Raw genomic sequence first — 69,277 nt, forward strand, 5'->3', positions numbered from 1 at the left:
GTGTATAGTGTACCCTGCCAATCCCACCTAGTGTATAGTGAACCCTGCCAATCCCACCCAGTTTATAGTGAACTCTGCCAATCCCACCCAGTGTATAGTGAACCCTGCCAATCCCACCCAGTTTATAGTGAACCCTGACAATCCCACCCAACACCCAGTTTATAGTGAACCCTGCCAATCCCACCCAACACACAGTGTATAGTGAACCCTGACAATCCCACCCAGTGTATAGTGAACCCTGACAATCCCACCCAGCACACGGTTTATAGTGAACCCTGCCAATCCCACCCAGTGTATAGTGAACCCTGCCAATCCCACCCAGTTTATAGTGAACCCTGACAATCCCACCCAGTTTATAGTGAACCCTGACAATCCCACCCAGTTTATAGTGAACCCTGACAATCCCACCCAGTTTATAGTGAACCCTGCCAATCCCACCCAGTGTATAGTGTACCCTGCCAATCCCACCTAGTGTATAGTGAACCCTGCCAATCCCACCCAGTTTATAGTGAACTCTGCCAATCCCACCCAGTGTATAGTGAACCCTGCCAATCCCACCCAGTTTATAGTGAACCCTGACAATCCCACCCAACACCCAGTTTATAGTGAACCCTGCCAATCCCACCCAACACACAGTGTATAGTGAACCCTGACAATCCCACCCAGTGTATAGTGAACCCTGACAATCCCACCCAGCACACGGTTTATAGTGAACCCTGCCAATCCCACCCAGTGTATAGTGAACCCTGCCAATCCCACCCAGTTTATAGTGAACCCTGACAATCCCACCCAGTTTATAGTGAACCCTGACAATCCCACCCAGTGTATAGTGAACCCTGCCAATCCCACCCAGTGTATAGTGAACCCTGCCAATCCCACCCAGTGTATAGTGAACCCTGCCAATCCCACCCAGTGTATAGTGAACCCTGCCAATCCCACCCAGTGTATAGTGAACCCTGCCAATCCCACCCAGTGTATAGTGAACCCTGCCAATCCCACCCAGTGTATAGTGAACCCTGCCAATCCCACCCAGTGTATAGTGAACCCTGCCAATCCCACCCAGTGTATAGTGAACCCTGCCAATCCCACCCAGTGTATAGTGAACCCTGCCAATCCCACCCAGTGTATAGTGAACCCTAACAATCCCACCCAGTGTATAGTGAACCCTGCCAATCCCACCCAGTGTATAGTGAACCCTGCCAATCCCACCCAGTGTATAGTGAACCCTGCCAATCCCACCCAGTGTATAGTGAACCCTGCCAATCCCACCCAGTGTATAGTGAACCCTGCCAATCCCACCCAGTGTATAGTGAACCCTGCCAATCCCACCCAGTGTATAGTGAACCCTGCCAATCCCACCCAGTGTATAAGGAAACCGTTCCAAACTGACTACATACAGAGAAAGCCACAAGACAACGCCTGCAGTGTTTACAGAGTTTTAAATGAGCTCTCCTTGGTAAGGTCCACAACATTTAAAACAACATTTCCTCCAATATGCCACACACAGAGATGATAAAACAATACCTCAAGGTCGACGCAAGGTCAAATAATAAAGGTCAATAATTGGTTGAACTCTGGAGTGGTATCCTGTAATATATCTGCTACTACAATCTAGAAATCATTGGACAATCATTTAGACCCTCGAACATCATTGTGAATACATTAAATTAATCCTCTTTGACAAACTCTTGTTCCATACCCAGGTTCTTCCAGACATAATGTTGGCAGCAGCACATTAATTAAAAAGCTCACAAGACTGACTTCCTGTCCTACAGCCATTTATCAACAGTCAAACATGGAATCACTTACAATGTTCATTCATTTGATTTGTGGCACAATGATCTCCAATGCCCAGTATTGGCTGTAGAAAGTAAATACAGGTGGTGGAAGACCGTCCAGTCGAGACCTGCAGGGTTCAAGTACTACTTGAAATATTTCAAACACGTGTAACGTTTGCTTTAGTTTGCCAGGAGTGCCAGGTGGGTGAGGTTTGCAGTTTTGTGACTATTCCATTAGTCCCATGGTGCCAGGCCAGCTCAATCAAGCCCAGATAAAGTATGTGAAAGGATAACAAATAGTCTTTGAACCCAGGTCTGAGTCTGATCAGCCTCTCATGCTGTGTATTTTCCTCAGTGTTATGACATAATGTTTTCTTTATAAATGCGATATTCTTTTCAATCAACAGAGCAGCTGATTGCTGGCAAACCCCAATGATCCTGACTGGGGCAATCGGATATATTTGGAAAACTATCCCAAGTGGTTTACCCAGTGGAAAAAGGGAAACTGCAATCTCATGACCAATATACTGTACATTTTATAAATCCTGTTTTTCAGGGTTGATCCATCATGTCAGTGTCTTTACTGTCATTTGTCATCCTGTAGGGAGCAGCCCTGCTAGTAATCATATATAACCCCACTATTGACCTGCCATTATGGAGTCACAAATTGACCTGTCATTGTGGAGTCACTAATTGACCTACCATGGTGGAGTCACTAATTGACCTGTCATTGTGGAGTCACAAATTGACCTGTCATTGTGGAGTCACTAATTGACCTACCATTGTGGAGTCACTAATTGACCTGTCATTGTGGAGTCACAAATTGACCTGTCATTGTGGAGTCACTAATTGACCTACCATTGTGGAGTCACTAATTGACCTGTCATTGTGGAGTCACTAATTGATCTGTCATTGTGGAGTCACTAATTGACCTACCATTGTGGAGTCACTAATTGACCTGTCATTGTGGAGTCACTAATTAACCTGTCATTGTGGAGTCACTAATTAACCTACCATTGTGGAGTCACTAATTAACCTACCATGGTGGAGTCACTAATTAACCTGTCATTGTGGAGTCACTAATTAACCTACCATTGTGGAGTCACTAATTAACCTACCATTGTGGAGTCACTAATTAACCTGTCATTGTGGAGTCACTAATTAATCTGTCATTGTGGAGTCACTAATTAACCTGTCATTGTGGAGTCACTAATTAACCTGTCATTGTGGGCTCACTAATTGACCTGTCATTGTGGAGTCACTAATTAACCTACCATGGTGGAGTCACTAATTAACCTGTCATTGTGGAGTCACAAATTAACCTGCCATTGTGGAGTCACAAATTGACCTGTCATTGTGGAGTTACAAATGTATTTGCCATTGTGGAGTCACTAATTAACCTACCATGGTGGAGTCACTAATTGACCTGTCATTGTGGAGTCACTAATTGACCTGTCATTGTGGAGTCACTAATTGACCTGTCATTGTGGAGTCACTAATTGACCTACCATGGTGGAGTCACTAATTGACCTGTCATTGTGGAGTCACTAATTGACCTGTCATTGTGGAGTCACTAATTGATCTGTCATTGTGGAGTCACTAATTGACCTGTCATTGTGGAGTCACTAATTGATCTGTCATTGTGGAGTCACTAATTGACCTGTCATTGTGGAGTCACTAATTGACCTGTCATTGTGGAGTCAATAATTAACCTACCATTGTGGAGTCACTAATTAACCTACCATTGTGGAGTCACTAATTGACCTGTCATTGTGGAGTCACTAATTAACCTGTCATTGTGGAGTCACTAATTAACCTGTCGTTGTGGAGTCACTAATTAACCTGTCATGGTGGAGTCACTAATTAACCTGTCATGGTGGAGCATAAGCAAAGCGTCTTGACTCTTTCCAGACACTCCTGCCCTGGGGCAGCCATGGTAAATCCCATTGACTTCTCCCTCCCAACGTTACGGGTGGTCGGGCTGATCTGGCCTGGTGCTCCACAATCAAAGTATCCCCTCTAGTGTTCTTTCCTTCCCTTGTTCAGACCCTCTCTACTTAACCACTAATAATGTCATTACCTCTATTCACCAGAACTGAACTACATAATTACATGTAATCACCAGCAGGTAATGAGTTGATAACTCCCTTTTGTTGCAGCCAGCCAGGGCTTCAGTATGACGGGAGACGTTGGTAAACTCCGTCTGCTGCTCTACCAGAGGTTTGTGGTTGACCACCCAGGGTTCCCCACAGAAACACCATGTCTGCGTCTCAAATGGCACCCTATTCTCTACTATGGGCCAAAGGCCCTGGTCAAAAGTAGTGCCTTATATAGGGAATAGGGTGCTATTTGGGACGTAACACCATCAAAGTGGGGCAACCGTGGGATATACAGTTTAATCCTGTTAAAACACAATGGGTTCTTCTATGGTTGTAAACCTGATTCAGGGCAGACAAACAGGCAGGATAGCTGAGTCAGTCATATGGGATCCAGTCAGGATAGCTGAGTCAGCCATATGGGATCCAGTCAGGATAGCTGAGTCAGTCATATGGGATCCAGTCAGGATAGCTGAGTCAGCCATATGTGATCCAGGCAGGATGGCTGAGTCAGTCATATGGGATCAAGTCAGGATGGCTGAGTCAGCCATATGTGATCCAGGCAGGATGGCTGAGTCAGTCATATGGGATCAAGTCAGGATAGCTGAGTCAGCCATATGTGATCCAGTCAAGATAGCTGAGTCGGCCATATGTGACCCAGTCAGGATAGCTGAGTCAGCCATATGGGATCTAGTCAGGATGGCAGAGTCAGTCATATGGGATCCAGTCAGGATGGCTGGGCTGAGTCAGTCATATGTGATCCAGGCAGGATAGCTGAGTCAGTCATATGGGATCAAGTCAGGATGGCTGGGCTGAGTCAGTCATATGTGATCCAGTCAGGATGGCTGGGCTGAGTCATATGTGATCCAGTCAGGATAGCTGAGTCAGCCATATGGGATCCAGTCAGGATGGCTGAGTCAGCCATATGGGATCCAGTCAGGATAGCTGAGTCGGCCATATGTGATCCAGTCAGGATAGCTGAGTCAGTCACATAGGATCCAGTCAAGATAGCTGAGTCAGTCATGTGGGATCCAGTCAGGATAGCTCAGTCAGTCACATGGGATCCAGTCAGGATGTGTGTGTGTGTGTGTCCTGTGTGTGTTTATGTGTGTGCGTGTGCGTGCGTGTGTTGTTTTCACTGTTTTCAGATGGAGCACACAGTTGTTTTAGCAGGGAGGGGAACAACAGGCTGTTTTATCAGGGAGGGGATTGACAACAGGCTGTTTTAGCAGGGAGGGGAACAACAGGCTGTTTTATCAGGGAGGGGATTGACAACAGGCTGTTTTAGCAGGGAGGGGAACAACAGGCTGTTTTATCAGGGAGGGGAACAACAGGCTGTTTTAACAGGGAGGGAAACAACAGGCTGTTTTATCAGGGAGGGGAACAACAGGCTGTTTTATCAGGGAGGGGAACAACAGGCTGTTTTATCAGGGAGGGGAACAACAGGCTGTTTTAACAGGGAGGGGAACAACAGGCTGTTTTAGCAGGGAGGGGAACAACAGGCTGTTTTATCAGGGAGGGGAGCAACAGGCTGTTTTAACAGGGAGGGGAACAACAGGCTGTTTTATCAGGGAGGGGAACAACAGCAGGCTGTTTTATCAGGGAGGGGAACAACAGGCTGTTTTATCAGGGAGGGGAACAACAGGCTGTTTTAGCAGGGAGGGGAACAGCAGGCTGTTTTAACAGGGAGAGGAACAACAGGCTGTTTTATCAGGGAGGGGAACAACAAGCTGTTTTAACAGGGAGGGGAACAACAGGCTGTTTTAGCAGGGAGGGGAACAACAGGCTGTTTTAGCAGGGAGGGGAACAGCAGGCTGTTTTAACAGGGAGAGGAACAACAGCAGGCTGTTTTAGCAGGGAGGGGAACAAAGGCAGGCTGTTTTAACAGGGAGGGGAACAACAGCAGGCTGTTTTAGCAGGGAGGGGAACAAAGGCAGGCTGTTGTAGCAGGGAGGGGAACAAAGGCAGGTTGTTTCAGCAGGGAGGGGAACAAAGGCAGGCTGTTTTAACAGGGAGGGGAACAAAGGCAGGCTGTTTTAACAGGGAGGGGAACAAAGGCAGGCTGTTTTAGTAGGGAGAGGTACAAAGGCAGGCGGTGCGTTTCGTTGATTCTAGGTTCCAGTTCCAGCTGTGATTTTATTAATGGCGGCAGGGTAAATATGATTTCTCTGAATGTCGTGTTGGTCATGAAAGACTAATGACGACAGTCAGTAAATAATTGCTGTCGAGGGGAGGGAGGGTCTCTTCATTTGTCTCTGTTTGGACCATTCCCCGCTGAGCGAAACAATGACACAAATGAAATAAAACACATGTTTATTGTTGGGAGGCAAGAGACAAAACTCCCTGGAGATAAGTGAACAGGACATCTTGAGAACAGACACTTGAATGGTAGATGACGTTGAATGCTGGATGACATTGAATGGTAGATGGTATTGAATGGTAGATGACATTGAATGGTAGATGACATTGAATGGTAGACGATGTTGAATGGTAGATGACGTTGAATGGTAGATGACGTTGAATGGTAGATGACGTAGAATGGTAGATGACGTTGAATGGTAGATGACGTTGAATGGTAGATGATGTTGAATGGTAGATGACGTTGAATGGTAGATGACATTGAATGGTAGATGACGTTGAATGGTAGATGATGTTGAATGGTAGATGACGTTGAATGGTAGATGACATTGAATGGTAGATGACGTTGAATGGTAGATGACGTTGAATGGTAGATGATGTTGAATGGTAGATGACATTGAATGGTAGATGGTATTGAATGGTAGATGACATTGAATGGTAGATGACGTTGAATGGTAGATGATGTTGAATGGTAGATGACGTTGAATGGTAGATGACGTTGAATGGTAGATGACGTTGAATGGTAGATGATGTTGAATGGTAGATGACGTTGAATGGTAGATGACGTTGAATGGTAGATGATGTTGAATGGTAGATGACGTTGAATGGTAGATGATGTTGAATGGTAGATGACGTTGAATGGTAGATGATGTTGAATGGTAGATGACGTTGAATGGTAGATGACATAGAATGGTAGATGACGTTGAATGGTAGATGACATTGAATGGTAGATGGTATTGAATGGTAGATGACATTGAATGGTAGATGATGTTGAATGGTAGATGACGTTGAATGGTAGATGATGTTGAATGGTAGATGACGTTGAATGGTAGATGATGTTGAATGGTAGATGACGTTGAATGGTAGATGACATAGAATGGTAGATGACGTTGAATGGTAGATGACATTGAATGGTAGATTGTATTGAATGGTAGATGACATTGAATGGTAGATGACGTTGAATGGTAGATGATGTTGAATGGTAGATGACGTTGAATGGTAGATGATGTTGAATGGTAGATGACGCTGAATGGTAGATGACGTTGAATGGTAGATGATGTTGAATGGTAGATGATGTTGAATGGTAGATGATGTTGAATGGTAGATGACGTTGAATGGTAGATGACGTTGAATGGTAGATGATGTTGAATGGTAGATGACGTTGAATGGTAGATGATGTTGAATGGTAGATGACGTTGAATGGTAGATGATGTTGAATGGTAGATGACGTTGAATGGTAGATGACATTGAATGGTAGATGGTATTGAATGGTAGATGACATTGAATGGTAGATGACGTTGAATGGTAGATGATGTTGAATGGTAGATGATGTTGAATGGTAGATGACGTTGAATGGTAGATGGTATTGAATGGTAGATGATGTTGAATGGTAGATGACGTTGAATGGTAGATGACGTTGAATGGTAGATGACGTTGAATGGTAGATGATGTTGAATGGTAGATGACATTGAATGGTAGATGATGTTGAATGGTAGATGACATTGAATGGTAGATGATGTTGAATGGTAGATGACGTTGAATGGTAGATGACGTTGAATGGTAGATGACATTGAATGGTAGATGACATTGAATGGTAGATGGTATTGAATGGTAGATGACGTTGAATGGTAGATGACGTTGAATGGTAGATGGTGTTGAATGGTAGATGACGTTGAATGGTAGATGACGTTGAATGGTAGATGATGTTGAATGGTAGATGATGTTGAATGGTAGATGGTATTGAATGGTAGATGATGTTGAATGGTAGATGATGTTGAATGGTAGATGACGTTGAATGGTAGATGATGTTGAATGGTAGATGACGTTGAATGGTAGATGACGTTGAATGGTAGATGACGTTGAATGGTAGATGATGTTGAATGGTAGATGATGTTGAATGGTAGATGACGTTGAATGGTAGATGATGTTGAATGGTAGATGATGTTGAATGGTAGATGGTATTGAATGGTAGATGATGTTGAATGGTAGATGATGTTGAATGGTAGATGACGTTGAATGGTAGATGACGTTGAATGGTAGATGATGTTGAATGGTAGATGATGTTGAATGGTAGATAAAGTTGAAATAAAGCATAAAAATATAATAAATGACTCTAATGTAACTATATAAGCATGTGGGAAGCAATAGTTGATGCTGAATTAAACACAGCTATTAAGACTCAGATCGTATGGCCTTGGACAACCTTTTCTATGTGGATAGATGTTATCTATTTATTTACATATATACCCTCATTAAGTATGTATTTTGGCCTCTCAAAACCATGGGAAACTGATAATGGTATAGTGGCCTGCCACATTTGGGTGTCTTGAGGAAAGAGGCCAAATCTATAAAATGTACTGTAATGACCTCTAGATTCCTAACAATTATTCAGTGCCTTCTTCACCTAGCCTGAGTGTTTATACAGTGCCTTGCGAAAGTATTCGGCCCCATTGAACTGTGCGACCTTTTGCCACATTTCAGGCTTCAAACATAAAGATATAAAACTGTATTTTTTTGTGAAGAATCAACAACAAGTGGGACACAATCATGAAGTGGAACGACATTTATTGGATATTTCAAACTTTTTTAACAAATCTAAAACTGAAAATTATTCAAAATTATTCAGCCCCCTTAAGTTAATACTTTGTAGCGCCACCTTTTGCTGCGATTACAGCTGTAAAGTCGCTTGGGGTATGTCTCTATCAGTTTTGCACATCGAGAGACTGAAATTTTTTCCCATTCCTCCTTGCAAAACAGCTCGAGCTCAGTGAGGTTGGATGGAGAGCATTTGTGAACAGCAGTTTTCAGTTCTTTCCATAGATTCTCGATTGGATTCAGGTCTGGACTTTGACTTGGCCATTCTAACACCTGGATATGTTTATTTTTGAACCATTCCATTGTAGATTTTGCTTTATGTTTTGGATCATTGTCTTGTTGGAAGACAAATCTCCGTCCCAGTCTCAGGTCTTTTGCAGACTCCATCAGGTTTTCTTCCAGAATGGTCCTGTATTTGGCTCCATCCATCTTCCCATCAATTTTAACCATCTTCCCTGTCCCTGCTGAAGAAAAGCAGGCCCAAACCATGATGCTGCCACCACCATGTTTGACAGTGGGGATGGTGTATTCAGGGTGATGAGCTGTGTTGCTTTTACGCCAAACATAACGTTTTGCATTGTTGCCAAAAAGTTCAATTTTGGTTTCATCTGACCAGAGCACCTTCTTCCACATGTTTGGTGTGTCTCCCAGGTGGCTTGTGGCAAACTTTAAACGACACTTTTTATGGATATCTTTAAGAAATGGCTTTCTTCTTGCCACTCTTCCATAAAGGCCAGATTTGTGCAATATGCGACTGATTGTTGTCCTATGGACAGAGTCTCCCACCTCAGCTGTAGATCTCTGCAGTTCATCCAGAGTGATCATGGGCCTCTTGGCTGCATCTCTGATCAGTCTTCTCCTTGTATGAGCTGAAAGTTTAGAGGGACGGCCAGGTCTTGGTAGATTTGCAGTGGTCTGATACTCCTTCCATTTCAATATTATCGCTTGCACAGTGCTCCTTGGGATGTTTAAAGCTTGGGAAATCTTTTTGTATCCAAATCCGGCTTTAAACTTCTTCACAACAGTATCTCGGACCTGCCTGGTGTGTTCCTTGTTCTTCATGATGCTCTCTGCGCTTTTAACGGACCTCTGAGACTATCACAGTGCAGGTGCATTTATACGGAGACTTGATTACACACAGGTGGATTGTATTTATCATCATTAGTCATTTAGGTCAACATTGGATCATTCAGAGATCCTCACTGAACTTCTGGAGAGAGTTTGCTGCACTGAAAGTAAAGGGGCTAAATAATTTTGCACAATAACAATAACAAAAGTTTATCTCAATGCTTTGTTATATACCCTTTGTTGGCAATGACAGAGGTCAAACGTTTTCTGTAAGTCTTCACAAGGTTTTCACACACTTTTGCTGGTATTTTGGCCCATTCCTCCATGCAGATCTCCTCTAGAGCAGTGATGTTTTGGGGCTGTTGCTGGACAACACGGACTTTCAACTCCCTCCAAAGATTTTCTATGGGGTTGAGATCTGGAGACTGGCTAGGCCACTCCAGGACCTTGAAATGCTTCTTACGAAGCCACTCCTTCATTGCCCGGGTGATGTGTTTGGGATCATTGTCATGCTGAAAGACCCAGCCACGTTTCATCTACAATGCCCTTGCTGATGGTAGGCTTTGTTACTTTGGTCCCAGCTCTCTGCAGGTCATTCACTAGGTCCCCCCGCGTGGTTCTGGGATTTTTGCTCACCGTTCTTGTGATAATTTTGACCCCACGGGGTGAGATCTTGCGTGGAGCCCCAGATCGAGGGAGATTATCAGTGGTCTTGTATGTCTTCCATTTCCTAATATTTGCTCCCACAGTTGATTTCTTCAAACCAAGCTGCTTACCTATTGCAGATTCAGTCTTCCCAGCCTGGTGCAGGTCTACAATTTGGTTTCTGGTGTCCTTTGACAGCTCTTTGGTCTTGGCCAGAGTGGAGTTTGGGAGTGTGACTGTTTGAGGTTGTGGACAGGTGTATTTTATACTGATAACAAGTTCAAACAGGTGCCATTAATACAGGTAACGAGTGGAGGACAGAGGAGCCTCTTAAAGAAGAAGTTACAGGTCTGTGAGAGCCAGAAATCTTGCTTGTTTGTAGGTGACAATTACTTATTTTCCACCATAATTTGCAAATAAATTCATTAAAAATCCTACAATGTGATTTTCTGGATTTTTTCTCTCTAATTTTGTCTGTCATAGTTGAAGTGTACTTATGATGAAAATTACAGGCCTCTCTCATATTTTTAAGTGGGAGAACTTGCACAATTGGTGGCTGACTAAATACTTTTTTGCTCCACTGTAGCGTTTTGGAATGAAACTCTTCACATCTAGAACATTCACAACAGCCAATGTGTTCTTTAGAGTCTCAATGGCTTCTAGAATGGTTGAGTTATTCAGTCCCACAGATCCTCATGGTGTATGTATCAGCTGTACTGCTAATGATTCCACTGTGCAGAGTCTGGCAGCTCTGACCAAGAACTGGAGCTCTGCATGCAGGAGAACATGACATGAGTTACATACATTCATTCCCACAGACAGAGGGGAATAGCTCCAGCTCTGAGCGCTACTTTAATGCCTCTGGCAAAGCTGGGAATGGCGTTTCACTGCTGACGCACTGCAGACCCTGGGTTCAAGTAGTATTCCAAATCTTTCACATACTTTCAGCGTTTGCTTTAGCCTGGCTGGAGTGCCCGATGGGTGTGGTTTTACACTTTTGCAATGATTCCATTGGTTCCATTTTGCCAGGCAAGCTCAATCAAACATAGACACAGTATGTATAAGGATTTCGGATAGTTTTTGAACCCAGGTGTGACTCACTGGGGGACTTGGCTCCGATGTTGCCCACATGTGCCGTTCTGGATGTATGACTGGGTCTCTGGGCCTGTTACTACAGTGAGGTAGCTAGACAGAGAAAACACCGCTGGCTTGGTGGCTGTGCAGTACTGAGAGAATTCACATGTACTTTTTCTTTCCATGACCCAACCAACCAGGAAGAAGCTGGATTTCTGTTTTTTACCACCTGTTGAAAGTGGTATAGTACAATGTTGCGGTTCCAGTTTTCCCCTTATGGTCTGAGACCAGACAAGAGTTTTCATCACAAATGGAACCCTATTCCCTATATAGTGTACTCTTCTTGACTTGGGTCATTTGGGAGCCATGTTGGAGACTGGACAGAAATACAGCAGAACTCAGGAGGATTTTAACAGCAGGTGTTCAATCCAATGTTAGTCTAGGAGGACTTGAACATGTCATATTGTTTGAGTAATAACCTAGTTCTGTACTCTGGAATGGGCTGTCTTGAGTAATAGAGTATTGAGTTAGAATTCTGTGGGAGAATTCTGTGAGAGAATTCTGTGGGAGAATTCCGTGAGAGAATTCTGTGGGAGAATTCTGTGGGAGAATTCTGTGGGAGAATTCCGTGAGAGAATTCTGTGGGAGAATTCTGTGAGAGAATTCCGTGGGAGAATTCCGTGGGAGAATTCCGTGAGAGAATTCCCGTGAGAGAATTCCGTGAGAGAATTCCGTGGGAGAATTCTGTGGGAGAATTCTGCTTTAAGAAAAAGAAAAATCTTCCCCATTAATACCGTGTGATGTATCTCATTCAAAGTGAACCTCCTGGATGACCTGGGAAGGTCAGTGAGAGGATTCTTATGGAATTGCCAAGTCTAGACGACTGATTTCACTACTCTGCTACAGTATACTAAAACGTTTGTGTGTACAATAAATAAGCTTCTCTGTCATGGCAACTCTCCACCCCGTGATACTTGTCTGGAGAAAGGCCCTCTATTCCCCAGATTCAGCTGTCTCCATTGAAACAATAAAACACAACAGCAGCCAAACAGCAACATCCGCCATTGTAAACTAACACTACTACACTAGTGAGAATGTCTCATTTTATGTGCAAACAAGTGTGTTTTATTGACCATCAGTGTTATAAGACACGAGGGAGTCACACATATTCATTATGACAGAAGTAGTATTACAGATCAATGATGACAACTTTCTAGACATAGTAAGACATTATTTATTTATTTTTTGGCACAACACAAAAGTGCTTCATGATAATACTACCCATGATCCCAAAGTCACGGTTCAATATTCGGTCTGATCAATTCTAATAAAATGGATTAAAATGTGTTCTTAAACTCTCTAAAGAGTCAATAATCAATAATCAATACTCTGGAATAGATCATTACATTTTTGCGAAAATGTATTTTTTGGGATTTTAATCTGATGTGGATTAACGCATTGTTTATACAATTTCCAGAATGCATCATGTGACGAATGTCCTCATGTGAACTCGTATGAAACCTTGAAACCTATTTCAGGAAGTCCTACAGTAAGGCAAGAGGTGGTCAAAACCGCCGCCTGAAGAGATACTGCGTGGCAGGCTTTTGCTCCTGCCCTGCAGTAACAGTTAGCCTGGTCCCAGATCAGTTTGTGCTGATCAGTAGATTAGAGTGTGTTAGAGCTAGCCTGGTCCCAGATCAGTTTGTGCTGATCAGTAGATTAGAGTGTGTTAGAGCTAGCCTGGTCCCAGATCTGTTTGTGCTGATCAGTTGATCAGAGTGTGTTAGAGCTAGCCTGGTCCCAGATCAGTTTGTGCTGATCAGTAGATTAGAGTGTGTTAGAGCTAGCCTGGTCCCAGATCTGTTTGTGCTGATCAGTAGATTAGAGTGTGTTAGAGCTAGCCTGGTCCCAGATTAGTTTGTGCTGATCAGTAAATTAGAGTGTGTTAGAGCTAGCCTGGTCCCAGATTAGTTTGTGCTGATCAGTAAATTAGAGTGTGTTAGAGCTAGCCTGTTCCCAGATCAGTTTGTGCTGATCAGTAGATTAGAGTGTGTTAGAGCCTGGTCCCAGATTAGTTTGTGCTGATCAGTAAATTAGAGTGTGTTAGAGCTAGCCTGGTCCCAGATTAGTTTGTGCTGTCTTGCTAATTTAGATTTGCGAAAGGCTATGTTAAGATTAGGGCTGGAGCAAAATCCTGCAGAACGGCTACCTCTCCAAAACCAACGATGGTCTCTATAAGGTCTATTATGAAATGTATATTATCAAATATATAATTATCTATAAACCACAGAATCTTCTTATAAATATTGCTGGTTTTCTCTCAATGTACGTAAAAAAAAACACAGGTTAATCACCCTTCTTGTATTCAATAACTTATCCCTAGAATTGCATTTTATTGTTATCATTGCAGACAAAAAAACCCAGCTGTTAACTTCACATTTTTGGTCAGATACACACATCATTGTTATAACAGTTGAATGCACAACGCATTTTTTTTCTCTCTCCATTTTATATAAAAAAATGAATGAAAATAAAGAATCTTTGGTGTTTATTAAAGCAAAAATAGAGTTGAAAAAAGTCTATATAAAAAGGCATTAAAATATAATATGTAAATTACAAAGTAACCAAGGCAACAGATGCAGCATGTGGCCAAAGAACTGAGAAATTACAGCTTTGCCTTTCATTAACAACTGTGTATAAAAAAAAGAGGACAAATATGACCAAAAAACATCATAAATTATGTTATAATCAAGAACGAGCCATTTTCTGGGTGCATCCCGATCACTCACTCATACAATGAAAAGCATAACCCACTGAGGTATTTCATCTTCAAATGACTCTGTCAAGCATTATGCACAATGGGAGTGAGACGTAAAAGTGCATAGGACATTATGCATATCATCTCTGTGTATCTATGTGGAAAAAACAGGATGTCCATTTGGTGGTTTTCCATTTGGCAAAACACATCACCAACAAGTGTTTTTTTACCTCATCATCATAATATTTCATAAGGAAATATCTGTAGTTTCTTGTTGCAGTCAGTCACAGCAGCAATGATATCGCTCTTCTGGCATCGTCACTTCACGTCACCTGCCGAGAGTCCAACAATCAATGAGCAGTTTGAGATTCTTCACTTTGTAAACGTTGAGAGGGACAATGTCTGCGTCTCGAACTGCACCCTGATCCGTAAAAAGTGTGTTACTTTTTTGACCAGAGCCCTGTATGGACCCTGGTCAAAAGTAGTGCTCTATTCAGGAAATAGAGTGGTGTTTAAGACCCAATCAAGGAGTTTCAGTGGAGGAGGGGGAGGAGGAGGAGGAGGAGGAGGAAAGGAGGAAGATGTCATACATCCAGCACCATATCATACTGCTGTTCTTTCTTCCTCTTGCCACATTTAGTGATCAGTACCATGTACAACGTCAAGAGCATGACCCAGTAGCTGGCGTACACTATCGCACCAACGATTAAGACTATCTTTTCAGAGTCTGGAAAAGGAAAATCTTTTCTGGTTTCCTGGACGACCGTATAGATAATGCCAAGGAAGAGGATGGTGAACCAGACCGATATGGGAACGAGCCCTACGAAGTTAGTCACGATCGTCTTCCTCCCTGACGTGCCCCAGCCAGCCTTGTTTATGGTGGCGATAGCGAACATCTTGGCCGGTAACAGACTGGACATGTACAACACTGAGTAGAAGGACATGAAGACCATGACGATGTTGCCCCTCATGCAAGAGGCAAAGGAGGACTTGATGAGGGCGACCGCCTGGACGATCAACAGGAAGAGAAGGATATTCCAGATCCTCCCCTGGTAGAACAGCTGTATCGCCGTGGCGATGAGGAAGAAGGGGAAGAACCCGGTGATGACAGCCTCGTAGGTCATCCAGAGGTGGTGTTTGTGGAACCACATGGCGTTGTAGAGCCACTCTCTGAAGTAAGACTTACTCCACCGGGTCTGCTGGTTCAGCCAGCGCAGGTAGGTGATGGGGGTCTCGGTCAGGCACTTGGACCGGGCCGTGTACTTGGTGGAGTAGCCCAGGCTCAGCACGCGGTTGGTGAGGTGGCGGTCGTCGCCGAAGCTACAGTGGCTGCCCATGAAGGTCTGGTTGTACCAATCCTCTATGAACTCGTGGAGCAGGTTGTTCCTGTACATTCCCAGTGGTCCGCTGATACACTGGACGCAGCCGAAGTAGGACTGACACGCTCGCTCGATGTTGAAGGCCATCCAGTAACGGACGCTGCTAAGAAACGAGATCCAGGACTCGTATTTGTTCAGGATCTGTGGAGGAAGAAAGACACATAAGGTCAGGGTATTTAAGTTGGTTAACAACTGCTGTAAACACATTCTATAGTGTCAGCATAGCAACCAAACGGCACAATCGTGGGCGATTGGTTTAAGGACCCCTAATTAGCAAAAGAAAATGCTATCAACTTTCCCAGAGCTCCTACAAATGTTCCACCGATCAACCTGCTATTGTGTAGAATTCTCACATGGGCGTAATCAATGTAAGCCTAAGGTATAGGCTAACTCAATTTTGTCAAGGAATGTCCTGTTGTGTAGATGCATTTTTATAGTTTGTATTATTTGGTATTCGGGGGAACTTTAAATGAAATAAGGGCAGATTTGGTCCTCAACAACAGTGTAGGCTTAACCATGAGTCTTTCTCTTGTCCAGAATACTTTACAGGATCATAAAAGAAGCACTATAAAGCTTTATTTTATGCACTGAAGCTTACTTGTTGAAAAAGCTCTCAAAATACTTTTACTAGGTTTGTGTTTATTTCTTTGTAGCTTCTAGATGTGGGTCGTAAAAGGCATCAACATCACTACATCGGTTAATAAACCACAGGGTGAGAAGATTCTCTCAGTTTAACCCGGAGCAACTCTGAAGATTCTCTCAGTTTAACCCGGAGCAACTCTGAAGATTCTCTCAGTTTAACCCGGAGCAACTCTGAAGATTCTCTCAGCTTAACCCGGAGCAACTCTGAAGATTCTCTCAGTTTAACCCGGAGCAACTCTGAAGATTCTCTCAGTTTAACCCGTAGCAACTCTGAAGATTCTCTCAGTTTAACCCAGAGCAACTCTGAAGATTCTCTCAGTTTAACCCAGAGCAATTCTGAAGATTCTCTCAGCTTAACCGGAGCAACTCTGAAGATTCTCTCAGTTTAACCCGGAGCAACTCTGAAGATTCTCTCAGCTTAACCCGGAGCAACTCTGAAGATTCTCTCAGTTTAACCCGGAGCAACTCTGAAGATTCTCTCAGTTTAACCCGGAGCAACTCTGAAGATTCTCTCAGTTTAACCCAGAGCAACTCTGAAGATTCTCTCAGTTTAACCCGGAGCAATTCTGAAGATTCTCTCAGCTTAACCGGAGCAACTCTGAAGATTCTCTCAGTTTAACCCGGAGCAACTCTGAAGATTCTCTCAGTTTAACCCGGAGCAACTCTGAAGATTCTCTCAGTTTAACCCGGAGCAACTCTGAAGATTCTCTCAGTTTAACCCGGAGCAACTCTGAAGATTCTCTCAGTTTAACCCGGAGCAACTCTGAAGATTCTCTCAGTTTAACCCGGAGCAACTCTGAAGATTCTCTCAGTTTAACCCGGAGCAACTCTGAAGATTCTCTCAGTTTAACCCGGAGCAACTCTGAAGATTCTCTCAGTTTAACCCGGAGCAACTCTGAAGATTCTCTCAGTTTAACCTGGAGAAACTCTGAAGATTCTCTCAGTTTAACCCGGAGCAAATCTGAAGATTCTCTCAGCTTAACCCGGAGCAACTCTGAAGATCCTCTCAGTTTAACCCGGAGCAACTCTGAAGATTCTCTCAGTTTAACCTGGAGCAACTCTGAAGATCCTCTCAGTTTAACCCAGAGCAACTCTGAAGATTCTCTCAGCTTAACCCGGAGCAACTCTGAAGATTCTCTCAGCCTACATGTGTTTGATACCATTTCATTCAGTCCATAAACCTAATCCAGACATTATTAGGAGCCGTCCTCCCCTCAGCAGTATCCACTGGGTTAGATGACCCACCTGCACACCCAGTACATCTCTGAAAGCAGTTGGGCAACCCTAGCTTAGTATCCATGCCATATATACTGTAGGTGCTGAACCACAGGAGGTTGGTGGCACCTTAATTGGGGAGGACGGTGCTCGTGGTAATGACTGGTGTGGAATCAGTGGAATGGTATCAAATACATCAAACACATGGTTTGCTGCCATTCCATTTACTCCATTCCAGACATTATTATGAGCCGTCCTCCCCTCAGCAGACTCCACTGTGCTGCACCCAACACTAGTATTCTATCAACAGAAGACTGGAGCTGGTTTCAGCACCTACAGTACGGTACCAGGCTAGGAGAACACAGTCTCAGACAAACAGACTAGTCAATAACAATGGAGACTGGAGCTGGTTTCAGCACCTACAGTACGGTACCAGGCTAGGAGAACACAGTCTCAGACATACAGACTAGTCAATAACAATGGAGACTGGAGCTGGTTTCAGCACCTACAGTACAGTACCAGGCTAGGAGAACACAGTCTCAGACATACAGACTAGTCAATAACAATGGAGACTGGAGCTGGTTTCAGCACCTACAGTACGGTACCAGGCTAGGAGAACACAGTCTCAGACATACAGACTAGTCAATAACAATGGAGACATTACCTGGACGTCTCCTCCCACTCCTCCCACCATGGGGTCTTCCTCCAGAACCTTCACCATCTCCACAGAGGACGCAGGATCCAGCATAGTGTCAGAGTCACACACCTGAAACACAAGGGGGGACACACAATCCTGTTGAATCCACAAAACACTTCACACCTGAAACACAAGGGTACACACTATTCAATTCAATCCCCAAAACACTCTCTCTCTCTCTCTCTCTCACTCACTCACTCACTCACTCACTCACTCACTCACTCACTCACTCACTCACTCACTCACTCACTCACTCACTCACTCACTCACTCACTCACTCACTCACTCACTCACTCACTCATACACTCACTCACTCACTCACTCACTCACACACTCACTCACTCACTCACTCACTCACTCACTCACTCACTCACTCACTCACACACACACACAAACAACACAAAGTTAGAAAGTTAAACTAGGCCAGAAGATCTCGTTACAAAGAGTCCTTCATCAAGTTTTTGGGCGGGATATGTTTGTTTTATATTGGCCAATTTGACCAATCAGCAGCGCATAAATTACACTGATTACTGATGTACAGGGTTGGTACATTAATTACACTGATTACTGATGTACAGGGTTGGTACATTAATTACACTGATTACTGATGTACAGGGTTGGTACATTAACTACACTGATTACTGATGTACAGGGTTGGTACATTAATTACACTGATTACTGATGTACAGGGTTGGTACATTAATTACACTGATTACTGGTGTACAGGGTTGGTACATTAACTACACTGATTACTGATGTACAGGGTTGGTACATTAATTACACTGATTACTGATGTACAGGGTTGGTACATTAATTACACTGATTACTGATGTACAGGGTTGGTACATTAATTACACGGATTACTGATGTACAGGGTTGGTACATTAATTACACTGATTACTGATGTACAGGGTTGGTACATTAATTACACAGATTACTGATGTTCAGGGTTGGTACATTAATTACACTGATTACTGGTGTACAGGGTTGGTACATTAATTACACTGATTACTGATGTACAGGGTTGGTACATTAATTACACAGATTACTGATGTACAGGGTTGGTACATTAATTACACTGATTACTGATGTACAGGGTTGGTACATTAATTACACTGATTACTGATGTACCGGGTTGGTACATAAATTACACTGATTACTGATGTACAGGGTTGGTACATTAATTACACTGATTACTGATGTACAGGGTTGGTACATTAATTACACAGATTACTGATGTACAGGGTTGGTACATTAATTACACTGATTACTGATGTTCAGGGTTGGTACATTAATTACACTGATTACTGATGTACAGGGTTGGTACATTAATTATACTGATTACTGATGTACAGGGTTGGTACATTAATTATACTGATTACTGATGTACAGGGTTGGTACATTAATTACACAGCTTACTGATGTTCAGGGTTGGTACATTAATTACACTGATTACTGATGTACAGGGTTGGTACATTAATTACACAGATTACTGATGTACAGGGTTGGTACATTAATTACACTGATTACTGATGTACAGGGTTGGTACATTAATTACACTGATTACTGATGTACAGGGTTGGTACATTAATTACACTGATTACTGATGTACAGGGTTGGTACATTAATTACACTGATTACTGATGTACAGGGTTGGTACATTAATTACACAGATTACTGATGTTCAGGGTTGGTACATTAATTACACTGATTACTGATGTACAGGGTTGGTACATTAATTATACTGATTACTGATGTACAGGGTTGGTACATTAATTATACTGATTACTGATGTACAGGGTTGGTACATTAATTATACTGATTACTGATGTACAGGGTTGGTACATTAATTACACTGATTACTGATGTGCAGGGTTGGTACATTAATTACACTGATTACTGATGTACAGGGTTGGTACATTAATTACACTGATTACTGATGTACAGGGTTGGTACATTAATTACACTGATTACTGATGTACAGGGTTGGTACATTAATTACACTGATTACTGATGTACAGGGTTGGTACATTAATTATACTGATTACTGATGTACAGGGTTGGTACATTAATTACACAGATTAGTAATGTTCAGGGTTGGTACATTAATTACACTGATTACTGATGTACAGGGTTGGTACATTAATTATACTGATTACTGATGTACAGGGTTGGTACATTAATTATACTGATTACTGATGTACAGGGTTGGTACATTAATTATACTGATTACTGATGTACAGGGTTGGTACATTAATTACACTGATTACTGATGTGCAGGGTTGGTACATTAATTACACTGATTACTGATGTACAGGGTTGGTACATTAATTACACTGATTACTGATGTACAGGGTTGGTACATTAATTACACTGATTACTGATGTACAGGGTTGGTACATTAATTACACTGATTACTGATGTACAGGGTTGGTACATTAATTACACGGATTACTGATGTACAGGGTTGGTACATTGGTTACACTGATTACTGATGTACAGGGTTGGTACATTAATTACACGGATTACTGATGTACAGGGTTGGTACATTAATTACACTGATTACTGATGTACATGGTCGGTACATTAATTACACTGATTACTGATGTACCGGATTGGTACATTAATTACAATGATTACTGATGTACATGGCTGGTACATTAATTACACGGATTACTAATGTACAGGGTTGGTACATTAATTACACGGATTACTGATGTACAGGGTTGGTACATTAATTACACTGCCTACTGATGTACAGGGTTGGTACATTAATTACACTGATTGCTGATGTTCAGGGTTGGTACATTAATTACACTGATTACTGATGTACAGGGTTGGTACATTAACTACAATGATTACTGATGTACAGGGTTGGTACATTAATTACACTGATTACAGATGTACAGGGTTGGTACATTAATTACACTGATTACTGATGTACAGGGTTGGTACATTAATTACACTGATTACTGATGTACAGGGTTGGTACATTAGTGTCAAGTGGGAAGGTCCGTCCGTTGGTCAACAAACAACTGTGGGAGTAAAGTCATATTTGCAGCGATCTCTTCACAGATTGGAAAGGTTTCTTCAGTCACTCCTTAATTGGGAATGATTTCATTGGGTAAGTGAAGTCATTGGGGCCGGTGTAAGGAGGGCTGGGGTTTGGCTGGAAGGCTGGAAGGAAGGACTGGAAGTGGAAGTGAGGTTGTGTTCTGACTGAGAGGGTTGGGTTGTTATTGGTTGTGTTCTGACTGAGAGAGGGTTGTGATTGGTTGTGTTCTGACTGAGAGGGTTGTGATTGGTTGTGTTCTGACTGAGAGGGTTGTGATTGGTTGTGTTCTGACTGAGAGGGTTGGGTTGTTATTGGTTGTGTTCTGACTGAGAGAGGGTTGTGATTGGTTGTGTTCTGACTGAGAGAGGGTTGTTATTGGTTGTGTTCTGACTGAGAGAGGGTTGTGATTAGTTGTGTTCTGACTGAGAGAGGGTTGTGATTGGTTATGTTCTGACCGAGAGAGGGTTGTGATTGGTTGTGTTCTGACTGAGAGGGCTGGGTTGTGATTGGTTGTGTCCTGACTGAGAGGGCTGGGTTGTGATTGGTTGTGTTCTGACTGAGAGAGGGTTGTGATTGGTTGTGTTCTGACTGAGAGAGGGTTGTGATTGGTTGTGTTCTGACTGAGAGAGGGTTGTGTTATGATTGGTTGTGTTCTGACTGGGAGAGGGTTTTGATTGGTTGTGTTCTGACTGAGAGAGGGCTGTGATTGGTTGTGTTCTGACTGAGAGAGGGTTATGATTGGTTGTGTTCTGACTGGGAGAGGGTTGTGTTGTGATTGGTTGTTTTATGATTGAGAGAGGGTTGTGTTGTGATAGGTTGTTTTCTGATTGAGAGGGGGTTGTGTTGTGATTGGTTGTTTTCTGATTGAGAGAGGGTTGTGATTGGTTGTGTTCTGATTGAGAGAGGGTTGTGTTGTGATTGGTTGTGTTCTGACTGGGAGAGGGTTGTGTTGTGATTGGTTGTTTTCTGATTGAGAGAGGGTTGTGTTGTGATTGGTTGTTTTCTGATTGAGAGAGGGTTGTGATTGGTTGTGTTCTGATTGAGAGAGGGTTGTGTTGTGATTGGTTGTGTTCTGATTGAGAGAGGATTGTGTTGTGATTGGTTGTTTTCTGATTGAGAGAGGGTTGTGATTGGTTGTGTTCTGATTGAGAGAGGGTTGTGTTGTGATTGGTTGTGTTCTGATTGAGAGAGGATTGTGTTGTGATTGGTTGTTTTCTGATTGAGAGAGGGTTGTGTTGTGATTGGTTGTGTTCTGATTGAGAGAGGGTTCCGTTGTGATTGGTTGTTTTCTGATAGAGAGGGTTGTGATTGGTTGTGTTCTGATTCAGAGAGGGTTGTGTTGTGATTGGTTGTGTTCTGATTGAGAGAGGATTGTGTTGTGATTGGTTGTTTTCTGATTGAGAGAGGGTTGTGTTCTGATTGGTTGTGTTCTGATTGAGAGAGGATTGTGTTGTGATTGGTTGTTTTCTGATTGAGAGAGGGTTGTGTTGTGATTGGTTGTGTTCTGATTGAGAGAGGATTGTGTTGTGATTGGTTGTTTTCTGATTGAGAGAGGGTTGTGTTGTGATTGGTTGTTTTCTGATTGAGAGAGGGTTGTGATTGGTTGTGTTCTGATTGAGAGAGGGTTGTGATTGGTTGTGTTCTGACTGAGAGAGGGTTGTGATTGGTTGTGTTCTGATTGAGAGAGGGTTCCGTTGTGATTGGTTGTTTTCTGATTGAGAGAGGGTTGTGTTGTGATTGGTTGTGTTCTGATTGAGAGAGGGTTGTGATTGGTTGTGTTCTGATTGAGAGAGGATTGTGTTGTGATTGGTTGTGTTCTGATTGAGAGAGGGTTGCGTTGTGATTGGTTGTGTTCTGATTGAGAGAGGGTTCCGTTGTGATTGGTTGTGTTCTGATTGAGAGAGGGTTGTGTTGTGATTGGTTGTGTTCTGATTGAGAGAGGGTTGTGTTGTGATTGGTTGTGTTCTGATTGAGAGAGGGTTCCGTTGTGATTGGTTGTGTTCTGATTGAGAGAGGGTTGTGATTGGTTGTGTTCTGATTGAGAGAGGGTTGTGATTGGTTGTGTTCTGACTGAGAGAGGGTTGTGATTGGTTGTGTTCTGACTGAGAGAGGGTTGTGATTGGTTGTGTTCTGATGGTGACAGAGATTTTGTCGTATAGCTGTATATATATGGAGAAAGATCAGCTGTTTGAATTGTTTGAAGAGGAAGACATTTAGATTGTGTAGCACTGTGATAATTCAATGTCTATCTTTCTGCTGTAAGAGCAATGTATTAAAACACAAATGGCATGAAAAGAGAGTAACTAAAGAGAATGATATGGCCAGAAGATAATCAAACCACCTCAGGAAAAGACTTCTGTACCCCTAACCAGTCTATTGGTTTTGATACACAGAACACCAACACACACTCCCCCTTTCACGGTGAGAACAGATACCCATGTGTAGTTAGGCATAGCCTGTTGGCACGTCTGCTAATGTGCAACAACATTCCTCATGTTATTTTCATCATCAGCAGAGTGTGTTTGATTAGGCGAAGCTGCATCACTGCCATAGAAATGGAATTCCGTTTCTTTGATCACTGCCCCTTGGCAACCAGTCCCATAGCAACGTTAGCACCAAACCTGTTCTGACGGGTCCATAAATGGCATTAATATTCACAGATCACCCGCATCAAATTACTGCAAAGACTACAGATGTTGAAAACGAAGGGGGAAAGTCCCGTTTAATATTTATAGTTTGACTGTAAAAGAGGTAACAGATTGCAGCTGTAACGAGCCTCAGCTTGGGGAGATGACATGAAAACCGCTAAATAATCAGTTGTTCCTTCAATAAGTGGTTATCGGGAATAGCTGGTGTAAAAGGTCTCTTCAGTAAAACATGTTCAATCTGGCGTCAGTCGGTTGATCTGTGCCACAAATACCACAGGGTTTTGACATCACAAAAGGCTAAGGTCGGGGGGGGGTCATGAAGTCAGCAGACGAACAATGGATTCACCGCGGTTCCATCTGGATTCATACTACACATAGGACATGTCCTCTGTCTGACAGAGTTGTAGGTCTTCTCCTAATGTAGGACATGTCCTCTGTTTGACAGTGTTGTAGGTCTTCTCCTAACGTAGGACATGTCCTCTGTCTGACAGACAGCGTTGTAGGGCTTCTCCTAATGTAGGACATGTCCTCTGTCCGACAGACAGCATTGTAGTCCTTCTCCTAACGTAGGACATGTCCTCTGTCTGACAGACAGCGTTGTGGTCCTAATGTAGGACATGTCCTCTGTCTGACAGAGTTGTAGGTCTTCTCCTAACGTAGGACATGTCCTCTGTCTGACACAGCGTTGTAGTCCTTCTCCTAACGTAGGACATGTCCTCTGTCTGACAGAATTGTAGGTCTTCTCCTAATGTAGGACATGTCCTCTGTCTGACAGAGTTGTAGGTCTTCTCCTAACGTAGGACATGTCCTCTGTCTGATAGACAGCGTTGTAGGTCTTCTCCTAATGTAGGACATGTCCTCTGTCTGACAGAGTTGTAGGTCTTCTCCTAACGTAGGACATGTCCTCTGTCTGATAGACAGCGTTGTAGGTCTTCTCCTAATGTAGGACATGTCCTCTGTCTGACAGAGTTGTAGGTCTTCTCCTAACGTAGGACATGTCCTCTGTCTGAGCGTTGTAGTCCTTCTCCTAATGTAGGACATGTCCTCTGTCTGACAGAGTTGTAGGTCTTCTCCTAACGTAGGACATGTCCTCTGTCTGACAGCTTTGTAGGCCTTCTCCTAACGTAGGACATGTCCTCTGTCTGACAGACAGCGTTGTAGGTCTTCTCCTAACGTAGGACATGTCCTCTGTCTGACAGAGTTGTAGATCTTCTCCTAACGTAGGACATGTCCTCTGTCTGACAGAGTTGTAGGTCTTCTCCTAACGTAGGACATGTCCTCTGTCTGACAGACAGCATTGTAGTCCTTCTCCTAACGTAGGACATGTCCTCTGTCTGACAGACAGAGTTGTAGGTCTTCTCCTAACGTAGGACATGTCCTCTGTCTGACAGACAGCGTTGTAGGGCTTCTCCTAACGCCGTAGTACGCCTGTCACATGGAGCTAGTTCCTCGAACAAACGAGGGGTTGTCTGAGGACAGCTTGGGTGTCCTGGGGGGCTTTCCTCTCACAGTGTGGTGAATATTACCCATAATGCACCTGCCAACAGAATAATGACACCGCAAAGCAATGCCGGGTAACACTCTTTACACTAAGTTTCTCTTATGCCTGTGTAGTTAAGTGTTACCCTATGCCAACATATCAATACATCCACACACAGTTATGGTGAGAATATAAGGTTTAGTTCTGTTGACCCTATGGGCCCTGGTCAAAAGTAATGCACTATATAGGGGAAAAGGGGGGTGGTATTTGGGACGCACTCGGCCATGTTAGTTTATTGTGATGATCATGCAGCAACCGGTAGCTAGAGAAAGGTCACGTCAAGTTCATCCACTGATGCAACATATCTTATCAGACATAACAGGACTGCTAAGAGGAATGCTTAAAGGGACAATTCAACGTCATAGCCATCCTCTCCAGCACCACTCCAACGTCAACATATTTGAAAATGGCACGTTTCTATGTTTAGTAGCACTTGTTGGCTGAAGCTAGTCGTACCAAACGAGTGTGCTAGCATACTCCCTTAAAAACACCTTCACTTTAAAAATGATAAAAGAGCGGCAATAGTACTGTTTGTCCATTTTGAGATGCCGTAGCCAGTATAAACTTCCTCAAAATAGTCAGAATTAATCTAAGATAACTCAAGAAATCTGTTTTTTGCCGAAGTGATCTTAGTGATCTTACATCTAACTAAGATGTTTGGTGCTGTGTTTTTCAATGAAAAAATGTGCATGAAAACAAGTCGTCTCATGTTGAATGACAACAAAGACTTTATTGAAGAATCCCTACCGTTGACCAATCACTGACCAAGGGGTGGAAATGTCAGACACCGAACTTAGGCTTGCCTCCAGAAAAAAAACTGTGTGTGCACGAACAGCTGGAAAAACCCTGACCGAAGTCCAAAACTAACAAAAATGTCACTAAATGTTGTTATAATACAGTATATGCACGAACTCTACCGAACTGTTTTGGCACCCTATTCCCTATATACTGCACTACTTTTGACCAGGGCCCTTAGGGTAGTGATCAAAAGTTGTGTACTATGTTTGGGAATAGGGTGCCATTTGGGACGTAACCTAAGTCAAGTCAAGTAAGTCATCTGTGTGTTGCCAAGCCAAGGCTTTAACCGTCACGATCAGGTACGTTAGACAGACAACCCCGCAGTGAGAATAACCACACAGGTCTGGTAGCTAATAGCTAGCTAAAACAGATCTGTGACAAGGACAACACAGTTAGCCCTCCATAAGCTTTGGATCAGAGGTTAGAATTATAACTGAAACCAGGAGTTTACGGTGGAAGGACAGCAGTGTACTAGGTTGCGTCCCAAATGGAGCCCTAGGGGCCCTGGACAAAAGTAGTGCACTGAATAGGTGCCATACACTCCAGTATTATCCAGAACAGTTTGATCAGACCTACACTCCAGTACTACCCAGAGCAGTTTGGAGGACCTACACTACAGTATTACCCAGAGCAGTTTGGAGGACCTACACTCCAGTATTATCCAGAGCAGTTTGGAGGACCTACACTCCAGTATTAACCAGAACAGTTTGGAGGACCTACTCTACAGTATTATCCAGAGCAGTTTGGAGGACCTACACTACAGTATTATCCAGAGCAGTTTGGAGGACCTACACTCCAGTATTATCCAGAGCAGTTTGGAGGACCTACACTACAGTATTATCCAGAGCAGTTTGGAGGACCTACACTACAGTATTATCCAGAGCAGTTTGGAGGACCTACACTCCAGTATTATCCAGAGCAGTTTGGAGGACCTACACTCCAGTATTATCCAGAGCAGTTTGGAGGACCTACACTACAGTATTATCCAGAGCAGGTTGGAGGACCTACACTACAGTATTATCCAGAGCAGTTTGGAGGACCTACACTACAGTATTATCCAGAACAGTTTGGAGGACCTACACTACAGTATTATCCAGAACAGTTTGGAGGACCTACACTCCAGTATTATCCAGAGCAGTTTGGAGGACCTACACTACAGTATTATCCAGAGCAGTTTGGAGGACCTACACTACAGTATTATCCAGAACAGTTTGGAGGACCTACACTACAGTATTACCCAGAGCAGTTTGGAGGACCTACACTCCAGTATTATCCAGAGCAGTTTGGAGGACCTACACTCCAGTATTATCCAGAACAGTTTGGAGGACCTACTCTACAGTATTATCCAGAGCAGTTTGGAGGACCTACACTACAGTATTATCCAGAGCAGTTTGGAGGACCTACACTCCAGTATTATCCAGAGCAGTTTGGAGGACCTACACTACAGTATTATCCAGAGCAGTTTGGAGGACCTACACTACAGTATTATCCAGAGCAGTTTGGAGGACCTACACTCCAGTATTATCCAGAGCAGTTTGGAAGACCTACACTCCAGTATTATCCAGAGCAGTTTGGAGGACCTACACTACAGTATTATCCAGAGCAGTTTGGAGGACCTACACTACAGTATTATCCAGAGCAGTTTGGAGGGACCTACACTACAGTATTATCCAGAACAGTTTGGAGGACCTACACTACAGTATTATCCAGAACAGTTTGGAGGACCTACACTCCAGTATTATCCAGAGCAGTTTGGAGGACCTACACTACAGTATTATCCAGAGCAGTTTGGAGGACCTACACTACAGTATTATCCAGAACAGTTTGGAGGACCTACACTACAGTATTATCCAGAACAGTTTGGAGGACCTACACTCCAGTATTATCCAGAGCAGTTTGGAGGACCTACACTCCAGTATTATCCAGAGCAGTTTGGAGGACCTACACTACAGTATTATCCAGAGCAGTTTGGAGGACCTACACTACAGTATTATCCAGAACAGTTTGGAGGACCTACACTACAGTATTATCCAGAACAGTTTGGAGGACCTACACTCCAGTATTATCCAGAGCAGTTTGGAGGACCTCCACTCCAGTACTACCCAGAGCAGTTTGGAGGACCTACACTCCAGTATTACCCAGAGCAGTTTGGAGGACCTCCACTCCAGTATTATCCATAACAGTTTGGAGGACCTACACTCCAGTACTACCCAGAGCAGTTTGGAGGACCTCCACTCCAGTATTATCCAGAACAGTTTGGAGGACCTACACTCCAGTATTGTCCAGAGCATTTTGGAGGACCTACACTCCAGTATTGCTGTATAACTATTCACGCTGTAGTATATACAGCACAGTTGGTGCTGTTTACTTAGTAAATGTTAATGAAGGAACTTAATACACGTCTTGGGAGAGTAGCTAATGCGGATACTGTCACTTTTAAAGTTCCTCACTGAGAATACTGTGTGTTTTGACGTGATGCTATGCAACATGATCTGACTCCAACCTATTAGCCTACAGGTCTCTCCACTTTGTCTGAGTTGGACTGAGTGCAGAAACATATGTAAATGGGTTTCACGCTGAGCTCTAGCACTCTGTGAACAGCATTAGCCTTACAGCCGTAGGGCTACAGTACATACACAAGGCCTCCACACCATCCTTTTAAAGAAGGAGAGCACAAAAGGGTCTTTGTGTACCCCCCCCTCCAACCCCTCCTCCCCCCAGGACTTACCTGAACATAGTCCACACTCCTCCCCAGGGCTTTGAAGGCTGTGTACATTACTTCCCTCTTGCCTCCCCACTTCTGCATGATGCAGACACATTTATTATTGAGCACAAGGCGCGAGATGGCCTGCAGGCTCTCAGCGTACATCTCGTCCGTCTCCTCAGATCCCCTGTGGTGGTAGTTATTTTTCCAGACGTACGTGGTGGCTTTATCCCACCCCATGATCTCCCGGAAGATCTCCATCATGTACTTGTCGTCCTCGTTATTCCCGTCGATCACCATGATGACCTTGATGCCCGGGTAGGTCAACCTCTTGACCGATACCAAACACTTCCTCAGGTAGGCCGGGTCCTCCTGATAGGCTGCAATGCACAGGGCCAGTGATTTGGTGAGTTTGATGGGCGTCTCCATGGATCTCCTCATGTTCCGGTGTTCTAGGACAGCAAACAGGCTCTGGATGATAAGGTGGATGACCAGGATGGCCCCGTACAGCCCGAAGGACAAGTGGTTTCGTGCCGTGGTGAAAAACTGGTAGCCCATTATGTAGGCGGTAGAGATCCCCACGAGGAGCGAGACTCCAAACATTGTCGTCCCGAAAATTCTTAGGTAGGTGAGAGCTTTGTCACATTTCATCTGGAAAAGCAAACAAGAACAGAATCACTGTCAATGTCAAATGAGATGACAGTTGAGACATACAGTGGGGTCAATAATGAGATGACAGTTGAGACATACAGTGGGATCAATAATGAGATGACAGTTGAGACATACAGTGGGGTCAATAATGAGATGACAGTAGAGACATACAGTGGGGTCAATAATGAGATGACAGTAGAGACATACAGTGGGGTCAATAATGAGATGACAGTTGAGACATACAGTGGGGTCAATAATGAGATGACAGTAGAGACATACAGTGGGGTCAATAATGAGATGACAGTAGAGACATACAGTGGGATCAATAATGAGATGACAGTAGAGACATACAGTGGGGTCAATAATGAGATGACAGTAGTGACACTGGGAGGACATTGACATGGTAAATACTAAATGAACACAGCTTCAGATATTAATTGGTCAACTTGTTAGAGATATACAGAAGACATAATGATGATAATGATGATATATGTACCTAATAATCACCATAATGATGATAAATGTTCCTAATAATCATCATTACGATGCGTCACTGTAAAAGCTCTTCCCTAACTCTACACTGTCACCATAGCAACAGACTCCATGTTTCACAACAACAACAAAAAACGGGTTCAGATAGACTGTAAACAGACTCCTCCCATCTCTCTCTCCCTACATCCCCCTCCCCTGAATCCCCCTCTAAATGTCAGATGGTTCTCTATGGCCGATTGTTCCCAGTCTCTTTATTAATGCTGCATCCCATCTGCTGGACAGACGTACGAGTCGAGCGAGAGAGAGAGAGCGAGCACCACCCTCTGACATCATCTGTTTATATCTCCGTGGGAAGACAAGAGCAGGGAAATGTAAAACGCTGTCTCTCCACTAAAGACCCTTCTGTCACATTGAACAATATGGTGGTACATTTTATCAGTTGAGGCAGTAGGAGGGTGGCACCTTTTGTTTAAGGCTTAGACATGTGATAGTTTAAGTGACACTTCAAGGTGTCTAATGCTGTTGAAAAGCAATGAAACACTATCACGACTTGTTTTATTTGAATGCCAGTTTTTTGGGTCTCCACTAAAGACCCTTCTGTCACAGTGAAGCAGGTAGTAGGGCATCTTGTTACTTTGTTTTAATTAAACATCTTGGATCTATCATAAGTGACACTTTGATGTGTCCAATGCTGCCTGCATGGGTCTGTCCAGTAACGCTAAAGACCCATCTGTCACAATGGAGAACAAAGTGGTACTTCTTGGTCAAGTAAAAGCTGAGGTCGTCTTGGTAGACTACATTAAAGTCTGAGGTCATCTGGGTAGGCTATATTAAAGGCTGAGGTCGTCTTGGTAGGCTATATTAAAGGCTGAGGTCATCTGGGTAGGCTATATTAAAGGCTGAGGTCGTCTTGGTAGGCTATATTAAAGGCTGAGGTCATCTGGGTAGGCTATATTAAAGGCTGAGGTCGTCTTGGTAGGCTATATTAAAGGCTGAGGTCATCTGGGTAGGCTATATTAAAGGCTGAGGTCGTCTTGGTAGGCTATATTAAAGGCTGAGGTCATCTGGGTAGGCTATATTAAAGGCTGAGGTCATCTTGGTAGACTACATTAAAGGCTGAGGTCGTCTTGGTAGACTACATTAAAGGGTGAGGGCGTCTTGGTAGACTACATTAAAGGGTGAGGGCGTCTTGGTAGACTACATTAAAGGTTGAGGGCATCTTGGTATACTACATTAAAGGCTGAGGTCGTCTTGGTAGACTATATTAAAGGCTGAGAGCGTCTTGTTAGACTACATTAAAGGCTGAGGTCATCTTGGTAGACTACATTAAAGGCTGAGGTCGTCTTGGTAGACTACATTAAAGGGTGAGGGCGTTTGGTAGACTACATTAAGGCTGAGGTCGTCTTGGTAGACTACGTTAAAGGCTGAGGGTCGTCTTGGTAGACTACATTAAAGGCTGAGATCGTCTTGGTAGACTATATTAAAGGCTGAGGGCGTCTTGGTAGACTACATTAAAGGCTGAGGTCATCTTGGTGGACTACATTAAAGGCTGAGGTCGTCTTGGTAGACTACATTAAAGGGTGAGGGCGTCTTGGTAGACTACATTAAAGCAAAGAACCCCTGACATGTCTTGTTTGACTTTTGCTTGTAATTAGAGTTTTTAAATCAGCCACCTCCTTGACTTGGATTAGGGACTGGAACGGGAACAGTGACATGTAAAATGCTGCATGCATGGGTCTCTCTCCACGTGACCTAAAGCAGTAGGTGTAAAAGAAACGCCTGAACTAGATCCTGTACATAATGGTCTGGAACTAGATCCCCCTACATACTGGTCTGAAACTAGATCCCCTACATACTGGTCTGAAACTAGATCCCCTACATACTGGTCTGAAACTAGATCCTCTACATACTGGTCTGAAACTAGATCCCCCTACATACTGGTCTGAAACTAGATCCCCTACATACTGGTCTGAAACTAGATTCCCTACATACTAGTCTGAAACTAGATTCCCTACATACTGGTCTGAAACTAGATTCCCTACATACTGGTCTGAAACTAGATTCCCTACATACTGGTCTGAAACTAGATTCCCTACATACTAGTCTGAAACTAGATCCCCCTACATACTGGTCTGAAACTAGATCCTCTACATACTGGTCTGAAACTAGATCCTCTACATACTGGTCTGAAACTAGATCCCCCTACATACTGGTCTGAAACTAGATCCCCTACATACTGGTCTGAAACTAGATTCCCTACATACTAGTCTGAAACTAGATTCCCTACATACTGGTCTGAAACTAGATCCTCTACATACTGGTCTGAAACCAGATCCCCTACATACTGGTCTGAAACCAGATCCCCTACATACTGGTCTGAAACTAGATTCCCTACATACTGGTCTGAAACCAGATCCCCTACATACTGGTCTGAAACTAGATTCCCTACATCCTGGTCTTGACAAGAAGGAAATAAACTGTCGGGGGAGGTTCTCTTCTGCACTGTTCAACCAATCCAGTAAATGAAGAGGATGAGTTAAGATGGAGTGTCTCCTTGTTAACATCCAAAAGTGGAAGACACACGAAGTCACAGGCTCTCTTTCCATTTCCCCTGAAAACTGGAACATCCGGTTGTTGGGGACTCAGCAGAGGCTACTCTCCATGAAAGACCTCTCTATCTGTCACAGTGAAGAAGAAGCTGGTACATCGTGGTTAAAGTCTTGGATATGTGATTGCATAAGTGACACCTTGAAGTGTTTCGGTGCTGTTGTGAAGCAAAGAAACCTTGATACGCCTTGTGTCTAGACTGTAGTTTGGTTTCTTTTTGTTAAATCAGCCACCTCCTTGGCATCGAATAAGGCCTGGCTCACTTGATACAGGATGAAAAGTGGATGTAATCAGTGTGTGAGGCGAGCTGAGTGCTGAACTGGCATGTTTCTGGACTTTAAGCGTCATCACATTTACAAGACCTCTGACTCCATTCCCCTCCATATGGTCCAAGTCCCCGCCCCTTGGCCAACTGGTTAACCTAACGCATTGGTGTTACCGTCTGTAGTGGTAAACCAGTACAAAGACTGTCCCAACCCTAAAATCTTTATTTTCAAGTCTCACTGTTGTAGGCTACACTTTGTGTGAACTGTGAACCTAAACCCCCTCATTCAGATGGTGCTAAAACAGCCTAGATAACTAAACCCTGCGGGCCAGATGCAGAAGGATTAACCACTAATGTGTGTGTGAAGTGACACCCCCCCCCCCGTCCGTCCGTCCGTCCCTCCTCCTCACCTTAACCCCCTTGTACTTCCAGACACTATGTACGTAGATCTAAACCCTGGTTTGATGATGATAATGATGTGTTTTTCTGAGTGCCAAATGTGACAGGTTAAAGGAAATAGTCATAGCCTGTTATACATTAAAAAGTATTCATAGTTCATAGTATGTGAGGATCTTAAAACATCTAAGGTTAAAAAGATGCATTCAGTATCAGTTGATAAAGATTGATAACATTCATATAATTGTGTTAAAGTTCAAACCTGTCAAAGGGTACGAATTGTGAGAGTAATGTGTAAATGTTATATTGATTACTTTATTTTGTAGTGCCTAAAAGTGTTAATCTGTGATCTACGAAATGCTCTTAATTTATGAGCCGGAGATCGATTGCTCTGGTCTCCACCCATATTCCTGGGGAAAAGCGCGGTCTTTTTCTCATTCAACTAAACGTTAAATTGAGAATACAACACCGTATCACTCTCGTGATTATTTCTCCCCTGTTTTCAGGGGCGTAACATTTTTGGAGGCTCCGCTGAGATTGCTGCTCAGATGTCCAGTTTCCACACCCTGGTCGCTGAATTCCGAGCTAGCTAAATCTCCACATAACAACTCAGGCAGGCTGCAGTGAGGAAAGTGTTGCTGTTCGAGGGAAGTTGGAAGTTAGTGGTTAAGTACGTGTCAACTGAGGCCATTGATCGACCATCAGAGACAGTAAGGACCATCTAATTCAGAGTCAACTCCTGCACAGTAAAAGTTCCTCCTGTTCTGTCAACATGACAAGCGCCTTGGAAGAACTACAGGAAGAGGTAGTAGGAGAATTGCACACCCTGACTAAAGACAAATTACTAGAGATATGTGATTTCCTTGAAATATCAGGCGAACAGAGAAGAGATGTTAAAGACAAATCCCGCATAGCATTAATGACTCGCATTATGATGTTCCTTGAAAGAGAGGAAGTTGCAGAGTTAGAAGATGGCGGCATGTCGGAATTGTTGCTACTTAGAGACGAAATGACAGAGATGATCAGTGGCATAGATAACAAAACAGGGCAAATTGACCATGATATTGAACCAGCCGGAACACATCACAGAATAGAGGAATTGAGAACTGTAACTCCACAACAAGGGGTGGGAACTGAGCAGATTATTGCAGCCAAAGCCAGTGATTCTCTGCGTCAGCCCCAACAACATGCCAATCTTCAGGGGAGCGTGCCGCTCTCACCCAATGCACAGCCCAGCTCATACTGGCGCAAAGAGTTAAAAATTTCTGGTCAGATAAGTGAACCGGGCCAGAAAGAAAAACGGACTTTTTCCAGCCTTGTCCATCAGATTGAAAATGGACTTAACAGAGGATATCCTGAGGTAGAAATAGTAGACGCAGTAGTCAGGGCTATTTCTCCAGGCTCACAGCTACGCAGCTACTTGGAAGGTAAACCCCAGCTAACTCTTCCCACACTTAGATGTATCCTGCGTTCCCACTTCCAAGAGAAGAGTGCAACAGAGCTTTACAAACAGCTAGCTTCAGAAGCACAGCATAGCAAGGAGACCCCTCAAAGTTTCCTGATGCGCGTTTTAGATTTGAGGCAAAAAGTACTGTTTGCATCCCAGGAGTCAGAATCAGGGCTTAAGTATGACCCTGCTCTAGTCCAGAGCATGTGTTTTCACACAGTCCTTACGGGTCTCCAGAGTGACAGTATCAGGATTGACATGCAGCCTCTCCTGCTAGAGAGCAAAACATCAGATGAGGTTTTGCTAGAGAAGCTTAACATTGCTTGTGCTAATGAGATAGAAAGACGAAACAAAAAGCGGTTTAATGCCCCACAGCCTGCTACAACTGTAAGTGTAGTCCAGTTAGAAGATACGCCATCTACAAAGTGTCCTGTGAAGGAAGCCAAAACTACGATACCCGCAGGACTGTTAACAGAGTTAGCTGAACTTAAGACAGGTGTAGCTTCTCTAAAAGGTCTCAGTGCAGAGATTGCTCAGATTAAAGAGACATTACAGCAGCCTATGTTTCAGTCACCGCCTTGTGCCTATGCCCCACCCCCAGTTAGGAGGCCAAATAGGGACCCCCAGCCACCTGTTTCCCAGCAGCAGTATTACAGCAACTACAGTCGGTCCCAAGCACCTGACCCTGCGCAGCATCAATATGCACCTAACCGGTATACCAACCACTCTGCTCAAGCTCCAAGGAGGTGTTTTGTCTGCCAGCAGGCCAGAACAGATGCACGCTGCACACACTGCTTCCGATGTGGGAGTGGAGAACATTTTCAAGCTGGATGTAAAATCCGGGGAGCCAGACCATCAAGGGAGGCCCCTTTAAACGGAAACGGGTTACCGCTGAGGGACGAGTGTTAACCGTAGCTACCAAAAAGTCCCAGGAATGTGCAAATTGTGCCAGAGAAGATTCATTTGAGAACCTGAAACAATGTTCATCATGTAAAGAGACACTGTACTGTTCCAAAGTATGTCAAAACCAACATTGGACTAAACATAAGGAAAAATGCACTCACCTGAAAATTGACTCTAATAGTGAAAGGTTTTCCTGTACAGAGGAAAATGCCCACTCCTTACCATCCCTAGCTCAAGGTTGCCACCCCCGTAAGGTCACCTCGCTAGTAGGCAGACAGTGCCTTATTGAGTGTCACCTGAATCGCCAACACCTCCAAGCTCTATGGGACACAGGCTCTCAGGTATCGGTCATTGATGAACGATGGAAAGAGGAATCTCTCCCAAACGCAAGGCTGAGAGATGTTTCAGAAATTCTGGACTCACCTGATGATCTAAGGTTGACTGTAGCAAATGGGACTGAAATGCCGTACCTGGGATGGATTGAAACAACTTTTCGGCTAGCCTCTGAAACTGACCAAACAAAGGAACTGATCATCCCGGTGCTGGTAATGAAAGGCTGTCACCTATCACATCCCATCATAGGTTTCAATGTTATCGAGCACATCCTGACAATGACTGAAAAGACTAAACGATACAGTACAGTAAAAACAGCTTTCCCAAGCCTCAATAGAAACAAGGTGAGAGCTTTTATACAGGCTGTTAGCGCAGAACAGACAGATGAATACGCAGTGAAAACCAAGAAAGAGAAGGTTGCTGTACCAAAACACAGTAGCATTCAGATTGAGTGCCGTGTAGCTTCCCAGCCTTTCAAAGATGACATGACAATGCTTTTCCAGCCAGACCTGAACCCGCAGTGGCCAGACGACCTTGAGTTCTTTGACACACTAGTCAGAGTCAGGAAAGGTGTTTTTCCAGTTATCCTGCTTGATGTCTCTAACCCCACTGACCACGACATTGCCCTGCTAGGACGCACAATAATCGGTACAGTACAAACCATTATGACTGTGTTACCTGCCCAAGTCTTTGAAAAAACTGTCACCCCAGCCACAGTGAATCACACCAGCGTTCGAACCCCATGTACTGCTACTGAACAGTGGGATCCACCAGTAGATTTAACTCACCTAACCGAAGAACAGAGAGAGGTTGTTAGGCAAATGCTTAGAGAAGAGTGTCACTCCTTCTCCAGATCAGACAATGACATTGGCTGCATTGAACGATTGAAAATGACTATTTCTCTAAAGGACTCTGAACCAGTAAAGCGCACATACATGTCAGTGCCCAGGCCACTGTATCAGGAGATGAAGGGTTACATTTATGACCTCATAGTCCAGGGCTGGGTTAGGAAGTCAAACTCTTCATATTCTTCACCTGTCGTGTGCGTTCGTAAGAAGGACGGGACCCTCCGGTTGTGTATAGATTACAGAGACCTGAACAGAAAGACACATCCCGACCGCCAGCCCATCCCTCGGGTCCAAGACATCATGGACAGTTTAGGTGGTAATTCCTGGTTCTCCCTCTTAGATCAGGGAAAAGCGTATCACCAGGGGTTCATCTCTGAAGAAAGCAGACCACTGACAGCATTTGTGACACCGTGGGGACTCTATGAGTGGATACGTATGCCATTCGGCCTCATGAACGCTCCTGCAGCTTTTCAGCGGTGTATGGAGGAGTGTTTGGAAGGGCTCCGGGATAACGTTTGCATTCCTTATCTGGACGACACGCTAGTTTTCAGTAAAACATTCGACAGCCATGTGAATGATGTGCGAAAAGTTTTGCAGCGTCTCAGAGAGTATGGCATTAAACTCAAGCCAAGTAAGTGTGATCTCTTTAAACCCCAGGTCCGTTATTTGGGCAGAATAGTGTCTGCAGAGGGCAGCCGAGTTGACCCAGCCGATTTTGAAGCAGTAAGAGCTTTGAAAGAAATCAGACCAGAGACTGTGGGCCAGCTCAGAAAAATGCTTGGTTTACTCACTTACTACAGACAGTACATCAAAGACTTTTCTAGGAGTGCCTGCTGCCTGTATGACCTCCTGAAAGCAGATTCAGAGAAATTACCTGACCACCCACGGAAAACAAAAACAAAGAAAGTAAGTCATGTGGTGCCCTCAAACAAGCAAATCCTGTGGACTGACCAGCATCAACAGGCACTTGAACAGCTGATTGAGTGTTTGCTTCACCCACCAGTTTTAGGTTTCCCTGATTTCACTCAGCCATTTGTTGTACACACTGATGCGTCACACCAAGGCTTGGGAGCAGTTCTTTATCAAAAGCAAGAGGGGAAGCTTAGGGTCATTGCTTATGGCTCTCGAACCTTAACAGCAGCTGAGAAGAACTATCACTACCACTCGAGCAAGCTAGAATTTCTAGCTCTAAAATGGGCAATCACTGATAAGTTCCATGACTATTTGTACTATGCTCCGACCTTCACTGTATACAGCGATAACAACCCGCTCTGCTACATTCTGTCTACTGCAAAACTGAACGCAACCACTTCCAGGTGGGTTGCAGACTTGGCTGATTTCCACTTTACAATAAAGTACAGGCCAGGCAGAGAGAACGGTGATGCAGATGCTTTGTCAAGGATGCCACTGGATGTAGAGTCACTGATGAGAGAATGTTCTGAGGAGCTTCCACCAGACACCATCGCCGCCACGATACAAGCAGTTGAGGTACAGAAAGAGGCTGTTGTACCTTGGTCATTTTCAGCTGCATCTATGGCAGTATCAGCTGAAGGTGAGACAACCACTGCAACAACCAGCTCGATCCCAAAAGATGGGATAAGAGAAGCACAAGAATCTGATCCGGTCATCCGTCCTGTGCTCAATTTCAAACTGTCTGGTTCCAAACTGCCAGTTAAAGAGCAAAAGAAATTCAGTCCAAAGACAAAATGCCTATTCAGAGAATGGGACAAATTGACAATAGACAGTGATGGCATTCTGTACAGAATCACTACAGCCCGCAAGCAGTTAGTTCTACCAGAGCAGTACAAAGGTAAAGTGATGGAAGAGTTGCACAATAACATGGGACACCAAGGTACTGACCGCACTGTATCACTAGTACGTGACCGCTTCTTCTGGCCATATATGCAATCTGACATCGAGCACTATGTGACTAAAACTTGTAGCTGTGTCAAGCAGAAAAAGCCAGCCCATGCAACAAGAGCTCCTCTGACAAACATTGTGACAACACAGCCATTTGAACTGGTATGTATTGACTTCCTTCATCTCGACAGATGCAAAGGGGGATATGAGTACATCCTCGTGATTGTTGATCATTTTACACGGTTCACTCAAGCCTACGCCACCACATCAAAGTCAGGTAAAACTGCTGCAAATCTCATCTTCAATGACTTTGCCCTGAAGTTTGGGTTCCCGTCCCGCATCCACCATGACCAAGGGGGAGAATTTGAAAATCAGTTGTTCCATCAGTTAAAGAAACTCAGTGGCATGGCGGGGTCCAGGACAACACCCTATCACCCGATGGGAAACGGTCAAGCGGAACGCATGAACAGAACATTGTTGCAAATGTTAAAGACACTAACTGAGACACAAAAGTCAAATTGGAAGGAGTCTCTGAACAAACTGGTTTATGCCTATAACTGCACCCGTTGCGAAGTGACTGGCTATTCACCATTTTATCTTCTGTTTGGGAGATCACCCAGGCTTCCAGTTGATATGCTCTTTGGATTGTGCACAGAGGCAGGTTCCAGTAACCAGCGAGAATACGTGGAGAACTGGAAACGAGGGATGGAAGAAGCATACGCCATTGCAAATGAAAATGCTCAGAAAGCCGCTGAAAGAAGTAAGAAGTACTATGACACTAAAGTTAGGAGTTCAGTGCTACAGCCGGGCGAGCGAGTTCTGATTAAAAACCTGACACCAAGAGGAGGACCAGGAAAACTCCGTAACTATTGGGAAGATACAATTCACACAGTGGTGAGACAAATGGGTTCAGACCTGCCGATTTATGAATTGAGACCAGAAAAGGGTAGGGGACGCTCCAGGGTCCTGCACAGAAATCTGCTCATGTCCTGTGACCACTTACCTTTTGAGACACAACCAGAAATGACCAAAGTGGACAGAAGTCAGAAAACGAGGAGACACCAGCCTGCATCACAGACTCTAGATTCTGATGAAGATAGTGGGGATGAATATGACCTTCATCATGAGCCGCTACAGGTTCCCACATCTCCTACAGTACCTGAGGAGAGGAATGCTGAACCAGCGAGAGAGTGGGAACACAGGCCCCCAACTGTGAAACAGACAGTTGCAGTGCCAGTCCCTGATACGCTACCAGCACAGCCTCTTGTTGAAAAGCGGCTGGAGGAGACAACAACAGTTAAAGACCTGCCTGCTGAGGAGAGTAACTTGCCTGCTGAAAATTTGCCTGATGATCGTCCACCAAGTGCCTTTCCTTCATATACTGATGCTGCTGAACCTGAGGAACCAGCCTACCAGCTGCCACAAAGAGAGAGACACCCTCCAAGACGTATCACCTATGATCAGCTTGGTATCCCTTCCTGCTACAGTATACAGCCACAGCCACAGTTGTTCCCTGTCTACTCTGCACCAGGACTGGTTCCATGGCTGCCATCACTACAGCAATGTTACTTTCAGCCACCTTACATGTATGGGCTTCAGCAAACATGAGACTACAGAGTTGACATGTTTGACCATGGACTACTGTCTGATTTCACAGACTGTCAAAAGAGACAATTTGCAGACTATGCATATAGATCATTAAAATTGATGGACTGTTGATCAATAGTATGACAAAAGACTGCTTATGTTATATAGCTGGTCAACAGATATGGACTGTGAATATAACTTGTTAGTTATATTTGAACTGTGACCCTTGACCTCTGCTCAAGTACTACCTTACAGAAGAGGATTTTCTAGGTCCAGTGCATACGGACTGTTGAAGAAGACAATGTTGGTAATGTTGGGACAACATTTATTGTGTCGGGGAGAGTGTGACAGGTTAAAGGAAATAGTCATAGCCTGTTATACATTAAAAAGTATTCATAGTTCATAGTATGTGAGGATCTTAAAACATCTAAGGTTAAAAAGATGCATTCAGTATCAGTTGATAAAGATTGATAACATTCATATAATTGTGTTAAAGTTCAAATCTGTCAAAGGGTACGAATTGTGAGAGTAATGTGTAAATGTTATATTGATTACTTGATTTTGTAGTGCCTAAAAGTGTTAATCTGTGATCTACGAAATGCTCTTAATCTATGAGCCGGAGATCGATTGCTCTGGTCTCCACCCATATTCCTGGGGAAAAGCGCGGTCTTTTTCTCATTCAACTAAACGTTAAATTGAGAATACAACACCGTATCACTCTCGTGATTATTTCTCCCCTGTTTTCAGGGGCGTAACACAAACACCAGATATTGTTGTTGATGAGGGCGGGGGGGGGAGGGGTGCTCATTTTGGAAGTGGGCTGCTCATTTGACAGCTACTTGGAGCAGGCCGTTGCCGGGAAGCTGCTTAAGCACCAGTCCCTCGTGGCACGCTTGGACAGCCTCGGGTGGAGCCTCCAGATTGTGGGCCTGACGAAAACTAGGACAAAGAAATTGGCTAGGTGCTGTTCTGTTTCAACTGTCGTGGACTGTTTGGAGAAGGAGGTGCTTTCTGTACCCTTGAGTGCCATGTATACAGGGACCTTTGATATCTTTGAATTGAATGGTGGATTGAAATAACATGTACTTGGTGGATGTAAATAAAGTATTTCAAATGTGTGTGTGTGTGTGCACGTGATGGGTGTGCACGTGTGTGTGTGCACGTGATGTGTGTGCACGTGATGGGTGTGCACGTGTGTGTGTGCACGTGATGGGTGTGCACGTGTGTGTGTGTGCACGTGATGGGTGTGCACGTGTGTGTGTGCACGTGATGGGTGTGCACGTGTGTGTGTGCACGTGATGTGTGTGCACGTGATGGGTGTGCACGTGTGTGTGTGCACGTGATGGGTGTGCACGTGTGTGTGTGCACGTGATGGGTGTGCACGTGTGTGTGTATGTGTGTGTGCACGTGTGTGTGTGTGCACGTGTGTGTGTATGTGTGTGCACGTGATGGGTGTGCACGTGTGTGTGTATGTGTGTGTGCACGTGTGTGTGTGTGCACATGTGTGTGTGTGCGCGTGATGGGTGTGCACGTGTGTGTGTATGTGTGTGTGCACGTGTGTGTGTGCACGTGATGGGTGTGCACGTGTGTGTGTATGTGTGTGTGCACATGTGTGTGTGTGCGCGTGATGGGTGTGTGTATGTGTGTGTGCACGTGTGTGTGTGTGCACGTGTATGTGTGTGCGCGTGTGTGTGTGCACGTGTGTGTGTGTGCACGTGTATGTGTGTGCGCGTGTGTGTGTGCACGTGTGTGTGTGTGCACGTGTGTGTGTGTGTGCACGTGTGTGTATGTGTGTGTGCACATGTGTGTGTGTGCACGTGTGTGTGTGTGCACATGTGTGTGTGTGCACGTGTGTGTGTGTGTGTGCACGTGATGGGTGTGCACGTGTGTGTGTATGTGTGTGTGCACGTGTGTGTGTGTGCACATGTGTGTGTGTGCGCGTGATGGGTGTGCACGTGTGTGTGTATGTGTGTGTGCACGTGTGTGTGTGCACGTGATGGGTGTGCACGTGTGTGTGTATGTGTGTGTGCACGTGTGTGTGTGTGCACGTGATGGGTGTGTGTATGTGTGTGTGCACGTGTGTGTGTGTGCACGTGTATGTGTGTGCGCGTGTGTGTGTGCACGTGTGTGTGTGTGCACGTGTGTGTGTGTGTGCACGTGTGTGTGTGTGTGTGCACGTGTGTGTGTGTGCACGTGTATGTGTGTGCGCGTGTGTGTGTGCACGTGTGTGTGTGTGTGTGCACGTGTGTGTGTGTGTGCACGTGTGTGTGTGTGTGCACGTGTGCGACATTGAGGGTGTCATCAACGTATTGAGATGATGTCACCTTGCACAAGGCCCTGTGTGTGTTGTCCCTGGGCTGTTTGCCGGTGGGTTAGCTTGAACACTTGCAGACTGACAATACGTCCCAAATGGCACCCTGTATAGTGCACTACTTTTGACCAGAGCCATATGGGCCCTTGTTTAAAAGTAGTGCACTATATAGGGAATAGTGCGCCATTTGCAACGCGGACTGACTGACGCACTGTGTTGGCTGGGTCTGGGGCTGGGTCTGGGCCTGGGTCTGGGCGGGACACTCCCTTTGCCTGAGATAACACCGCCAATGATCTCAATTGATTGTGAGTAAGGCTGAGTAAGTGATGGGGGATGTTAGAGTGTGAAGGCTGAGTTAGTGATGGAGGATCTTGGAGTGTGAAGGCTGAGTAAGTGATGGGGGATGTTGGAGAGTGAAGGCAGAGTTAGTGATGGAGGATCTTGGAGTGTGAAGGCTGAGTAAGTGATGGGGGACGTTGGAGAGTGAAGGCTGAGTTAGTGATGGGGGCCTCCTTCCGTGGCCTCCTTCCGTGGCCTCCAATTGCTCTTAAATACAAGTAAAACTAAATGCATGCTCTTCAACCGATCGCTACCTGCACCTACCCGCCTGTCCAACATCACTACTCTGGACGGCTCTGACTTAGAATACGTGGACAACTACAAATACTTAGGTGTCTGGTTAGACTGTAAACTCTCCTTCCAGACCCATATCAAACATCTCCAATCCAAAGTTAAATCTAGAATTGGCTTCCTATTTCGCAACAAAGCATCCTTCACTCATGCTGCCAAACATACCCTTGTAAAACTGACCATCCTACCAATCCTCGACTTTGGCGATGTCATTTACAAAATAGCCTCCAATACCCTACTCAACAAATTGGATGCAGTCTATCACAGTGCAATCCGTTTTATCACCAAAGCCCCATATACTACCCACCATTGCGACCTGTACGCTCTCGTTGGCTGGCCCTCGCTTCATACTCGTCGCCAAACCCACTGGCTCCATGTCATCTACAAGACCCTGCTAGGTAAAGTCCCCCCTTATCTCAGCTCGCTGGTCACCATAGCATCTCCCACCTGTAGCACACGCTCCAGCAGGTATATCTCTCTAGTCACCCCCAAGACCAATTCTTTCTTTGGCCGCCTCTCCTTCCAGTTCTCTGCTGCCAATGACTGGAACGAACTACAAAAATCTCTGAAACTGGAAACACTTATCTCCCTCACTAGCTTTAAGCACCAACTGTCAGAGCAGCTCACAGATTACTGCACCTGTACATAGCCCACCTATAATTTAGCCCAAACAACTACCTCTTTCCCAACTGTATTTAATTTTTATTTATTTATTTATTTTGCTCCTTTGCACCCCATTATTTTTTTATTTCTACTTTGCACATTCTTCCATTGCAAAACTACCATTCCAGTATTTTACTTGCTATATTGTATTTACTTTGCCATCATGGCCTTTTTTTGCCTTTACCTCCCTTCTCACCTCATTTGCTCACATTGTATATAGACTTGTTTATACTGCATTATTGACTGTATGTTTGTTTTTACTCCATGTGTAACTCTGTGTCGTTTTATCTGTCGAACTGCTTTGCTTTATCTTGGCCAGGTCGCAATTGTAAATGAGAACTTGTTCTCAACTTGCCTACCTGGTTAAATAAAGGTAAAATAAAATAAAAAAATAAAATAAAAATGTTAGAGAGTGAAGGATGAGTTAGTGATGGGGGATGTTAGAGAGTGAAGGCTGAGTTAGTGAAGGGGGATGTTGGAGAGTGAAGGCTGAGTTAGTGAAGGGGGATGTTGGAGAGTGAAGGCTGAGTTAGTGAAGGGGGATGTTGGAGAGTGAAGACTGAGTTAGTGAAGGTGGATGTTGGAGAGTGAAAGTAACCAATAAAAACCTTGTGGCTGCAGCCAACTGCAAATCTAACACGTCATGTTGTACCGTACTATAACTACAGCTGAGGTAACGTGAGAGAGAGAGAGAGAGTGTGTGTGTGTGTGTGTGTGTGTGTGTGTGTGTGTGTGTGTGTGTGTGTGTGTGTGTGTGTGTGTGTGTGTGTGTGTGTGTGTGTGTGTGTGTGTGTGTGTGTGTGTGTGTGTGTGTGTGTGTGTGTGTGTGTGTGTGTGTGTGTGTGTCAGCTACCATGTCGGCATGGTAGCTGACATGTAAAGACGTCCTATTTACACCTGTTGTCTGACTACATGTCTGAGAATCCAACATGAAGACCATTAGTTTGATTCTGCTGGAGCTGGCCCTGTTCCAGGAGGGGTATGAAGGCTAGGCGGACACAGGGAGGGGTTCCTGTGCTGAGCTGGATAGACTCAACGGAGAGTTGAATCGTGGTCAGCGGGGAAAACCTAAACTCTAAGGCTTTTACAGTTTAGATGAAATACAACACTGCGGCCAGAGCAGCGCTGAGCATTAGCTGAAACTGGGCCAAGAGGACTTGAAGTCTGTTCTGTGCAACAACTGAAATATAACCGTGGCAATGACTGGAGTCAATGGACTTTACAGCTCTAAAATGAATACCTGCTGTAGTCAAAAACACTTTATTAATGTAGTGGTCTACCGCCGTGGAGGTGCAGTTCACACCTGGTCAGTGACACCAAATCCCCTATATAGTGCACTACTTTTTTACCAGAGCCCTCTAGGCCACAGCTGTTTGAAGTGCACTAGATAGGGAATAGGGTGCCATTTGGGACACAGCCATGCCCACACTTGATATAACTTTAATAACCCTTGTCTTGGTAACACTTGTCTTGCTAACAGTTGTCTTGGTAATAGTTGTCTTGGTAACACTTGTCTTGCTAACAGTTGTCTTGGTAATAGTTGTCTTGGTAACACTTGTCTTGCTAACAGTTGTCTTGGTAATACTAATCTTGCTAACAGTTGTCTTGATAACACTTGTCTTTCTAACAGTTGACTTGGTAACATTTATCTTGCTAACCATTGTCTTGCTAAGCATTGTCTTGCTAACAGTTGTCTTCGTAACACTTGTCTTGCTAACAGTTGTCATGTTAAAAGTTGTCTTGCTAACACTTGTCTTCGTAACACTTGTCTTGCTAACAGTTGTCTTGGTAAAAGTTGTCTTGCTAACAATTGTCTTGCTAAAAGTTGTCTTGCTAACAGCTGTCTTGCTAACAGTTGTCTTGCAAAACGTTGTCTTGCTAATACTTGTCTTGCTAACACTTGTCTTGCTAACAGCTGTCTTGCTAACACTTGTCTTGGTAACAGTTGCTTGCTAAACGTTGTCTTAATAACCCTTGTCTTGGTAACAGGTGTCTTGGTAACAGTTGCCTTGCTAACAGTATGTGTAGAAGGAGGATGAAAGGATAGAAGAGGGTTGTTGAATGAAAAAACAAGACATTGAATTGACATTCTCAGGTGTATGGTGAGGTGGAACTTCATGTGTGGAATAATCAATCAATCAATCAATCAATCAATCAATCAATCAAATGGTGTACCATCACCATGAATATATGGCTTCAATGGCTCTTACATTTCCCCCTTCTGCACATGCTGTAAGGTGTATCTGGATAGAAGGGGGTTATTGAAGGAAAAAATCAGTTGGTGTCCTTTATTTAATAAATGTTAAAGTGATGTCCTTGTGTTGCTGGATGGGATATAGCGTAGCACTTACAGACTGCATGCTGAAGTGGAACCTCATGTGTAGTCATGAAGACCAGTAAAGTTAGATCCCCGTTCCATTATTTATAGTTTCATAACGCATTTGTGTTACATGCTAATACAGTAACGGTACTATATTACAGTACTGTAGTTCAAGACGACAGAGATTCCACTTCATGTCTGAGAGGCACAGCTGCAGTGAAATGAAGACGACCCTCAATACTGCCATTATAAATGTCAGGAAACACATGCCTCATGACGACTATTCTATAGCAGATTAAAAGACAGGAGCGGAATGACCAGGGATCCTTGTACAAGATGTTAATAATATATACAGCACTGTACTATCTCAAAGCTTGCTTCTGTAGTTAGTAACGTGTAGTTCTTGCTTGCTTCTGTAGTTAGTAACGTGTAGTTCTTACTTGCTTATGTAGTTAGCTACTTGTAGTTCTTGCTTGCTTCTGAAGTTAGCTACTTGTAGTTCTTGCTTGCTTCTGTAGTTAGTAACGTGTAGTTCTTGCTTGCTTCTATAGTTAGCTACTTGTAGTTCTTGCTTGCTTCTGTAGTTAGTAACGTGTAGTTCTTACTTGCTTCTGTAGTTAGTAACGTGTAGTTCTTGCTTGCTTCTGTAGTTAGTAACGTGTAGTTCTTGCTTGCTTCTGTAGTTAGTAACGTGTAGTTCTTGCTTGCTTCTGTAGTTAGCTACTTGTAGTTCTTGGTAGGCTTGCTTCTGTAGTTAGTAACGTGTAGTTCTTACTTGCTTATGTAGTTAGCTACTTGTAGTTCTTGGTAGGCTTGCTTCTGTAGTTAGTAACGTGTAGTTCTTACTTGCTTATGTAGTTAGCTACTTGTAGTTCTTGCTTGCTTCTGAAGTTAGCTACTTGTAGTTCTTGCTTGCTTCTGAAGTTATCTACTTGTAGTTCTTGCTTGCTTCTATAGTTAGCTACTTGTAGTTCTTGCTAGGCTTGCTTCTGTAGTTAGCTACTTGTAGATCTTGGTAGGCTTGCTTCTATAGTTAGCTACTTGTAGTTCTTGCTTGCTTCTGTAGTTAGCTACTTGTAGTTCTTGGTGGGCTTACTTCTGTAGTTAGCTACTTGTAGTTCTTGCTTGCTTCTGAAGTTAGCTACTTGTAGTTCTTGCTTGCTTCTGAAGTTATCTACTTGTAGTTCTTGCTTGCTTCTATAGTTAGCTACTTGTAGTTCTTGCTAGGCTTGCTTCTGTAGTTAGCTACTTGTAGTTCTTGGTAGGCTTGCTTATGTAGTTAGCTACTTGTAGTTCTTGCTTGCTTCTGTAGTTAGCTACTTGTAGTTCTTGGTAGGCTTGCTTCTGTAGTTAGTAACGTGTAGTTCTTACTTGCTTATGTAGTTAGCTACTTGTAGTTCTTGCTTGCTTCTGAAGTTAGCTACTTGTAGTTCTTGCTTGCTTCTGAAGTTATCTACTTGTAGTTCTTGCTTGCTTCTATAGTTAGCTACTTGTAGTTCTTGCTAGGCTTGCTTCTGTAGTTAGCTACTTGTAGATCTTGGTAGGCTTGCTTCTATAGTTAGCTACTTGTAGTTCTTGCTTGCTTCTGTAGTTAGCTACTTGTAGTTCTTGGTGGGCTTACTTCTGTAGTTAGCTACTTGTAGTTCTTGGTAGGCTTGCTTATGTAGTTAGCTACTTGTAGTTCTTGCTTGCTTCTGTAGTTAGCTACTTGTAGTTCTTGCTAGGCTTACTTCTGTAGTTAGCTACTTGTAGTTCTTGCTAAGCTTGCTTCTGTAGTTAGCTACTTGTAGTTCTATCTAGGCTTGCTACTGTAGTTAGTTCAGATCAAACCTTCTCTTGAACTGGACTTATAAGCAAACTCAATGAACAAAAGTCACTGAGGGTCTGAGGTTCGGAAACGTGATTAAGAGACAACTAGTAATGTGTCAAAAGGGTGTGTGTGTGTGTGTGGTTGTGTGTGTGTGTGAAGTGACGTCCCCCATCCCCCCCTCCTCCCCTTAACCCTCTTGTAGTTCCGGAACCCTATGTAGATGTACAGCCTTTCCCTGTGGCTGCAGTATTCTCCCTGGTGGGGGAATCATGTTGTCATTAAGTGTTACATCATTAAATGGAACACCCTACTCCTCTTCCTCTCCTGATTGGAATCAGCTGTAGTAGTTACCGTACAGCACAGAGTCTTCCCTCATTCAACTCCCTCTCTCTTTCTGGATGGGTTGAACCTCAGGAAGGGGAGGAGACTGTGTGTGATGTTGAACTTGGGCGGTGGTGGCGCCTTGCCATCCTTGGCTCCTGGATGCTTTCCTGATTCAGCTAGCTCTCTGACTCATCCATCACATCTCTCTGTCCCTCCCTCCTTCCTGTCTGGTCCGGTCAGTGATCCTCTACCACTACTACTTATTGTTGCTCCAGCTCCCTGACTTTCTGCTACTCACCTCCTCTTTATGCTTCCCTCGCTCCTAGCTTCCCTTCTTCCCTCCATTCCAGCTTCCCTCCTTCCCAGCTTCCCTCCCTCCCAGCTTTCCTCCTTTCCTGCTTCAATCTTTCCCAGTTTCCTTGCTTTCCTCCCTCCCAGCTTCCCTCTTTCCCAACTTCATTCCTTCCCTCTTTCCCAACTTCATTCCTTCCCTCCCTCCCATCTTCCTTCCCTCCCTCCCTCCCATCTTCCTTCCTTCCCTGTCTCCCAGCTTCCCTCTTTCCCAACTTCATTCCTTCCCTGCTTCCCTCCCTCCCATCTTCCTTCCTTCCCTCCATCCCATCTTCATTCCTTCCCTCCCATCTTCCTTCCTTCCCTCCATCCCATCTTCATTCCTTCCCTCCCATCTTCCTTCCTTCCCTGCCTCCCAGCTTTCCCGCTTCCCTGCCTACCTGCTTCCCAGCCTGCAGTGTTTAAGCATGGCTGGCAAGGCCCTGGGAGCACTAATACGGAACAGGCGTGGAATGCTTCCTGTGTAAATACACTAACTAACTCATTAGTGGATAGTCCTACAGAACTCTTCCTCTGTAAATACACAAACCACCTCATTGGTGGATAGTCCTACAGAACTCTTCCTCTGTAAATACACAAACCACCTCATTGGTGGATAGTCCTACAGAACTCTTCCTCTGTAAATACACAAACCACCTCATTGGTGGATAGTCCTACAGAACTCTTCCTCTGTAAATACACAAACCACCTCATCGGTGGATAGTCCTACAGAACTCTTCCTCTGTAAATACACAAACCACCTCATCGGTGGATAGTCCTACAGACCTCTTCCTCTGTAAATACACAAACCACCTCATTGGTGGATAGTCCTACAGAACTCTTCCTCTGTAAATACACAAACCACCTCATTGGTGGATAGTCCTACAGAACTCTTCCTCTGTAAATATACAAACCACCTCATTGGTGGATATAACCCTCAGAGATCTTGATTGCACACTGTATATAGTGTAGGTGGGATTAGATAGGAAGAGTACGCCTACTAGAAATGGGATAAATGGTAGTCTGAAATGCAGACATAAACAATGCATTAGTTTGTGTGTGTTGCCATCTCTCTGTGTAAGTTGTTGAGCAATGGCCCACACGTAGACACAGGCATGCTGAGTCATGACTTTCCTCATAGTAAGGAAGAGTAAGTAACCTTGTCCGAGCCAGAACGGACAAACGACTTTCCTCACAGGCAGCGGGCTTATTGTGACAAAGTTATTGTTAAACTATAAATGTGTACTGGTCCGGTAGATCAGGGATTCCCCAACTTGGTCATGGAGCCCCCCTTGGGTGCACGTTTAGTTCTTTCCCCCAATCACTACACACCTGAATCAAAGGGTTGATTATTTAAAATGGTTGTGTAGTGCTAAGGCAAAAACGCACCCGGGGGGGGGGGGGGGGCTGAGTTTGTGAAACCTTGCGGTAGATGACAGTAGTCTAAACTAGATGACTGGATGTTTCCGTTTTAAGACAGTATTGCCATTGTGACATTCTATGTGGTCATGTTCAACCATTTAATAACAATGTCATAACTGTGGCTGAGAAAGTAGATAAAAGCTGGTTATCTGACCTATGATGCCTGCCATCTGTCATAACAATGTTGACAATATAGTGACATATATTGAAAGGGAAGTCGGCCCACAGGTTTATGTCGTGGCTGTGTTAAACCTAGAATTCTTAGTTGCTACGTTCATTTTTGGACGTATTAATTAATGAATTTAAAAAACAGAGGCGGGTGACTGCTTTGTTATTGTTTCAACTGAGGATTCCAGCTTTAAGCATCTCCATATATGTTGAGTTGAGGACTCCCACCTCTCAACAGGGGTCTTCATGCGGTTATAATGAATGACAGCATGTACCCTTGCAGTCATGTTTTCACAGTTTAAAGCATGTATTTGACCATTTACAGTCATATCCCACTGGGCACACACTGGTTGAAACAACATTGTTTCCACGTCATTTTAATTAAATTATGTTGAACTAACGTGAAATAGACGTTGAATTGACATCTGTGCCCAGTGAGATATTTTACTTTCAGAAATTAAAATAGTCTAGTGTATACTGTAGGTGTACATCTTTGAAAAAATATATAATCCCTACACAACACATGAGATATGATTATCTCCATAAAATATAGGCTTATCATAAATAAACTGCTATGGAATCAATACAACTCAAAACCACGAGCTAAATAAACTGCTATGGAATCAATACAACTCAAAACCACGAGCTAAATAAACTGCTATGGAATCAAGTCAACTCAAGAAAACGAGCTAAATAAACTGCTATGGAATCAATACAACTCAAAACCACGAGCTAAATAAACTGCTATGGAATCAAGTCAACTCAAAACCACGAGCTAAATAAACTGCTATGGAATCAATACAACTCAAAACCACGAGCTAAATAAACTGCTATGGAATCAAGTCAACTCAAAACCACGAGCTAAATAAACTGCTATGGAATCAAGTCAACTCAAGAAAACGAGCTAAATAAACTGCTATGGAATCAAGTCAACTCAAAACCACTAGCTAAATAAACTGCTATGGAATCAAGTCAACTCAAAACCACTAGCTAAATAAACTGCTATGGAATCAAGTCAACTCAAAACCACGAGCTAAATAAACTGCTATGGAATCAATACAACTCAAAACCACGAGCTAAATAAACTGCTATGGAATCAAGTCAACTCAAAATCATTAGCTAAATAAACTGCTATGGAATCAAGTCAACTCAAAATCATTAGCTAAATAAACTGCTATGGAATCAAGTCAACTCAAAATCATTAGCTAAATAAACTGCTATGGAATCAAGTCAACTCAAAACCACGAGCTAAATAAACTGCTATGGAATCAAGTCAACTCAAAACCACTAGCTAAATAAACTGCTATGGAATCAATACAACTCAAAACCACTAGCTAAATAAACTGCTATGGAATCAATACAACTCAAAACCACGAGCTAAATAAACTGCTATGGAATCTATACAACTCAAAACCACTAGCTAAATAAACTGCTATGGAATCAATACAACTCAAAACCACGAGCTAAATAAACTGCTATGGAATGAAGTCAACTCAAAACCACTAGCTAAATAAACTGCTATGGAATCAATACAACTCAAAACCACGAGCTAAATAAACTGCTATGGAATCAAGTCAACTCAAAACCACTAGCTAAATAAACTGCTATGGAATGAATGGTGGGCTGCTATTTATGTGTTTCGAACACCGCGCGCATCCACGCTGAGGGTATATAAAACGCCTGAGCGGGAAAGGGAGGAAGTTCGAAGATTGTTGTGTCCTTGAATAAGGAGGGAACTTCACCCTAATTTGCTCCAGTACTACTGTGGCTGACCGTGTAAAACACCATATTTCACTGCATCTAACCCGTGTATATGACAATAAATACAAAATAAATAAAATACTGTATCCATGGAAAAAACGACATTTCGAACCTACTGAGCGTGCTCTGAAGGAAACCCAATAGCTGCCGTGTCATTGGCTCAAGCACCCCTGAGATTCGAATGACGTATGAGGCCGTGACGTCGACATATGTTTTATTCTAACGGTGCAATAAATTATTTGGACAGTGATTATGTCCATCCTCGATGGAGTACCGTGTGAATCCAGTTTACGTTATGGTGTAGATTTGTTTTATCCCCGTAGGCAACAGGGAATAATAAAGAACTACGTTGTTTCGACTTTATAGTTCCACTATTTCATTTATCCACCGCATATTGGCTGAGATTAATGCAATACTAATGTCTATAAAAAAAATGAAAAAGTCGTAACCAAACCACACATCAACATGTCTACAGGACTGTTCTGTATGGGGTATATCCTACCATATCCCAAACATATGCCATAGTACTTTAATATAACAAACACTGAATACTTTCCACACGTTGAAAGATACAGCATCACGATTCATTGATGTGGATTAAACCATGACTTGGCAACTACCGGACAATCATGACATGTCAATTAACTTTAGTTGCCAAGTTTCATCCAAAGATCCATTCATTGAATTCAAATTATTCTAAATGAAAATGTCAAACAAAATAAAAATGTATGTTCTCATAATGAAATAAAAACAGCTAGTTAGTTGATAACAAAGTTGTCAAAGTGAATCATATTGATGTGATGGGCATACCTTGAAGTAGCTGTGTGTAGCGGTGCCGTTTCTTTAAATGGATGCAGTCAGCATAGGCTCGGTTAGCAGCGTTCAACTTGGAGAAAACTTCTCAGCAACGTATCTTCTTGAGTCACCTTTGCAGAAACACTCATGAAGCTTCATAAAATGTCTCTTCATAAAGAAAAAAAGTTTGTGCAATTTTCCAAGTCTCCTTGCTGTGAACGGTTAAAAACATTAATTCAAGTATTGTATATTTTTTTCTTCTTTTAACTTCTCTCTTTGCATACATTAATTATATAATGTATACATTTTAAATGTATACAAATCATCTTGTTAGTCAACTTTGGCATAAGTGTAATATATACAACGAATAAAAGAGATAAACAAAATAAAGAAAAAATGAAAAAATGGTCATTCAACAGTAGTCAATGTTGGTGAGAAGAGCTGTAGGTAATACAGGTTAAAGTCATGAACTGCCCAACCACGCTACTTTTACTACTTCTTCAGCGTCTAATTCCTTCCAGACGTCCTGGGTTTATGCTTCCTGCACGTAGCTCCTTACATTTCAAAAGACTCTTAACCAGGGAGAGTTTTTGGACTTGTTTTAATAAGGGGGGAAGGTTTGGGGATGAGGAGGAGCAACATATTGAGGAGAGAAGAGAAGAAAAAAAAGTTGATGCCCACAAGTAAGTACCCCATTCAAACTTCTGAGACGTGGACCCGGGGATGGAGACGTGCCTTAGGCGAATTAACCTGAATGTTCTTGGGGGAATACATGCAGAGAGATTGCATTCAATTTTGAATACGTGCAATATGCTTTGGAAATCTGCAAATAGTTTCTTCACTACTTTGTATGAGGGTTTTCCATGACAATGTCAGAGTATAGCCTACAGGTAATACACATAATCCTTTAGCAAAACAAAACAAAAAAACACTGCATTTAGTCGTTGTTATACTAGCTCGAAATAATAACTATTATTCTTGCAATATAACTTGCAATATTTTCCTGCTATCATTTCTGTGCCCGTAAAGACCATAATTATCCATCTGGTATTTGTCTGCTATCCATCAGTAGGAGCGCAGTACAAGCATTGGCCAGCAGGGAGCGCCATATAATTCTAAACCCAGTACTAGAACCCTTGCCATGGAATAGTCTACTGCGGAGTCATGTAATAAGATCTAAATATATGACTCTGGCCTACTGTAGATGCACAGTCATTGGACAAGGCACATTCCTCTACCTTGTGATGGAATTCAAATAGGTGTAAAAATGACAATATCAGTCGTTCTAAAAGCGAATCAAATGTCTAGCCACAGTATTTGCATTGCCCCCCCCCCCTTTACCCTGCTGCTATTCTCAGTTTATTATCTATGCATAGTCACCTTAACTCTACCTACATGTACATATTACCTCAATTACCTTGACTAACCGCACATTGACTCTGTACCGGTATCCCCTGTATATAGCCTCCACATTGACTCCGTACCGGTATCCCCTGTATAAAGCCTCGCTATTGTTATTTTACTGCTGCTCTTTAATGATTTGTTACTTTTATTTCTTATTTTTTAATTATCAATTTTTTTTACCTAACATGTATTTTTCTTAAAACTGAAATGTTGGTTAAGGGCTTGTAAGTAAGCATTTCACTGTAAGGTCTACACCTGTTGTATTCGGCACATGTGACAAATACTATTTGATGTGATTCATTGGCTCATGTTTTCAACAGAGAAAAAGTGGTTTTCATCTACCGTACCAAGAGCTTTGTATGTTATCATTATTGAATGTGACAGAAATTCCTAATTAAAAGTCACTTGGCTGAAATTCCAAACATAATATATAAGATGAAAATAATATTGGTCGCTCACATTTCTTCTTATTATAATCCCTGAGTTGAACACGAACAGATGGATCGAATGACATGTCATTGAAATACCCCCATACAGCTGTGTGTGTTTATTTGTTCTGTATAAAACACATTCCTGTCAAGCTCAAATGACTTTCTCTGCCAGGGAGGGACATTGTCATGGCCTGTTTGACAGGGGGCCAAATATGAGTACCCTTATTTCTCCTGTCTATGTTGCCCAGCCACTATATTGATTTAAACAATGATACCCAATTACTTTTACCTTCCCCACGCACACGAATACACACAAAAACACACACACAATCGTTCCCCATCAGCGCTGCAGTCAGAACAACCACCTTGGATAGAGAGAGAGAGTGAAGGAGAGAGAGAGAGAGAGAGAGAGAGAGAGAGAGAGAGAGAGAGAGAGAGAGAGAGAGAGAGAGAGAGAGAGAGACAGAGACAGAGACACAGAGACCGAGAGAGACACAGAGACAGAGAGAGACAGCGACAGAGAGAGAGACAGAGAGCCAGAGAGAGAGACAGAGAGAGACGGAGAGAGAGACAGAGACACAGAGAGAGACAGAGAGAGAGACAGACAGAGAGCCAGAGAGAGAGAGAGAGAACATGAAGGGTTCTATGCTATTCCATCAGCCCAGAGAAGTGCTGAGGGCTGGGGAGTGATGAATTCAGGCCTTCACTGGTTTTCTTAGGATACGTCCCAAATGGCACACTATTCCCTATACAGTTCACTACTTTTGATCAGAGCCCTATGGGATTCCCTATGGGCTATGGTCAAAAGTAGTTCACTAAATAGGTAATAGGGTGTCATTTGGAACTCTAGCTCTCCCTGACTTTGATGAACAACAACCATATGTTTCCCAACTGAGGATGCCCAGAGCAGAAGCAATGGCAGCAGGCTAGGACACAAACCATGTATTGTTTTAAGGCCTAGTCAGTCTCGCCAACCAAGCACCAATCTAAACATCACGTTGGCTTCCTCGCTAGTGATAAAACAATTATGACATCACATTAAATGTCTCTTTCCTTCCAAACAGTAGACTGTTGAGGTGTATACTTTTGGTACTGTTCCATTGGTTAATTTGGTTCCAAATTGGTTAAAGGTGAAAAAAAAGGCTTCTTGACAGCTTCTACCCCCAAGCCATACGACTCTTGAACAGTTAATCAAATGGCTACCCGGACTATTTACATTGTCCCCAACCCCAACCCTCATTTTTACACTGCTGCTACTCTCTGTTCATTATCCATGCGTAGTTACTTTACCTACATGTACATAATAAAGACAGGAAAGGGGGAGACCTAGTCAGTTGTCCAACTGAATGTTTTCAACTGTAATGTGTCTTTCATTTTGAATTTGTCAATCAAGTGCCTCTTAAGTATTTGAAAGTATATTACATTTTTTTGAAAATATCTAAACTGACGCAGGTGAAGGTCGTCAGGCTTGACTCTTCTACTATCAACAGTGGCACCTTTAGAGGAACGTTGCCTTTTAGTGTGTTGATTGTGTAAGATGTGAGACGGATTATGAGAGGATGTTGTCATGGTTTAATGTGATGGGCAGAGAGACAATGTGCCCTTTCCTCAGATGAGTCAGGTGATTTTTAATCCATGTTGTCAGACTAAGCCTACAGGGCATCATGTGACAGGGCCCGTAACTGTTGCTAACAACACTCTGTTGACCAACCAGGATCAAACCCTGGTATCCAGGATGAATGTGTCGGCTCGTCACGCTAAAGCCTAGGCATTAGCATGGAGAATTGAGGCTTTGATTTGTTCTCTTCTCTCCAGGCCCCTCTAAAGTAATGCAGTGATCTCCAGGCCCCTCTAAGGTAATGCAGTGATCTCCAGGACCCTCTAAAGTAATGCAGTGATCTCCAGGCCCCTCTAAGGTAATGCAGTGATCTCCAGGCCCCTCTAAGGTAATGCAGTGATCTCCAGGCCCCTCTAAGGTAATGCAGTGATCTCCAGGACCCTCTAAAGTAATGCAGTGATCTCCAGGCCCCTCTAAGGTAATGCAGTGATCTCCAGGACCCTCTAAAGTAATGCAGTGATCTCCAGGCCCCTCTAAGGTAATGCAGTGATCTCCAGGTCCCTCTAAGGTAATGCAGTGATCTCCAGGCCCCTCTAAGGTAATGCAGTGATCTCCAGGCCCATCTAAGGTAATGCAGTGATCTCCAGGCCCCTCTAAAGTAATGCAGTGATCTCCAGGCCCCTCTAAGGTAATGCAGTGATCTCCAGGCCCCTCTAAGGTAATGCAGTGATCTCCAGGCCCCTCTAAGGTAATGCAGTGATCTCCAGGCCCCTCTAAGGTAATGCAGTGATCTCCAGTCCCCTCTAAGGTAATGCAGCAATCTCCAGGCCCCTCTAAGGTAATGCAGTGATCTCCAGGCCCCTCTAAGGTAATGCAGTGATCTCCAGTCCCCTCTAAGGTAATGCAGTGATCTCCAGGCCCCTCTAAGGTAATGCAGTGATCTCCAGGACCCTCTAAAGTAATGCAGTGATCTCCAGGCCCCTCTAAGGTAATGCAGTGATCTCCAGGCCCCTCTAAGGTAATGCAGTGATCTCCAGGCCCCTCTAAGGTAATGCAGTGATCTCCAGGCCCATCTAAGGTAATGCAGTGATCTCCAGGCCCCTCTAAAGTAATGCAGTGATCTCCAGGCCCCTCTAAGGTAATGCAGTGATCTCCAGGCCCCTCTAAGGTAATGCAGTGATCTCCAGGCCCCTCTAAAGTAATGCAGTGATCTCCAGGCCCCTCTAAGGTAATGCAGTGATCTCCAGGCCCCTCTAAAGTAATGCAGTGATCTCCAGGCCCCTCTAAGGTAATGCAGTGATCTCCAGGCCCCTCTAAGGTAATGCAGTGATCTCCAGGCCCCTCTAAGGTAATGCAGTGATCTCCAGGCCCCTCTAAGGTAATGCAGTGATCTCCAGGCCCCTCTAAGGTAATGCAGTGATCTCCAGGCCCCTCTAAGGTAATGCAGTGATCTCCAGGCCCCTCTAAAGTAATGCAGTGATCTCCAGGCCCCTCTAAGGTAATGCAGTGATCTCCAGGCCCCTCTAAGGTAATGCAGTGATCTCCAGGCCCCTCTAAGGTAATGCAGTGATCTCCAGGCCCCTCTAAGGTAATGCAGTGATCTCCAGGCCCCTCTAAGGTAATGCAGTGATCTCCAGGCCCCTCTAAGGTAATGCAGTGATCTCCAGGCCCCTCTAAGGTAATGCAGTGATCTCCAGGCCCCTCTAAGGTAATGCAGTGATCTCCAGGCCCCTCTAAGGTAATGCAGTGATCTCCAGGCCCCTCTAAGGTAATGTAGTGATCTCCAGGCCCCTCTAAGGTAATGCAGTGATCTCCAGGCCCCTCTAAGGTAATGCAGTGATCTCCAGGCCCCTCTAAGGTAATGCAGTGATTTCTTTTTTATTATAGGAAAAAAGTCTCTCCTCACCAAAACACAATCAGTCAGAGAAAAATAATATTTGGCATAGACTCCTAAGGTAAACATTACTCCCTCTCATACAGTAAATACATATAGTTAAATCAATAACACTCCATTATACTATAGGACGACGTCATCACATATTGTCATGCCTCCTCCCGCTCTCCCTCTCTGTCACCATTATGATGCACATCAGCGCTCATTGGACTCACCCTTGGGCCCCCTCACCTTGTTGATTGACCCATCTATATCTGTCTGTTTCTCCGTTGGTTCCCCATGTCAGCATTCATGTTGTTATGTTTTCTCTTGTCCAGACACTGTCTGTGTTCTGTTCCTGTCCGTGTTCTGTTCCTGTCCGTGTTCTGTTCCTGTCCGTGTTCTGTTCCTGTCCGTGTTCTGTTCTGTTCCTGTCCGTGTTCTGTTCCTGTCCGTGTTCTGTTCCTGTCCGTGTTCTGTTCCTGTCCGTGTTCTGTTCTGTTCCTGTCCGTGTTCTGTTCCTGTCCGTGTTCTGTTCCTGTCCGTGTTCTGTTCCTGTCTTTGTTCTGTTCCTGTCTGTGTTCTGTTCCTGTCCGTGTTCTGTTCCTGTCCGTGTTCTGTTCCTGTCCGTGTTCTGTTCCTGTCTGTGTTCTGTTCCTGTCCGTGTTCTGTTCCTGTCCGTGTTCTGTTCCTGTCCGTGTTCTGTTCCTGTCTGTGTTCTGTTCCTGTCTGTGTTTTCATTAAATATTCACTCATTGTACTTGCTTCTCGTCTCCAGTGTCTGTCCTTACACATACTGTACATTACCAATATATACACTTATTTAACCTTTATTTATAGGCTTCAAAATAATCTCAATTCAGACCAGGGTCTCTTTTTCAATGGTGTCCAGTGTTACAACTATCAACAATCCAAACAGATTAAACAGAAACAAACTACAGACTTAAATGTTAAGGAATGGTAGAGAAAGCCGTACTCATACAGTTAACACATAATGAATGGTAGAGAAAGCCCTACTCATACAGTTAACACATAATGAATGGTAGAGAAAGCCCTACTCATACAGTTAACACATAACGAATGGTAAAGAAAGCCGTACTCATACAGTTAATGAATGGTAGAGAAAGCCGTACTCATACAGTTAACACATAATGAATGGTAGAGAAAGCCCTACTCATACAGTTAACACATAATGAATGGTAGAGAAAGCCCTACTCATACAGTTAACACATAATGAATGGTAGAGAAAGCCCTACTCATACAGTTAACACATAATGAATGTACTCATAGAGTTAACACATAATGAATGTACTCATAGAGTTAACACAATGTCCCTTTCATGTATTGCCATTTGTCCTAATGAACATTGAGAGCCAAACTCCTTATCCCATAATTGGATAAGCATATCATTTGTTTAAAGCACGAGCCTGCTGAAAAGTGCACAATTGAGAGTAATAACATGTCTTGATATTTAGCTTCCCCGGGTCCTGTTGCTAAGAAGATGATGTGGTTTAGGGATTATTTAGACAGGTTTCACTGAATCAGCCCCTTCCAATGTCTTGTAGGATTACTACTATACTGTATCGCCCCAAACCCGGAGACAGTGGGAGTGGATCGTGAGTAATGGGTACTAATGCCCTTTGAACTCTTTAAGGAAAGCACCTTACTATGCTTTGAGGTGGCCTGGCCGGTTGCTCACCATCACATTTTCCACAATGATATCCCTGGCTAGCTCCACTCCTCCTCCACTAGAGTCACGTTCTGGTCAGGGGCTTCCTTTCAACTATAATCACTCTTTTCACTGAGACTCCATTATCGCTGACTAATCAGAGACGTGGGAGATGCAGCTCTCTGCAGAGAGAATGGATCCATTGACTAAAGGAGAGTTGGTTACTGTAAGACGTTGTGCTGTTGAGTTGAGTGTTTGACTGTTTTTGCGTGTCTGCTACGTCCCCGAAGAGTTATCTTCTCCAAATGAAACATGTGGTCTTTAGTGTGAGAAGATTAAGATGACGATAGACTACACCCCTACTCTTCCTACGCCTCCTCCGCCCTCTCCTCATGGCTTGTTTTTAGCGTTTCTCAGGCGACAGATCAGAGAACAGCTCACCATAGTGCAGAATAGCAGACAGATCACTGTGATTGGGAAGGAAGTGAGTTGGCAGGAACACAACACAACTTGAATACTATTATGAAGATTAAAGTGAAAGGATCAGGTCTGTAATAACTGTAGTCAAGCCCCCTCAACACAGCAACATTCTACTGATTTATCAGAGTCTATTGGCAAGTATTTGGATCGTGTTGTAAACAAGGTTTTGAATGGCCGTGTATATCATTTACACCATATTTTCATACTGATTTGATGTAATTTTAGGATGATTTGCAATCCAGAAACTCCACAAATCACAATGTTGTTGTTCCTAAAGTTGCAAATCCAAGTGAGTTGTCACCAATGACTTACATAAATCCTGGATTGTTGATGCTTTGTATTGGCCAATGAGAGGCTTTGTAACCACCGGTCGGCCATATTGGCTCTCCCCAGAAGAAACAGTCCTCCATAAGAATGAATGGAATTCTACTGTATTTCAATTAAGTGTTTCAATGACAAAATTACATGTATTTAAGTATTGTGTTGTTGTAGTGCGCTCAGTAACATTTATTTAAAAAAATTAAATACCCATATTATATATATATATGTTTTCTATTTAAAAAAAATATGTTTAACTCACATATCTAATTTAAAAGTATACATTAAGGTGTCTGTAATATAATAAATGTGTCAAAAACAAATGTTGACGTTAATACATGCATTTGTATAGCTTCCAAAATATTTTTTTACAACAGTGGGGGAGTGCGAAGATGGACGTGCAGTGGCTTCAAACAGCTCCTCCTGTCAGTTATCTAGTGTACATATACATCACTGGTTGACACCATGCAATATGACTTGGTTTACTTTTGTAGTCCTGCCTCGAAGGTTTCCTTTGAAGTGACTGGAGCCATTTGAGCCATGATGGAGTCACGGTCGCATTGCGTCAATATTGCTTCATTACGGTATGGAAGTCCCTGAGAGGTCACAGAGTTAATCAATGCCCCCTACGACAGACAGGAAGTCACAATACTGCTCTTTACTGCTTCTCTTCCACCCTGAGTCACTCTCCTCAGCTTCAAAGAGAAGCTTTATTACCACCACAGCAGTAAGGGCAGTCTACAGACTGACTGTTCATGACTGTGGTTGTCTGTCATTGGCAGGACAGGACACAGTGATATGCAACTAAACAACAGGTTAAAGGGATGTATCTAGCAATGTTCCCACAAAAATGTTTTGGCACTGAGAAAAGGTCTTGAGACAGGAAACGTTCATTTCTGTGTAACTTCTGGTGTGTGTTAACTGTGAACACTGAGGCTGTACCTGCTTGAAGTTTCCGTTTCAGACAGTGGCCAATAGGCTATTGTAGCTATCAGAGCAGGTAGGACTATCAGAGTGGCTTATCAATAAAACCAATGGAGAAAATGCCATAACATTTCCACATGGATATAGCTATTGGCCTTTGGGATATTGTCTACAATAGTCAATATGTGGTGTTCAATGTAGGCCTACAGTCTAAGAGACTTTTTCAAACCTGATGCATGGTTTAACCATTTCATGACTGATGTTTACGTTGTGCAAAAGCTCACATCCTTTTATAAAAATAAGAAATGATCTAAAACAATTGGCCAAATAGATGACTGACAAATGGGATTATATTGTATTTCATGATGCTAGAAACCACTTTACAAAAAAATGCAATACATTGTTATCATTATTATTACTACCATATTTAAGCGTCTCAAAATAGGACACTGCCCCTTTAAGACAAAAAAAAAATCTGATTCTGATCACAGGAGGCATGTTAACACCAGGTGTAAATGGGGTGGTGATCTCCTGAGTCTTCTCCCTAGCTCCTTACCTACCGCCCCATGCTGGGAGGCTCCATAGCTCCATTCATCACCACGGCTTCTTGCGCCATCAAACTGCCTCCATTGTCTCCAGTGATTATACACAGCGCACCACACGTTTCCCACATTTACATTTGATAGTGAAAAAGGAAGAGAGAGCGTGACGTGTTGACTTCATTATCACTCCCCTGACCTGCAACTCTCTCTAGAAGCCTTCCTAGAACAACCAGACAGTCAAAGGGTGGCCTTTCCACCCGCAGGGGCTCTCAGCCTCTCGTCTCAGACCCAGCTGGACATGGGATCAAATAGTATACATTTTCCTTCAAATTGAGTGTTTGCTACGAGTCTTCCTGGAGTGCCAGATTGGGTGGGGTTTTGACTTTGGACCAGATTCTGCTTGACTTTTAGGTTCAGCATGTTCAACAGGCTAAAGGGGCCAAAGCCTTTGAAGAACAGGCAGGCGAGTCGTGGAACACCTCTATTAAACGACCAACGGTCACCATCGTCATCGGTTTGAATTGTAACTGACAGCTGTGGCATCGAGTGGTGATGACTGGGTGAAATAAACCTGCCCACACTGTCCTCTTCCTGCCTTACCGGTTCACATCTCACTAGAGACCCTGACGTATCTGAGAGGGATGAAACAACCACACATCATGAAGTTATGTATTTACACTCTTGGGGGGGGGGGGGGGGGGGGTGCTATATAGAACCTTTTGGTTCCAGGTCAAACCTTTTTGAGTTCTATGTAGGACCCTTTACACAGAAAAGGTTCTAACAGGAATTAAAAAGGGTTCTCCTATGGGGACAACCGAAGAACCTTTTGGAACCCTTTTTTCTAAGAGTGTGACATCCTTAACTGAGTGGATGGCTAAAAGACCCCTTTTAAGAGACCATGATGTTTAGAACCCCAGTATTAGAGACCATGATGTTTAGAACCCCAGTATTTAGAGACCATGATGTTTAGAACCCCAGTATTAGAGACCATGATGTTTAGAACCCCAGTATTTAGAGACCATGATGTTTAGAACCCCAGTATTAGAGACCATGCTGTTTGAGATGGGTTCCTGTTTCCTACTAGTAAGTACACAGATTTAAAACGAAGGTTTTGACCACTTCCCTGAAGCAGTAAAGTACATATGATAAATGATGTTGATCACTATGCAGCCAATCCTTTAACTTCCTCTTAAACATGTTCTCTTAGTAATGCATTGATATCAATGAGAGAATATCAGTGAAATTTAGACTTGAGTGCATGTTAAGATTCACCCCTCTGACGTCACATGAGGACATGTGAAGACATGGACATATTTGTATTTTTTTAACCTATATTTAACTAGGCAAGTCAGTTAATAACAAATTCTTATTTTCAATGACAGCCTAGGAACAGTGGGTTAACTGCCTGTTCAGGGGCAGAACAACAGATTTGTACCTTGTCAGGTCGGGGGTTTGAACTTGAAACCTTCCGGTTACTAGTCCAACACTCGAACCACTAGGCTACCCTGCCGCCCCGTGAGGACATGGACATATGAAGACATGGACATATGAAGACATGGACATATGAGGATATGGACATATGAGGACATGGACTTATGAGGATATGGACATATGAAGACATGGACATATGAAGACATGGACATATGAAGACATGGACATATGAAGACATGGACATATGAAGACATGGACATATGAGGACATGGACTTATGAGGATATGGACATATGAGGATATGGACATATGAAGACATGGACATATGAAGACATGGACATATGAGGACATGGACATATGAGGACATGGACTTATGAGGATATGGACATATGAGGATATGGACATATGAGGACATGGACATATGAGGATATGGACATGAGGACATGGACACATGAGGATATGGACATATGAGGATATGGACATATGAGGATATGGACATATGAAGAGATGGACATATGAGGATATGGACATATGAGGATATGGACATATGAGGACATGGACATATGAGGATATGGACATATGAGGACATGGACACATGAGGATATGGACATATGAGGATATGGACATATGAGGATATGGACATATGAAGAGATGGACATATGAGGATATGGACATATGAGGATATGGACATATGAGGACATGGACATATGAGGATATGGACATATGAGGATATGGACATATGAGGACATGGACACATGAGGATATGGACATATGAGGATATGGACATATGAGGACATGGACATATGAGGATATGGACATATGAGAACATGGACATATGAGGATATGGACTTATGAGGATATGGACATATGAGGACATGGACATATGAGGATATGGACTTATGAGGATATGGACAATGCCATCGACATAAAATTGGGAAATAATTTTAGGTAAAGTTGTTTATTTTGTTTGGAGTGTCTTATGCTCCTGACTCAGTATCCATGATATAATATAATAACAAATATAAAACTACATCAAATAAATATATATATTTAGACACCTACTCATTCAAGGGTTTTTCTTGAGAAAACTTTTGACTGGTATTGTATATACACTGTACTACATTTTTAATTGAACCTTCATTTAACCTGGCAAGTAAGTTAAGAACAAATTCTTATTTACAATGACGGCCGACCCCGACCAAACCCGGACGACGCTGGCCCAAATGTGCACCACCCTGTGGGACTCCCAATCACGGCCGGATGTGATACAGCCTGGATTCGAACCAGGTACTGCAGTGATGCCTCTTGCACTGAGATGCAGTGTCTTAGACCAACAATACTTTACTATACAACAGTACCAGTCAAAAGTTTGGACACACTCACTCACTCATTCAAGGGTTTTTCTTTTATTGTTACTATGTTCTACATTGTAGAATAATAGTGAAGACATCACAACTATGAAATAACACATATGGAATCATGTAGTAACCACATTTTTTTTTAACAAATCAAAATATTTGAGATTCTTCAAAGTAGCCACCCTTTGCCTTGATGACAGCTTTGCGCACTCCTTGTGCTGAACACGATCTAAACCACCAAGAAATGAAACCCTGCCATTACAAATGACCAGATATTTCAAAGGATCCATTTGAATTTCTTTCTTCCTCTCCATCCAGACGCACATTCTATTACCCACCGACGTCATGTTTTGGGGAAATACGTAAACAGTGGAGCCGGCTGCCGCTGTGGCAACACAATTATTACACAGGGGATCTGCTGTGTGATTTCCCAACAGTAAGTATGAACATATGAGCTTTTAAACCCTCGTCCAAACATACAGCAGTGCTCTGCTCACCCAACTCTGGATGCATCACCCAAACGCCACCCTATTCTCTATATAGTGCACTACGTTTGACCAGAGCCCATAGGGACCCTATTCTCTATATAGTGCACTACGTTTGACCAGAGCCCATAGGGACCCTATTCTCTATATAGTGCACTATGTTTGACCAGAGCCCATAGGGACCCTATTCTCTATATAGTGCACTATGTTTGACCAGAGCCCATAGGGACCCTATTCTCTATATAGTGCACTACGTTTGACCAGAGCCCATAGGGACTCTATTCTCTATATAGTGCACTACGTTTGACCAGAGCCCATAGGGACTCTATTCTCTATATAGTGCACTACGTTTGACCAGAGCCCATAGGGATCCTATTCTCTATATAGTGCACTACGTTTGACCAGAGCCCATAGGGACCCTATTCTCTATATAGTGCACTACGTTTGACCAGAGCCCATAGGGAACATATCGGGAATAGGGTTCCATTTGGGACACATAAAGATTTGTTTGTGTTCAGGCTCAGAGAGGGACAGACAACTCCAGTTTTAAACACCGCAGGACCAAAACAAAGCCGTTTTGCCACAATGAAAATAAACCTCCGCCTCCTAGTTATTTCTGTAGAAAGACACATGACTACACAGTTTACACTGGGAAGTTAAACCTTCACCTGTTTTAATCCTCATGTTACACTAACTGAACTTTAGTGACCTGCGCTAATTGTGTCAGGTTGTGTTGTAGATTTAAACAGGATTCCCCTCACTGCCTGATGTTAGTGTATCAAGTCACTACTATAGAGGTTTAACTATCAAGTCACTACTATAAAGGTTTAACTATCAAGTCACTACTATAGAGGTTTAACTATCAAGTCACTACTATAGAGGTTTAACTATCAAGTCACTACTATAGAGGTTTAACTATCAAGTCACTACTATAGAGGTTTAACTATCAAGTCACTACTATAGAGGTTTAACTATCAAGTCACTACTATAGAGGTTTAACTATCAAGTCACTACTATAGAGGTTTAACTATCAAGTCACTACTATAGAGGTTTAACTATCAAGTCACTACTATAAAGGTTTAACTATCAAGTCACTACTATAGAGGTTTAACTATCAAGTCACTACTATAGAGGTTTAACTATCAAGTCACTACTATAGAGGTTTAACTATCAAGTCACTACTATAGAGGTTTAACTATCAAGTCACTACTATAGAGGTTTAACTATCAAGTCACTACTATAAAGGTTTAACTATCAAGTCACTACTATAAAGGTTTAACTATCAAGTCACTACTATAAGGTTTAACTATCAAGTCACTACTATAAAGGTTTAACTATCAAGTCACTACTATAGAGGTTTAACTATCAAGTCACTACTATAAGGTTTAACTATCAAGTCACTACTATAGAGGTTTAACTATCAAGTCACTACTATAGAGGTTTAACTATCAAGTCACTACTATAAAGGTTTAACTATCAAGTCACTACTATAAAGGTTTAACTATCAAGTCATACTATAAGGTTTAACTATCAAGTCACTACTATAAAGGTTTAACTATCAAGTCACTACTATAAAGGTTTAACTATCAAGTCACTACTATAGGTAATCAAGTACTATAGAGGTTTAACTATCAAGTCACTACTATAGAGGTTTAACTATCAAGTCACTACTATAGAGGTTTAACTATCAAGTCACTACTATAGAGGTTTAACTATCAGTCACACTATAGAGGTTACTATCAAGGTCACTACTATAGAGGTTTAACTATCAAGTCACCTACATAGAGGTTTGAACTATCAAGTCACTACTATAGAGGTTTAACTATCAAGTCACTACTATAGAGGTTTAACTATCAAGTCACTAACTCTAGAGGTTTAACTATCAAGTCACTACTATAGAGGTTTAACTATCAAGTCACTACTATAGAGGTTTAACTATCAAGTCACTACTATAGAGGTTTAACTATCCAGTCACTACTATAGAGGTTTAACTATCAAGTCACTACTATAGAGGTTTAACTATCAAGTCACTACTATAGAGGTTTAACTATCAAGTCACTACTATAGAGGTTTAACTATCAAGTCCACTACTATAGAGGTTTAACTATCAAGTCACTAATATAGAGGTTTAACTATCAGTCACTACTATAGAGGTTTAACTATCCAGTCACTACTATAGAGGTTTAACTATCAAGTCCTACTATAGAAGGTTTTAACTATCAAGTCACTACTATAGAGGTTTAACTATCAAGTCACTACTATAGAGGTTTAACTATCAAGTCACTACATAGAGGTTTAACTATCAATCACTACTATAGAGGTTTAACTATCAAGTCACTACTACTAGAGGTTTAACTATCAAGGTCACTACTATAGAGGTTTAACTATCAAGTCACTACTATAGAGGTTTAAACTATCACGTCACTACTATAGAGGTTAACTATCAAGTCACTACTATATAGGTTTAACTATCAAGTCACACTACTATAGAGGTTTTAACCTATCAAGTCAACTACTATAGAGGTTTATAACTATCACAGTCACTACTATAGAGTTTTAACTATCAAGTTCACTACTATAGAGGTTGTTAACTATCAAGTCATACTATAGAGGTTTAACTATCAAGTCACTACTATAGAGGTTTAACTATCAAGTCACTACTATAGAGGTTTAACTATCAGTCACTCCTATAGAGGTTAACTATCAAGTCACTACTATAGAGGTTTAACTATCAAGTCACTACTATAGAGGTTTAACTATCAAGTCACTACTATAGAGGTTTAACTATCAAGTCACTACTATAGAGGTTGAACTATCAAGTCACTACTATAGAGGTTTAACTATCAAGTCACTACTATAGAGGTTTAACTATCAAGTCACTACTATCGAGGTTTAACTATCAAGTCACTACTATAGAGGTTTAACTATCAAGTCACTACTATAGAGGTTTAACTATCAAGTCACTACTATAGAGGTTTAACTATCAGTCACTACTATAGAGGTTAACTATCAAGTCACTACTATAGAGGTTTAACTATCAAGTCACTACTATAGAGGTTTAACCTATCAAGTCACTACTATAGAGGTTTAACTATCAAGTCACTACTATAGAGGTTTAACTATCAAGTCACTACTATAGAGGTTTAACTATCAAGTCACTACTATAGAGGTTTAACTATCAAGTCACTACTATAGAGGTTTAACTATCAAGTCACTACTATAGAGGTTTAACTATCAAGTCACTACTATAGAGGTTTAACTATCAGTCAATACTATAGAGGTTTAACTATCAAGTCACTACTATAGAGGTTTAACTATCAAGTCACTACTATAGAGGTTTAACTATCAAGTCACTACTATAGAGGTTTAACTATCAGTCATATATTCATAGATTGCATCTGCATGTTTAGTGTAGTAGTATAACTCTATAGTGTAGTAGTATAGACTCTATAGTGTAGTAGTATAGACTCTATAGTGTAGTAGTATAGACTCTATAGTGTAACTCTATTGTATAGTAGTATAGACTCTATAGTATAGACTCTATAGTGTAACTCTAGTATAGTAGTATAGACTCTATCGTATAGACTCTATAGTGTAGTAGGTATAGACTCTATAGTGTAGTAGTATAGACTCTATAGTGTAGTAGTATAGACTCTATAGTGTAGTAGTATAGAACTCTATAGTGTAGTAGTATAGACTCTATAGTATAGACTGTAGTGTAGTAGTATAGACTCTATAGTATAGACTCTATAGTGTAGTAGTATAGACTCTATAGTATAGACTCTATAGTGTAGTAGTATAGACTCTATAGTGTAGTAGTATAGACTCTATA

General features: G+C 42.9%; 1 protein-coding gene across 1 annotated transcript; it reads right to left on the bottom strand.

Moving 5' to 3' along the window:
• Window positions 1-12,834: 12,834 nt before the first annotated feature.
• LOC116361890 (hyaluronan synthase 2-like) lies at window positions 12,835-53,546 on the bottom strand. Its single transcript, XM_031816217.1, has 4 exons — window positions 52,989-53,546; window positions 29,075-29,701; window positions 18,273-18,374; window positions 12,835-15,892 (listed from the first exon to the last, which is right to left on the bottom strand). The coding sequence occupies exons 2-4, from the start codon at window positions 29,699-29,701 to the stop codon at window positions 14,957-14,959; spliced, it is 1,665 nt and encodes a 554-aa protein (XP_031672077.1). The 5' UTR covers window positions 52,989-53,546; the 3' UTR covers window positions 12,835-14,956.
• Between the last annotated feature and the right edge of the window lie 15,731 nt (window positions 53,547-69,277).

The sequence above is a fragment of the Oncorhynchus kisutch genome, unplaced genomic scaffold (genome assembly GCF_002021735.2).
Source record: "Oncorhynchus kisutch isolate 150728-3 unplaced genomic scaffold, Okis_V2 scaffold763, whole genome shotgun sequence".
NCBI lineage: Eukaryota > Metazoa > Chordata > Actinopteri > Salmoniformes > Salmonidae > Oncorhynchus > Oncorhynchus kisutch.

Excerpts from the sequence above, each read along its gene's own strand:
- LOC116361890 (XM_031816217.1), bottom strand. The coding sequence starts at position 29,701 with ATGAAATGTGACAAAGCTCTCACCTACCTAAGAATTTTCGGGACGACA. Across the intron at positions 18,375-29,074 it reads GGAGTGTGGACTATGTTCAG|GTGTGTGACTCTGACACTAT; the intron begins GTAAGTCCTGGG and ends CTTGTGTTTCAG. Across the intron at positions 15,893-18,272 it reads GAGTGGGAGGAGACGTCCAG|ATCCTGAACAAATACGAGTC; the intron begins GTAATGTCTCCA and ends CTTCCTCCACAG.